The sequence below is a fragment of the Diadema antillarum genome, unplaced genomic scaffold, assembly GCF_040938485.1.
Source record: "Diadema antillarum isolate AM-2024a unplaced genomic scaffold, OU_Dant_1.0 scf00000070, whole genome shotgun sequence".
Taxonomy (NCBI): Eukaryota; Metazoa; Echinodermata; class Echinoidea; order Diadematoida; family Diadematidae; genus Diadema; species Diadema antillarum.
Window position 1 is genome coordinate 1,184,410 of NW_027270959.1, and position 72,089 is coordinate 1,256,498.

Consider the following 72,089-nt stretch of genomic DNA (forward strand, 5'->3'; position numbering starts at 1 on the left):
AAAACTTAAAATTGTATACAGTCACTCATCTCATCTAGTTTGCAATATCAAAGGAGGGTACAATATGTTTACAACATACAGAGCATTTGGGAAAATAGCCAAAGATCTAATCTCATTTAGCTAAAGCAGAATCGTGTACAGCTGTACATCCCCAGAAGTTTTGCAACGAATGTGCATGTTTTCCTACAAAATAGGAAGCAAAGTATCAATACGCTCTTTGAACTGTCATCCTTACAACAATACAGGAATGAAATAGAATCGAATTCATCTAACCCGTTGAGGACGGGCTAATTTTGCTTCAACACTCATTTCCCATACATCCCTGCCCGAGTAAATTCAGGACTCGTCCTCAACAGGTTAATGTACTATCGTTGGGAATATTTTTCTCCCAGCAATCAGCTGCTCATCAATCTTGACTGTAATGTTGTTTCTATTTCTTTTTTTATGCCTCCGCCACGAAGTGGTGCCGGAGGCATTACTGTATACGCTATATATTTCGCGGGGGGTTTATTTTCGCGAATTTCGCGAGTCGGGAGCTATTAGCGAAATTAACAACACGCGAAAATATTACCTTCCAAAATGAATCCCTTGCCTTGATGATACGAACATTTCAGTACTAGTTTACCATGTCACGGCTTACCGAACAGACCGTACTGGCTAAGCTTGTTTACGCACGTCCACGTCCACTTACGAATACTGTAGAGAGCCAATCCATTATCGCAAGGGGACCACTCGTCAGAAATCTAGCGCGATGAACTTAACCACTTCAAAAATGTTGAATTCCAACTTACTAGTTCGCAGAGTTTGGTAAGTTTTTTTCATGCAGTGTATAACTAGTATCATTCTTATTTGCTAGTAAGTTGAAAATTCACACTTTCTTTGCCACTTCATATTTTCTCTGGTCCCCCAATCGCGAATTTAACCACTCGCGAAAATGTGTGACGGCGGCAATTCGCGAAAATTTATGTACGCGAAAATTATAGCGTATACAGTATGTTTTTGGGTTGTCCGTCCGTCCGTCCTTCCGTCCGTCCATCCGTCCATCCTTGGTAATAAATTTTGTGGACAGCGTAACTAAAAAACCTTTTGAGGTATCCTATTCCTAATGAAACTTGGCATGTATGTGTATTAGGGGGTGAAGTTGTGCCTATCAACTTTTGGGTGCACATGCTCAAGGTCAAAGGTCAAGATCAAATACATAAAATTTCACTATTTCCGACATATCTATGCAATGACTGAAGATATTTTCTTGAAACTTAGTGTATACATGTATTACCCAATAAAGATTCTGTGGTGAAAGTTTGGGGTCATGGGGTCAAAGGTCAAAGGTCAAAAGGTCAAGTAAAAATATCAAAACTTCAATTTTTTTCTCTGTACCTTGGAAATTGTTCAAGGTATCTTCATGGAACATAATGTATATACATGTACTGACTGGCAGTGATTATCTAGAGAATTTAGGGTTCATGGGTCAAAGGTCAAGAGTCAAAGGTCAAGGGCAACACTTCAAAATTTTACTATTTCCCTCATAAGTTTATGCAATACCAGCAGGATTCATTTTTTTTTACACTTGTTGTATGCATACATGTATAACCTAATAGAGATTCTCTGAAACCTTTTTTTCCCTTTTTTTTGTTTGCCTCAAAGGTCAAAAGGTCAAAGATCAAGGGAAAGTGCTGAACTAACTTTTTCCTCCATATCTCGGAAGTGGCTCAAGTTATCTTGAAACTTACTACATATTTTATGCATGTTCTGTCCGACAGTGATTATCCTTTGAATTTTATGGTCAAAGGCCAGATGAAAATAGTAATAATGTACTTTTCAATACAGAAATTGCACTTTTTCTCCGTACCTTGAAAATTACTCAATGCATTAAACTTAGAATGGGTCAAAGTCATGGTAAAAGTCCTTAAATCCCCAAATACATGCTCTCCTATTCATCCAATTAAACCTAGGTCAAGGAAGGTGAACATTCAACACATTTGTGACAAACTTGTCATTTATATTATTTTATATTTAATTCTGATGTGCAGATATAATGAATGTAAACACCTTAATATCCATCTTTTTTCTTCTAATCTCCACTTTCTATTGTAAGATATGAAGTGAAATTCAGGGGTATCAATTTAGTTATGGCAAAATGATTTCTGCTGCAAAACTCCCCCAGGGTTTGATGATTGGTAAAGATGATTAAGATTTAGGATATATGAAGGTAGTACAGTAAAATCTCTTCATCAATTTGTTTTGTTTTTTCCTTTCAGAGGCCTGCTGATGACCAGCTTGGACCAGATAATTTCAACAAAGGTATTTATGCTATCATAAATTTTACAATGATGATGACGTCGATGATGATTATAATGATAATCATAATTGAAATGATATTGAATGATGATGATAATAATGACTACAGTGTATGATAACAAAATGTTCATCCTAATTTCATAAATGAATATATCCCTCTGTCCTATTAAATTAGGTAAAAGGAATCACAATAAAAGATGCAAAGAATAATAAACTGAACTGATTATGCACATACATGCAGTATATGTCACAGGTGTAATGTATATTACACTACAGACATGGGGATGTGTTTGAATTTTCCTCACATTAGAGCTGAAAGATAGAACATGGATATGCAACTCTGGTTTGTTTTTGCATAATCATGTACATTAATAGCATACACCTTTAATTCATATACAATACTGGTACATGTTTAGATCTAACGATGTGCACATTGTTCTTTGCACGTTCGATTAAAAAAAAAAAAAAATTATCATAGTGCAAAAATGTTTGGTCTTTAGATGTGTAATCATATAGCATGGTGTAACTGCTTTCATAGTGCAGGGTACTTTTAATATATGATTCAGTAAGTATGTTCTGCCACAACCCAGAGCCACCACAGCTACACTATTAGCTGCCTGAATCACTTACTCAGTATCTTGGACAGTCTACAAAAATTGAATGCATACAAAATTCATCTGGCTCAACTGTGTGCCAAAGATTGATGGAGCCCAAGTTTTCTGCTCATGGAGCAATGTTTAATAGGGCTTGAAACTATTCACCTTCTGTCTTGGTGATCAAATGCCAACTTGTTGGCACTCGTAAACACTAGTTTCAGGCAGTAGGACTGTATGTACCAGTTATTATCAAAAGCACAAATAGAAGTACACAAAAATAACCAGCTCGTAATCAGCTCTCATGTTCATATTTAGATAAATGACCTTTTATTTTTCTCAGTTGGTTAGATACTTCACTTGTTGTCAAGGCGACATAATGCATAGCCTTGTCAGACATAACAATTTATGGCACTCATGTTCAAACAAAGAATGAACCTGCGTAGACCAGATGACTACAATGGCCCTTCAATTTACACTTGGGAGAGGATCATTTTGATTTTTTCACATTGAATGTATTATCAGACCTTTTGTATTGAAATATTACCAAACACTAAGCTTCAGTGAACACTTCATTGCTGTCAGATGGATATGTGGCAAGCACCATTTGCAAGGATTATGTCATTCATCATTACAATGTGTACATATGAACATCACAAATTTTTATCTTAGTGAAGTTAAAAAGATGACATGCCTGTTAATATCACAAATGACCTTTTGCTCATGCACAGAGTGGAACTGTGAACTTGCATTCACTTCAATGTACAATGTGTAGGTTGATTGCAAGTCTTTGCAAACACATCCAAAACAAAATATATTTTAAGCTGTATATTATCATAATCTAAATAATTTGGAAGGAAAATAGAAATGTGACATTACCATTTTCCTTACTGCTTTGTACGTGGTGTAAATGCATGGCTGACTTTTCCTTGCACTAGACAATACATTTTACACCAAGTAGGCATTTTTAAAGCAGTAATGCAAGTGGTAAGTTAATTAAAGCCTGAATTTCCACAATGTGCAGTGAAAAGTGATTGCAGTTGCGGATCCAGAGGGGGGCACACCGGGCGCTAGCCCCCTCTTTATTTTTTCTTAAAACAAAGAAATAAAAAGAAAAAAATGAAACGAAACCCAAAAGTACCACCAGAAATATTTTTGCGCCCCATCTTTACGGAATTCCTGGATCCGCCCCTGGATTGTGCATGATTACTTAATTCTATTGTCTGTTGTGTACAAGGTAATATTTTTTCTCACTATCTTAGTTAGAGAATTAACATGGATAATGGCTCTAGTTTTAGAGCTTGTACGTGACTGAGTAAAGCAAACTTCTTTCAAGTCTTTAATTAAAGCTGATTAAAAAACCACAAAGTGTTCTTTGATGGTTTGAGAATGAGTTTTGTCAGTAAGATTAATTTACTAAATTGCATCGCACCACTAAGATCAAGCATTTGCTTATCACTGTATGGCTTTTTAAAGGCATCCTCTGTCAGTATAGGGGCAATATACACTTCATGACATTAGTTATTACGTGTACCCTCATTAGCCTGATGTGTTATTAGTAGAGTGTGGGCTTTCAAAGGAGCCAGTCGTAAAACTAATATGTACATTGTAAAATGTATAATGTACATGTGCATTGGATGACCAACAATGAACAAATAACAAAATTTATCAGAAGATATCTACACGGTGTATCGTCGCTAGGTTGACAATACCTTGTATCTGCAATTTTGGTGAAAATTACTTTTTTTTATTAATGGTCAAAAAATCGGATAAGTGATGTCCTGTCCAAATCCTAAGTGTCTTAACCCGAAAATGAAGCCCCCACGACATTTCAAAGGAAAGGCTATCCCATTCGCTGTAGTGCTTTGGCTGCCATGTTTTTTGGCTCCCCTTAACATTTGACACTTTGTAGATACGAGGTCTTGTCTCCCCAGCGACGCTATACAACTGTAAAAGACTAAGGGGGAACAGCTTTTACCCCTAATAAATGACAAGAAAAGAAGGAGTTGTAAATCTATTTTAGTTTTAAGCAATATCAACTCATCTTTACCCTAAGAAATATTAGTTGTATCATATAATCGGCACACAGACCACAATGTTTTAAAAGGAAACAATGTATTATTTCACTTTAGTGAAATACACCCCTCACCAAGCTGGTTATGGTGAAAAACTTGCAGTATAAATTAACTATAAGAAACAGTGTGTATGTGTATGTGTGTGTGTCTGTGTGTTTGTGTGTTTGTGTGTGTGTGTGTGAGTGTCTTTAATGATACTCTTAAAGGTCCTATAAGATCCCTTTTGCAACCTTCACAAAACTTTGCATGGTTGAAGAATAATGTCTCCCAACATCATGAAATCTTCTGGTAATAAACCTTAGAGTTTCTAAAATAAAAATGAAAAACAAAAACAAAACAAAAACCAAAGCCCCCACTCGAGAATACGCTTCCCTTTTGTACCGAGAATAATGATCAGATTTCCTTTTTTTTTTGGGGGGGGGGGGAGGGGTGTCAGAGTATATTCATTGGAAATCCACAGTATTGTTTTCCCCTTCATCAGAAAGACGTTCCCAGGTTTATTATTCTGAGGAAAGGGCTATTTACCTACCTCTATAATATGCCAGATATTTAAAGATAATAAAAAGTTTTGGTACCTCAAAAGTTTCCTTGAATTTCCTTGTCTTAGTTTGTGTTTCAGGTTAAAGTACCTTTCATATAACTAACACTGTGAGACTTACTCGCCCCAAAGTGCTCTCATGTCTTAGTAATCATGCAATTAACTGCGCCCAGCAGCCGTATACGCATAGCGACCAGCAGTCCCATATGCATAGCGTAATCGGGCTTCGCATTGCAGCATTCAGGATCATGACAGATTTAGTATCGCAGGATAAATGTCAACTTAAAATCCCAAAAATTCTTCAATTTGAAGACTTACCAATTAAGGTGAAGTATTGAAAACAGGCTTCGGGCAACGTTTGGTTCTGCCTATAGTCCCTTTCTGTTCGAATTGATGACTGAATGTGACTCGGTCGAGAGGACCTTGGGAGAGCTACCATACACTGAATACTACAGCCAGTGCATGCGAACACATCACATGCGCACAAATTTCAAATCCATCAACGGATAAGATGTCATAAGATGTCATAAGATTTGTGTGCGCATGCGCTGGCCATAGTAGTCAGTGTAGTAGCTCTCCCAAGGTCCTCTCGACCGAGTCACATTCAGTCATCAATTCGAAAAGAAAGGGACTATTGGCAGAACCAAACGTTGTTCGAAGCCTGTTTTCAATACTTCAACTTAATTGGTAAGTCTTCAAATTGAAGAAATTTTTGGATTTTAAGTTGCCATTTACCTGCGATACTAATTCTGTCATGATCCTGAATACTACAATGCGAAGCCCCATTACGCTATGCGTATGGGGCTGCTGGTCGCAGTTAGCTATGCGTACAATGGGCTGCACGCTGCTGGTTGCAGTCAGTGGTTTCGTACAATATTTATCGACGCCGTACAGCGACGGCTCTAGTACGAAATCATTATTGCATGATTACTAAGACATGAGAGCACTTTGGGGCGAGTAATTCTCACAGACAACGTACTTTAACGTGAAACACAAACCAAGACAAGGAAATGCAGGGAAACTTTTGAGGTACCAGAACTTTTTATTATCTTTAAGGAATTTAATTTTCAGGTTAGCAAAAGGGACACCTATGGACTTCAAACAACAATTAATAGCAGCATTGTTCTCATCAGCTTAAAATTAGTTGATGGAAGGGATGAGTCATTCTTCTCTGCTCTTATCCAAACATCAGGAGAGTTTCATTCTCTAATGCAGACCTGACACCAAGAGTATCAGGTGTTCTACATTTCATGTTTTTTTTTTTTTTTTTTTTTTTTTAAATGTATATTTTTTGAAGTTTAAATTGAAAATTGCTTATTCCTTATTCAAAGAAGAGAGAGAAAAAAAATCAGTGATACTCAAAACAAAATATAAAACGTATAATGCCGTTGGGGGGGGGGGGGGGGATTGGGACAGAAAGAAAGGTTTGAGACTTTGAGTGCATGTGAGTGCAGCATACATTTTTTTTTTCTTTTTAATTTGATGTTTATGTATTTGGTTGATATCAATAGTGGTTATATTTTGTGTTTATAATGTTTAGATGAAGCTGAAGAGCCAGGGGAATTCCCCAAAGCACCAGGCAGTGTGATGGCTCAGAGAACGGTCCTCACTCCCGGTAGGTATTGTTTTCACTTTAATAGTTCATATAATGTTACTCATGTTTTGTGTGTACTGTAAACCTCTGTGTATTCAGTACACTTGTGTACAAGGTGCAACCCTAAGTTAAGTTGAGGGACTTTTAAACTTTCACCTGTCTTCATAGAGGTGTAATAAATGGAAGCTACTATGCAAATTAGATGAGATGTTGATATCATCAGCCTCACAAGTTTCTGAAGACACACACACACATTGAAAAAAAAAAAAAATCTAATGTCCTTTATAATGTGATGTCCAAAAGAAAAATGCGTATCTTTTGCATCAAAATACTGGTGTGTTGTATTAAATATACACTGTATTACTCATGACATTGTAGGGAAGCAGTTTCAGTTGCTAAGTAATTGATCAAAAGCATTTTGTCATAGTATTTTTTATTTTTTGCGCCAACTTTGTCAAAATTGTCATGGATGTTGGTATTATGATTAATTTATCATTGATTGTGTCATTGGCATTGAAATTGTCATCAGTGGGTAATTGCCATTGCTGTTGTTATGACAGATATTTCTTATTCTTGTTTTGTTTGCAGCTTCAACAATGGAGGAAGAGGAAGAGGAAGAGGAGGAGGAGAATGATGAAGGTAACAACAGACCAGACAATGACCTTAAAATGAAATTTGATTTTGATCAGCTCCTTTAAGTCCCCAAACCAAGCTTCCTGTCGAGTGATGCTGTATCATTTGTTTTGGTTTTTACTGTTCTTTGATAGTGATTCATAAGATAGAATTGACATAATTTTCTTTTTGTTGTGCTGTTGTTATTCTTTCTTTTGGTCGTATGTAATTGTTTACTCTGGTTGCAGCATTATCAAAGGAGCTAAATCGGAAAAAAATATATATATTAATGTTCCTTAAATTGGCAACATATGAATGATTAAACTTGATGTTTGCAGTTTCTGTCTGAAATTGCTATGTTTTTGTATTGTGTAATAATCTTTCTTTTTTTGGCCAGATTTATTTATTATGTATTGATTTTTATATAGTAATGAATTCATAAATCAATTGTTCTTTCTTTTTTGTGTGTGTAGGGTATGTCCCAAATGCTAAGCCAGTGTTCAAGCTCAACCCACCAACCCTAATACATGGACAGGCAAAATCAGCTCCAATATCAGGTAAGCATTAAAGGGAAATATACCCCGAATGCATCGGATTCAGTGAATGCAGAAAGTATCAGTGAAGTTTTGAGAAAATTGGATAATCAGTTCAAAATTTGCACATTTTTAACAGTTTTGGTTAGATTTCATGGGGCATGGATGCTGGATAAGAACACAACAATAGAATTGTGAAGTCACAGAAGGGCAATGCTATGCAGAAATATGGCAAAAAATTCGGCATAATTTTCACTTTCCTGCCATGATAAAAGAGCACATGACCTACCTCTCAGTCTTTCAGAAAGCAGGGTGAATGATATCACCCTGAACATATGTTAGTAACAAGTCGAAGGAAAGTGTATATAATAGAATCAAATTTTGTGAAGTTCATCTCAACTAATAAACAGAGTCAACTGTGACATACATTGTATGCTGAGAGTTTGCTGTTAAGACATCATTGTCAGCTTGGACTGAGAATTATGCTGTTAAGATATCATTGTCAGATTGGACCAAGAATTATGCCTCGTTCATATTATCAAAATTTTGTTATGCATCACTGCTTTATCAAGTTAATAGTGTTTATCCTGTCCTATGATTTTGATATTTTTCCCCTTCAAAATATGATATTGCTTATTGTTCAATTATCACAAAGTCGAAATGAAAATGAACTGAAATAGTTTTTCAGTTAGCTGTATGAGCATTTTGATTAACCCCCTACCGTTCATGTCAACTCCCTTTTGCTGTAAACAGAAGACAAGGAAGATGATGAACAAGTCAAGCCCTTGTTGCGCCCCTCAGCTCTGAACCATTACACCAAAGGTACGTACAATCATGCTTGCTGTTAGACGGTTTGTCTCATATGGCGAGCAGAGGTGCCAACTGTTACTTCTTCTTGTTGTATTTTGTATTGTTTTTTTTTTTTTGCAAAAAGTACTTACAGTGTAAACTTTCATGGAACGTACTATCTTTATCCAATTGAAATACTAAGCATGTCTGGTACAGGAAAGGTAAAAATACAGTTTTTGCATGTAAAGTGCGCCTTTTCAGCTCTCAGAATACTGTAGTGCTTTGTACAAAGTTTATATCCCTGGATGAGTCATTTATTGAGGTATCTTGCAGACTTTCATATTTCAGCTCTAAATTTGTAATGAAAGTTTGCAAGAGACCTCAATAGTCACACAGGGATTGATCAGAATGTTGCCTCTAGAATGTCTCTTTCTCAAAGTTCAAGTCCTCCTTTGCCAGAAAGTGTATTCCAAATGAAGGCTACTGGTACTTACTTTTTCTTCACACTTTTATACACCCCTTAGTCTTCCCGTGCAAACATAAATTCAACATTTTTTTCTTGCACTATTCAGAATGCATGATTTAGCTAAAGGGTAGATATACATTGTACAGGAATGTATATACCTCCCAAGCATGATGCAAATTAGGACTTGTAAGAACATTGCCGACATGGTTGAATTCAGTATCAGATAGCACAGCATACACGTAGGAATCAGTATCATCCCTTTACAATGAGAAGAATAGAGTGATTTCTCACCATAGAGATGATGTACATGTTGCAGTTGTGTTATTGGTAAAATTATAGTGGTATGTTTTCTTAATATCCAGAATATCAGTTGACTCACAGAATTTATGGAAAGTAAAACCACTGTGAAATAGATGGGAGTAGTTACCATTAAATGAAAGAAAGATATTATTCAGAGGGGTGAAGGTTAAGGTGTGTGTTTCTTCACTTTGTCTCCCTCTACAAATTAAATTTGTAAAGATCGCAACTGCTGATCTGTAAATCTACAGATCAGCAATTGCGATCTTAACAAATTTAATTTGTAGAGGGAGACAAAGTGAAGAAACACACACCTTAGTAGTTACCATTGTTTTGTATTCTGCTATCTTTATGTTTTTGTTATGTATTTTTTAATCAGGTGAAGAGGAAGGGGAGGAATGCACCAAAGGGAAAGAAGAAGTGGCACCCAAGGTTGAAGGAAATGGTGGAGCGCAAGCGAAACCAGAGCACAATGAAGAGTCAGAAAGCAGTGCAAGCAAACGAACAAATTACTTTTTACGCTTGACGACGGGGGACAATGAGAGGGACACGGGTTTCGGGGTGTTTGGGAAGTTCCGCGACCATAGCGGGTACCGGATCGGTTTCGAGGACAGTCGCGGCGCAAGCGGGAACTCGGGCGACAAGAACTCGGATTCCGGCAACCACGACGGGACCACGCACGAAAACTACTTCATGCAGTTTGCCAGAGACAAGTCAGTATTTCCACATTCAAAATCTCCTGTCTCCTTTAAGACTTTTCATCCCTTACCCCCTCCCCCATTGCCTGTCATTCCCATCGAATGCACAAAATAATGATAACATTGAGCATTTCTGTTTACCCAAAAGTGTTTACTTTTTTTGTTCAAGTTGTTTACAAAGTTTCTTTTAGAGTATTTACATAATTGAGCATGCATAGAGCTTTGTATCTGTCTATCTATCTATCTATCTATCTATCTATCTATCTATCTATCTATCCATCCTTATCTAATCCTTCATTGTATCCATCCGTGTAACTATCTTTCTATCTAAGTATCTTTTGATCTATCTGTCTGTCAATCTATCTGCATATCTATCAAACTATTCATCTATCTGTCCATCTAGCTAGCCTGCTGGCTGGCCATGTTTGAATACATTTTTCGTTATTAGTATTGCTTATTGAGCAAATATTTAGACTGTTGCAATAGAAATAATACAGCTGTTTCATCGGTATACTGGAGAAGCTGTCATAATACCCTCATAATTATAGATGGCTTGAGTTTGCTTTGGTAATCAAATGCGAGCATGTTCTTGCTGATCGAGCGTATTGACACAAGAGCATTCTGGCTTTCCTTCCTTCCATAAACTCTCATGCAAAATCTTTAACTGACTTCCTGAGTGGGGAGCATGAGTTCACTTCGATATCAGATTGTGCAATCTTCCCTGTACGGTCTGACTAATCTCTCTTGAGTGATGAAATATAATTTGAGATCCTCCTGTTCCTCAGAGCCTTCAGTGATATCAGATGTCTGATTTCTTGATTGTTCAGTATTGAGCATTTAAAAGACAACTAAAACCTCACTCATACAAGAAGATTATATATTTGTAGCTGTGATGAAGTCAGTTGTGTTTATGTAGATTGATGTAATCAATCTTTATTTAGAATTTATCTATTTATTTAGAAAACAAGGAGGAAATGTTAAGTATGAACGAAACTGTACACATTTAGTTACAACTAATCGTCCAATGTTGCATTATCTTGATATATGTTTCTTCAGATCCATCAGTTGGCAAAATAGATAATGTTGTATTTCCTTCTTTTGCTGAAGGTCAGTGAACGAATCAATGAGTTTATCCTAATGGTGATATTTTTGTCTCACTCTGCTTCTGATCGGCATGGTTCTTCAGGGATCTGAACAGCTCTGGTGACAGCCCCAGTAGCCTTTCCAGCTCGTCGGGTTCCTCCTTCCTCTTCGGTCAGAACATGAACGAGAGAGTAACGGTGAGTACAAAGAACTCCTCCCCACTCCCACCCCAATCACTGCCTCATTTTTAATTTAATTTAATTTTTTTTTATTTGTAGCTCGGGGGGCTTCTCTCAAAATTGAAGTGCTAGGTTAAGGTAGTGCTATGAGTATGTAAGATTAGTGACTGTAGTTTCAAGTTTGTGGCAGTTTGGAGGAGGGATGGGGGTGGGGGGTGACTAAATTGGGGCCAGTTCTCACATTCACGTCGTCTTGAAAAGGCATGATCAGGCTTTAACCAAACTTGGCGAGGATTATTGCTAGGGTGACGTAATATACAATGTATATTTGTGAAAATGGGCACCATTCCCCACATGGGGGTTCCAAGGGCCCGATGCCCCTGGAGTTGGGGGGGGGGGGGGGGGGAAGAGGAGGAGGAGGCAAAGCCCAAAATGTAAAAAATCTTTATGAATTGTCTTCTCTTGAACCAGAAGAGATAAGCCAAGTTAGTGCTATGAGTAAGTGGATTGGTGACTGTAGTTTCTGGTTTGTTCATGGCAGATCCAGGGATGGCTGGGGGACTCAAATTGGAGCCCTGTTTTCATATTTTCATCTTCTTTTTGAAAAAGCATGCCTATTGAAAGAGATAAGTCAAGTTGTAGTCCTCTCATGCAGCGATGACTGAAACTTCAAACAAATTCATAGCTTTCTAATCAATTGTCTGATTTTCCTCAAACTTTCACTGATGTGTTCTACTGATATTGTTGCATTCACTCAGTCCATACATATACTTTGGTGAATGTGTCTTTCAAATAGGGATAGGTAGAGATTGACAGCTCTGCTATTGTTAAGTTTTTAATCTATGAATGATTCCTTACAGAGTCCCAACAGGCAAGAAGGAGAGCTGCAGTCTGTAGGGGAGCTGGTATTTGGCCAGAATCTGTCCAGCAGAATTAAGGTGAGTACTAGTAGACCCACATGGGCCCCATTTTTGTTCATGCGAGGAATTCAATGCATTGTCATTGCAAAGCTGTCATGAAATATTGCTTGAATGTAACATCCTCCACTTAACTCAGCACTGCTGGTCAGAGCAATATTGGTCTTTTGAAGCCAGTGGCACAGTTAAGTGTGGAACTAGATGTGAATAATGTACTCAACTTTGATATTAGTGTGGGGCATTTTCTGTGTTCCTGTGATGTCCATGCCAATTAGTATTCATAGGGTATTGGGTATTAAACTTGTCAGTACTTACAATTCCATTTCCTGGAAAGCACTGTCTACAAGTTTCTGTTTCAATAATGTTGAGGCTAAGTCATGTGCTTGCAGCCTGGGAGCCTTGTTGTCCATTTCTGTCAAATGAATGTAAATGTTGTGTGAAAGTAAAATACTGTGCAGAAAACACTTCCAGGTTTTCGTTTAGTGTGTTTGTATACAAAGCAGGGAATTATCTTCTGAATCAATATGATACTTGTTCATTTCTATGAATATAGAATCTTCAAATACATGTAAGAATGCTCTGTAGCAGTTCTAGAAACTACTTACCACTTTCCTCACATACTGCGTGAAATTCACCCTGATAGAAGACAATTTCACTCCACTGCAACTATTTAATTGTTGTAGATTATTGAAAGACAGCTTCTTACATGATATGATACAATGAACAATATCGGTAAATCTAGTCAACTGGACTTACTTGTAATTTGGAGTAGCGACGTTTCGCGTCCGCTCCGGGACGCTTCATCAGGCCGACTGATCTTTGGCGGCAATTGGTTGTAAGCGCCGAGGAATCTTCCGAACCGCCGGGTTGTATACAACTCGGCGGTTCGGAAGATTCCTCGGCGCTTTCCGAAATTCCCCGACCCTGTTACGGGTCAACAACCAATTGCCACCAAAGATCAGTCGGCCTGATAAAGTATCCCGGAGCGGATGCGAAACGTCGCTACTCCAAATTACAAGTAAGTCCAGTTGACTAGGTTTACCGATATTGTTCATGTGATACTTTACCTGGATGACTGAGAACATTCACAGAGATATGATACAATGTATGTCCATTTTGTTTTTCCTCAGAATGATGGCTTCAGTGAAACATCACCGGAGAAGTCCAAAGGTGAGTTTATACCAACTTCACCATGTTTTCCATTTGGTGGCCAAGGACAGATATATTGATATTTTTCTATTTGACTATAATTGTACATTGATTATATTGGCTGCAGATTCTAATTGGCAAGTTCATAGCTAATAATGTCTTATCTCCTGTTGGCTTACAGGCCTTATGATTGATTAAAAGATAAGATTGTTACAACCACATTGTTGACAATTGGATTGTTAAATTCTTTTAGCTGATCTTTGAATGAACGAAGACATCAGTGTTGATATGTTCACAAATGTCGACAACACTACATGTATGTACCCTCTCTCTTTTCTTCAGAGCAAACGCTGGCTGAAAATGCGTTGGCGCTAGAAGAAGCGAGGCAGAGGATGAGGAGAAAGTTTGAGGATGTTGAGAGCGTTACGGGTGAAGAGGATGAGGAGAATGTGGTGCAGGTATATACCACGATTTCTGTTTGCTGGCTTTTTCACTGATGTATGAAGTTAATGTATCCCACAACTCACCTTCACAGCATATTTTAATTATTCACATATGCATTTCAGAAAATGTCATCAGGTACTTTCTTTGATCTTGCTTGAAGTGTTTGTGATGTGAGTAATATGCATTTCACGCAGTATACATTGAAGAACTTCTGGTCATTAGCAACAAGTTCATGATTTAAAATTATCTGATGATCATCAAATCCAGTTATGGATTCTGAACAACAAAGTCTAATGCCTTTGATAGTTACTAGGAAAAGTAGTTCTTACGTGACATTTCCATGAAGTAAGTAATTTTCTTTTTTTAGCTCACCTGAGCCAAAGGCTCAAGTGAGCTATTGCGATCGCCCTTCGTCCGGCGTCCGTCGTGCGTCGTCCGTCGTCCGTCGTCCGTCGTCCGTCGTCCGTCGTCCGTCGTCCGTCGTCCGTCGTGCGTAAACTTTTTACATTTTCATCTTCTTCTTGAAAACCCCATGACCGATTTTCATCAAACTTGGCAGGTAGCATCCCTAGGGGGTTAGGAACTCAATTTGTTAAAATGGGCACCATGCCCCACCCAGGGGGCCCCCAGGGGGGCCCAAACCCCCCAAAATTAAGGAATCTGTAAAAATCTTCTTCTCTAGAACCAGAAGTGATAGAGCTAAGTTAATACTATGAGTTAGTACATTGATGACTGTAGTTTCAAGTTTGTTCATGGCAGAATCAGGGGTGCCCCCCTTGGGACCCAGGGGAGGGGGGTGGGGAAGGGTTCTAATGGGGCCTAAATTGTACATTTTCATCTTCTTCTTGAGAACTCCATGACCCATTTTCACCAAACTTGGCAGGTAGCATCCCTAGGGGGTTAGGAACTCCATTTGTTAAAATGGGCACCATGACCCACCCAGGGGGCCCCCAGGGGGCCCAAACCCCCCCAAATTAAGGAATCCGCAAAAATCTTCTTCTCTAGAACCAGAAGTGATAGAGCTAGGTTAATACTATGAGTTAGCACATTGATGACTGTAGTTTCAAGTTTGTTCATGGCAGAATCAGGGGTGCCCCCCTTGGGACCCGGGGGGAGGGGGGGGGGGGGGTGAGGAGGGGTCCTAATGGGGCCTAAATTGTACATTTTTATCTTCTTCTTGAGAACCCCATGACCCATTTTCACCAAACTTGGCAGGTAGCATCCCTAGAGGGTTAGGATCTCAATTTGTTAAAATGGGCACCATGCCCCGCCCAGGGGGCCCCCAGGGGGCCCAAACCCCCCAAATGAAGGAATCTTTAAAAATCTTCTCTAGAATCAGAAGTTATAGAGCTGAGATAATACTATGAGTGAGTACATTAATGACTGTAGTTTCAAGTTTGTTCATAGGAGATCCAGGGGTGCCCCTCTTGGGGGTAGGGGGGGGGGGGGGGGAGGTGGTTGGAAGGGTCCAAATGGGGGCCTGAATTGTACATTTTCATCTTCTTCCTGAAAACCTCATGATGGATTTTTGTCAAACTTGGCAGGTAGCATCCCTAGGTGGTCAGGATCTCAATTTATCAAACTGGGCACCATGCCCCACCCAGAGGGCCCCAGGGGGCCCCAATTCCCCCAAATTAAGGAATCTTGAAAAAATTGGGCCCTTATTGTACATTTTCATCTTCCACTTGAGAATGCCTCGTCAAATTTTGGTAGAGCTGTGAATAATTTAGATTAGTGACTGCGTGAAAGGTGAACTTGCGATACTCAGGTGAGCGCTAGACCCGCGGGTCTCTTGTTTTTTTTTTGGGGGGGGGGGGACGGGAGGGGGGAGTGTGAGTAATTATGATCCCTGTATTTTATTTACACCAGTATTTTCTGCATTAAGTCGTGCAAAGATTGTTATTTTACGCAAGTGCCATGACCAAGGCTACAAGACAAATGCTAGAATCTGTTTCACTCTCTTTTATTACAGTTCTTGAAAGTGTATAGGCATTCTGTAAGTTTAGGGCCTATGTACAGTCAACCTTGCATACCTCGAATCAGTCGGGACTGAAGAAAATGGTTTGACGTACGTAAACTTCGAGATATGTGAGCGTGAGTTTAATAGGAGGGGATACACCAGGAAAAATCAGGACTTTTATTTTGCCTCCGAGTTAAGCGATATTGGGCTAATCCGACGTCGAGGTATGCGAGGTTGACTGTACAATGATACTGAAATATGTGCATTCCTTAACTTCTGTAAACTTATTAACATTATCCATTCTTCACTTGCACAGCAAAGATATTCTTGTTTGACCCAGCTGAACAGGACTCTGTGAGCAAAAGTGACTTTTCTATTGAATTGATTCCGAATAGAGTGAGTGATGATATTCCGATGTAAACTATAAATACATACATGTATGCATGATTTTATGAATGGCATCCACTCTACAGTCGCACTGCAAGCTGTTCATGTTTGACCCCACCAAACGGAGCTGGCTGGAAAAGGGGCGCGGTCAGATCAGGGTGAATGACATGCGCCAGACGTCCAGCGACTCTTCCTTCCAGTCCAGATTAGGTGAGTCTAGGGCACTCAGGCCACTCTGATGATGACCGCATGACCATTTGTCCTACCTTCCTGATCGGCATCCTCAGTATCATTTCACTCTAGTAGGAATGATTTGAGAGTGAAGAGCGAATCATGAGCCTGGTTGTCCTCTTACAGTTCACAAATTGTTGGCATTCATAAATACACTCAACATTTACAGGAAACAGCAATTTCTCCCCCCCCCCCAAAAAAAAAAAAAAAAAAAAAAGAAAGAAAGAAAAAAAAAAGCGGTTTGAAGTAAGTTTATTAGCTGTTAATCACAACCCTTCAGAGAATTGCATTGTAGAGATTTTCCCCCTTGTCTTTTGATGGGATGGGGGTTGGGGAATTGGGTGCATTGCTTTTGCTGGTGCATGGTCTTATTTTTAGGAAAGTAGCATGCGAGGTCGAAAGACTCTTTTATCCATACTTAATATAATTGTAGTTTCAAGCTCAAGCAGTTGCATTCTGGCAAGTTTCAAGCAAAGTGTTTGTCAAATTGTATGATTTCACCGTTGCACTTGCTTGCGTTTCTTATAGATACCATGTAATTTATATTTCAGGCCAAGGCACAATTTAAAGGTAATGCATAATAATTCTTGGGAAGTATTGTATTGGCCAAAGAAGTAGGACATCCTTAATCATAAATCAGTCTACTGGTTTGGATCTTGAATGATTCTTGGATGTAGATTGACTGGTGCTGGTTCTTTTAATGTCATGTGCTAAGAACACAGCCAAGCATTTGATTATTGGCAACAAGAAAAGCTGAAGAAACATTTTAAGTGACCTCCATCATGGCATTAAGAGATTTAGTCACATGTTAAGTAGTCATTGAGCAACACTTTACCTTACAGGTATTTGATTAGTGGGAGTTTGAGAAGTACCACTTCAAGTGGCTATTAATTACTCCAAGTGTCAGTCGTATCAGCAATTCACTTAGAAAATTCCCCTCCTGTCAAAAATGCAAGTTGTGAGCCCTGAAGGTGGTTGTTTTTGTTATCATTTCAGTAATGAGGACGCAGGGAAGTCTGCGACTGATTCTGAACACCAAGATCTGGAGTGGTATGAGCGTGGAGAGGGCCAGCACGAAGAGTCTGCGCATCTCGGCCATGGATGCAGAGACGGAGAAGATTAAAGTCTTTCTGATATCGGTATGTCGTCATGAGCAAGCGTAAATCACCCAATCACAGCTCATTATATGAAGGGCGCTTAAACACTCTGTGCAGAATCTAGAAATTCCTAAATTTCATGTTTATTCTCTCAAACTTACCCACTGTGTTTCATATCCTTTGTATTATGAGATTTATTTTATTTGTATTAATTTATTATTTATTATTTATTATGAAAAAGAAATCTACGTCACCCCTTCAATTTGATGGTGTTATCCGCTTCTTATGGAACCATTGTATTCACTGTTGTTAGATTAGATTTAGATTAGATTAGATTATTCTAGCAGTTAGTAGGATAGGACTCATACTACTTCGTGACAAATTCTCCGCATGCTTGTTGAAAGGTTTCTGTGGATACAATAAACCTTTAGATCTCTTTGGATGATCATGCTTTTGAAGTTAGTAGATGCAAGGGACCATGCAACGGAATGAGATAGAGAAAGAAAGAATTTGAAATATAGCTGTAATCATGTAATCACTACGGTAGTGATATGCGCTATATAAGCATTGTATTATTATTAACATTATGTTCCTTTGAAAGTTGTGAAACACCATTCACCTCAGGGACGTTGCATAAATGGCAAGCTTGAATTAACAGAATTGATGTGAGCCATATTTATGGGAGCTTTTGCTCACATTTTTGCTTGCTTTCCTCCAGGGTACCCCCAAAGACATCGAGCAGCTGTACTGCGCCATCGAGTACCGCATCCAGGCCCTGAAACAGGTGGAGGAGGAGCAGCAGAGACTGGAGGCGGAGGGCACGGAGGGCCAGGCCAGCGCACAGGACTCCAAGGGTGATGCCAACGAGGGAGAGGAGGAGGAGGAGGACGGCGAGGATGACGATGACGATGACGAAGACAGTGAGGTGGCCAAGATCAACTCGCGGGACAGGAGTAAACCTCGTGAGTCTTTGCAAAGTTTGCAACAAGTGCCAGAGACCACAACTACAAATTTTCTTAATCTCTACTTCATCTTGATCAAGTCAAAAACTGCCTACTGTGAGACCTTTTCACCAAATCAAGTCAGACTCTTTACTTCATTCCCTGTATATTTATCTATACTGTAAACATCAATATTTTTGCATGATTAATTTTTTGCGCAGAGCTGCTCAAAAACATATTCATGGGTTGTTGAATTTGCGCTGCGCAATTGTCAACCCATTTTACAATGTGCAGAAAAAATTGTGATGATATTTTCGTAGGTTTTAGATGTCGCGCTTGCCAGAAGTAGCGTGAAATATGCAAAAATTAATATACCGCAAAAATTTCTGAGTTTACAGTTCAATTTAACAAAAATTCTATTCATCTATTTTTTTTCAGCTAGATGGCTGTAGTAAAGGATATCTATGTAGCATGCAAAACTGCTTTTGAGGTTTTTTTTCATTTATTCACTTTGGTAAGTACAGTATCAAATCTAGTGCTTTGGTATGGTGGTGATGTGACTCAGTTGGTAGCATGTCTGCCTTTCAATCAAATGGCTTGGGTTCAATTCCCATTAAGTCCAGCTGAGCAATATTTGGTGCAATCATACCATCCCCTCTACTCTGTAGTTTGAGGCAAAAACTCCCTGTCCGTCGCATTGGACATTACATGGAGGTCCTGTGTTTTTGAGGGAGTCTCCATTCATGCATATCACATAAAAGATCCCACTTCATTCATTCATGATCATAAAAAGCAGGGTGCTAACCAGGTGAAATGGTCCACTCACCTTTCCACGCTTGAAAATGATGCTGACCCCTCGTGGTTCATCCTTGGTGACTAGCAATAGTCAGCAATGGTAGCTCCATGCTGCTACTCCTGCTTAATTACTATGACAACAAAGAAGAATTGTGTTGGTAGTTCTGCATTGTAGCATAGTTTATATCGTGAGTGTGAGTCTCTACGGTTTGATGCTGGCAAGCAGTAAAGTCGAAGGAAGTTGATCCTTTACCTGATGTGTGTTATGCAGAGAACACTGCAGAAACCCTGTTAGATGCTGAGGGCTGTTTTAAAGGACCTTTCTTTTTTTATATCCCTCCATTTTAATTTACCTATTAGAGTATCTGAAATGGAATCTTGATACACTCTATTTTCATTGATATTACATCTTTCTTTCATTTTCTTTGGCACACAGCATCACCGAGAAGTACGGAGGGGAACAGTGCATCGGCTTCACCCTCCCTGAATCAGGAGGAGTCATGAAAAGAGCTCTGGAAGTTGCAAGAAGCATCCGAGCCTCGGAGTGATGTATCCCAGGAAATAGAGGCCATTGAAGGACTCCAGAAAAGACCAAACCTTACTGCAAACACCCAGGGGTACTTTGAATGTAGCAGGGCCCCCTGATTCACGTAATTCACAGTTCGTAGACAACAATTCGACGAAAGCCAGATTTCGGCTTCGACCAACTTGTACAGTATCAGTGATGCATCCGTGCTACACGTTCGTGTTCGCTTTTTTTTATGTCAGTGGGTTGGATTCAGGATGACAAGGAGTGGAGTTATCCCAAGCTCAGCTCGGGAAAAAACAGTGTGAAGGATCCGTGCAGGTTGAACGTTTATGCTTTCTCAAGACAGCATTAGTCTAGCGAGCCGTCCAAGTTTTTTGTTAGCTGTCCCTTTCTGATCTAGGAATGTATCGCCACTGTAAACAGCCTTGCCACCATCGAAAGGTTTCCGATGAAGTATTCGGCTGGGCATTTCGTGGAGTACTTTGACGAGGACAGCTCAAAGCGAGTTGACCGTATGATGCTCTTGAGGTGTGACCGCAGGAAGAGAGCCAGCGGGATGGTACCAGAAAGGACGGCTGTGGGCGTTGTGTCCCCGAGCGGTAAAAAGCCCCATTGGTGCTGCCTCGCTGATTGGCCCACCTCGCTGATTGGCCCACCTCGCTGATTGGCCCACCATCGGTGAATGTTAAAATGCATTTTTTTGTAAACATTTAATTTATTCCTATTTGAAAAAAAAAATGAATATCATTTCTTGCATTTAATTGCCTGGTTGTTGCTAACATATTAAGTTCCAGTGCTTTATGCCTCTAGACATTCCGTGCAAGCTTGTAGATATTGTAGGAACTGGGTATCAGCAGATAGCAGATGTCCGAACATTTGTAGCTTCTGTAGAAGAAAAGTATTACTCCCATTACTGTAGTGATTTGGGAAGCCACTTTGTGTTGCCCACCAAACCCCAAAATTGCTCAGTACACAAGAATGTAAAATAATTAGGTACAGAGCTGTGTATTTTGGTATTAAAGGAATGTCAAATGATGACCTGGTTTTTGTTTAGAAACGTTCATATCACCTTGCTCTCCCTGTAAAAGACTATACAAAAATATTTAACACAAGCGTACTGTCTTGATGAAAACTTTGTAGGAAAATGGCTGTCATTAGGATATTTTGTCTGCTTCCGGCAAGCATGCATTGTGTTCATGATAGATAAGTAGAATAAAAAAGGTGTAGGTTTATTATGGCCCCAGGGCATAACAAAGACATATTTCCCTCTTCTTCTTTTTTAATACAAATGAACAAGTGCTCATTCTTGTTACTTAGGTAACATTGCATTTTTTTTTCCCTCATCACAAAATACATTTGCTGCACTTTCTCAAATGGACATTGTGGGTGAGTGTCATGTAAATGTGACAAGCCAATGCCCATTTACTTCTCCTTGTCCAACACTGGATTTTAGTTACCCTGGGTGAGTTGTAGCACCGTGCTTGAAAGCGTAACCATGCTGTGCACTCAACCCGAACGTGAAAAAATGCGGGGAGAAAAGTGAATAGTTAGGAATGTAGGAATTCTTTGAAGTCAATCAAAGGTCCTGCTATTGTTTGGTGGGGTGATCAAGGAAAAGAATACTTGCAATGTCCATTTTGGTTTCTCTGTCATGAAAAAAAAATGAAGACATTGATTGTGCCATTGTTGGTGTTTAAGAGAGGGCAACTGCTGTGAGACAAAGCTTGTTGCTTGAGTGCTTAGAAGTGACCTATAGTGTTTGAGTACAGCTCAGTCTCCCTGCATTCTTGACTGTGTCTAAAGGTTGAAATGCATTTTCTCAGAACTGTATTTTGTGGCCATACAGATCCTTGTGGTTTTGTTTTACGTTGAATAAAGGGGGACAGATTCTATTACTATTTGAAACTATGGGGTCTGAAAAATTCAGCACTACAAAACTTGAGAAATCAATATTTGACAACTACATTATGGTGATGAGTCTCACACATTTAACTAGTATGTGAGTGTCCCAATGTGAATGCAACTCCCAAGGTCATTCATTCAGTCTGAAATTCGTTCATGTCGGTCAGGAGGTTTTATGTTACTTTTGAATGATGCTATTTAGTTTTCAGTTGGAAAACTTTATGTAGTATTGTACCGATATTTTCTTTTCATTTTCAAATGAAAGTGGATTGAGAGATGGAATCAAATCAGGAGCTCACTGCATTGCCACCCGATATTGTGGCATTATGGAGAAGGTTGGACATTGGGGATATTCATTGTTATCTGCACAAACTGAATGGCTGCATCTGGCATCAGTTTGGGGTCTTTTTCACCTGGATTCATACTGCATGTTCATGCATTACTTTTAGGGTCATGGTTTCACAGTAGCTCGGCTGAAATTTGCTACTGGTAATGTGAATGAAGCAGGGCCATGAAGAGGGTCCTTACAAAGATTTCAGGAAGTGATGTGTAACTTGAATGAAAAATATGGAAGAGATCAAATTCTCATGTTTTGCTATTTCCCAATCCTTTTCTCACCTGGTCAAATTCACGAGGAAGATGTCCCGATTAATTCTGCCCTTGATTTTCTACGTGATTTCATATTAGCCATGTTGACAAGGGGGCATAATTGTACATTTTTGTCATGCATGAGACTAAATTGTGCCATTGCACTAAGGATTTCTTAGTGACCTGGTTCTTTTCTGTATTCCTGAAGCATTGCAAAATATATTTTACAGTGTACTTTTTTTTTCACTTAACACCTATGACTTTATATTATTTGTGTGTGGATTTGTTATTATGCATTTGTCTTTAATGTAAGGAGGGGACAATGAAAAACATTGACTATTGACATTGACATTCACCTGCATATTTACTACAATTTTACCTATGCAGCATGAAAGTGGATTTGTATTTCTGTGTTTGCTCTGAGTAGACCCAAATTAGGACCTTAGCGGCTTTATCACTATAGTTCTTTAGGCAATCAAGTTTCATTAATTTTATCCCTCTCAGCATGGCCGAGTAGGTAGTTATGCAAAGACCCCCCATGTCTTCGGAGGCAAGCAGCAATTGATTTCACTTGGGTAGACAGCGAGTTCTCATTGCCCTTGGCAAGTGGGCAGAGGGGTTGATCGGAGGAATTTTACACTTGCAGGTGAAGTTATGTTTTGCCTTTTAATATTTCCATTGTGTTCCACTTCCATGTGCTATAGGCAATAACCCAAAGTTTTGTTTGTAGTCATTGAATTATATCCCCAAGAATCCTGTTCTGAAAATGAGATAAAAGGCTATTGCATGTGATGCCTGTGATATTCAGGCTTAAGGTTTATCAGTGTCATAACCAACAGCAGCAGCAACAACAACAACAACAAAACATGAGGAGGTACTTTTTGAGTAATTTGCTAACTTGTGAAGTTCCGTAATGTAAAGAAAAAAATAACATATTGCCCATAGTTTCATCATCACATATAAGATGTGCAAAAGAAAAAACAACAATACTAGAGTCAAGTTCTCTATTGGGTGATTATTTGTATGTGTTTTGAAGACAGCATAGAAATATGATGGTATTCCTCGCTCATAAATACTAAATACTAATTTTGTATAAGGGATTGCTATTTTAAAGTTTTCATTGTCACCCCAAATCATTAGGTCATGCATTTGGTAATGAGATTGCCTGGGCCCCTGTTGCTCTGTTCCACATATGTCTATAAGATGTCTGTGAATTGATTATTTTGCATGTAAGATGTGGGAAAAACAAAAACAAAAACGTAAGAGTCTGCTGTTCAGCCAATCGCCAGTCTGTATTTCCAGCAGCTACTGAGCATGCCACATATTTTTCAGTGCGGTTTTATTGTCATGAATTTTGTGAGTCGATTGAGCGTACCGTCCCAGAGTCATACCCACAATACATGAATGCAGTGTACATAGGTATTGCATATGCAATAATGCAATAGACATTTGGTATTGGAGTCGGTAACACTGGTTCATTCTTGTCCAATGCAGTGGCTCTCAATTGTGATTTATCATTTTGGCCACTTGTGAAATGATGGTACAGGTCCTGATCCACAAAAAATTGTGTGAAACGTCAATGGCTTTAATATACAGCAACTCTCCTGAATCCTACATATATGCATTTTGAGTACCAAGGTATGTATTGAAAGACACATAGTCTAAAGTTGAGAGAAACCTGTGAAAATTTAATGACATATGATCTCATCTGCTTTGAATTAGTTGTGGTAATGTGGTGGCCCATGCCAGGTATAGCTTGGGCATTTTTTTTTTTTTAAATTTTCAAGATAGAGTGATGGAGATGTAACTGCAAACCTAGTCATGGAAATGCAGCCCGTGACTGAGATAAGGGAAATCAACAATTTGTATTACCTATTGTATTGTAAAGAGCAGTTTTTATATGTGTTCTGGGCAGCATGTCACGAAACTTGTCAGTCTCTGACAACTGTTTGAAGCTACTGAAATCCTTGCATCTGGTTGGCTGAGAGCAAATTTGTCAGTGAAAATCTCTTGACGAAACACTTGATGAAATGTGAAATGTCCCCCTGACCAGTCCCAACATTCAAAATGTAGAGATTGTATACATCTCAATTGACACCCTATACACTGCTAAAGCAACTTCAATGCTTTCTCCGTACACAAGCTGAGAAAGAAACCATCCCTGTAATGGGTCACTGGAATGGTCTATTCACATTTGTCGATGTGTCATACAGGGAAAAAACCATGGTATGTCTTACTGGTACCAAGTTGACTTTGGGAATTTGCTTGTTTTGTATGTATCAGTAGCTGTAAGGTTTGGATACCTATGGGTCCTTGGTCAAAAGTTTTCGATTATTAAGAGAGAAAACAAGTGATTCAGAATAAATTCTCTGCCAATCCAGCAGTGGAGAAAGAGAAGCAAGTCCCTCCCTTCCCCCCCCCCCCCCCCATTTTACATCATCCTGCTGTTAAGGCAACATAGCCTCGTATCTCAAAACTGTCAAATGTTCAGGAGAGAGAAAACAACAACAACAACATACAAACAAACAAAAAATGGCAGCCAAAGCACTGGCTATAACGAATAGGATCACCTTTCCTGCACATGCCCTGGTGGCTAGACTTTGTACAGGATATCACTCAACTGATCATCTGATAGTTGTTCCCCCCCCCCCCCCCCCCCCAAAAAAAAAAAAAAAAAATCCAAAATTTGAGATACACGTCTACAAGGTCTTGTCACCGCAGTGATGATTTGCATTACACACGCAACCTTTACATTGCAGCGTCAGTCTGGATAGTGTAATACCTGAATGCATTGTGAAACTGTCCCCCCCCCCCCCCCCCCCCCCCCCCCCCCCCCCCCCATGAAAATGAAGTAAGTCTCTTTGTGCGATATTGGCCCCTGGTCTTGTCAGTTTTTATACCATGGCAGCTACGTGTACATGAATAAGGCTGTGACATAATGGACCGTCTACCAGTGTTCAAGGGAAGTATTTCCTTTTAGTTTTTGTATTTCAATGCTGCAATAGTGTCCTTATTTCTGAAATAATGCACAAAGCAGAAAAAGGAAAAAAAAAAATGTCTGAAACAAATCGATACTAAAAAAACAAAATGTGTGCCTACATAGATGTTCCCTTCGCTGCTTTTGATGATTATACTCTTTCTTTGAAGAATGTCAGCATTTGGCATTTACTGTCACCTTTACTTCATTGAAGACGTGATTGTTTTCAAAAGGTAGACGTTATGTGTGTTTTTGTTCAGGAATATATGTATTTATTTCAACCAACCAACCACACAAATGAACCCATTGTGAATATGAAAAAATGTTGATTCAGTGATTGTGTTAGTACATTTGTACCTATATACATGTATTTCCTTGATGATTTTGATGAAAAAGAAAAAAAAAGCAATACATAATTTTATCCCCTTGCAAGGTAGATACATGTAATTAAAGCTACGTTATCAGCAACAATTTTGTCAATGATATTGTGAAAAATTTGAGGGAAGACTGTATTAACGGGTTTGGGCCTTTACTGCAACCACAAAATAATGATGAATGTGTAGGTGGAATGCTAAGGATAATGTATGATGAAAGGCTAGGTTCAGATGAAAACACAGTGCAGGTGAAAGTGTAAAACCTTGGCTATAAAAACACACAGTGACATTTTGTGGGAATTTTTTTTCTTCTGTTCTGTACCCAAGGCGGCCAAGAAATATGTGTCATGCTTAAATGGATGGGACATGATTGTGTGATCTCCTTTTAATTTGTAGCCAGACCATGGGAAACTTCTGTCAAGTTTTTGTCTGACAAAAACACTCTTTGTTGAATTTGTACAATGCAATGTTGTCCCTTCACCACAGCAGTCTCTGCATCTGAAATTGCCATTGATACAGAATGCATTCTGGGGGGTGTTTCATCAACGTTTGTCGGCGCTGACAACTTGAATCACCACAGTAACAGTCAGTGACCAGAGCATCTCAGCCAATCAAAGCCAAGGATTTTGCTGAAATTAGTCAGCGCCGACAGTTGTAGGCGCTGACAAACGTTGATGAAACACCCCCCAGGTTGCCAAAAGTACAAGTACTGTAGAGACAGTTAAACAGATGGAACCACACTTCATGTATTTACAGTCACGAACGTCTTTGTAGGATTGTAGCTAGTTGCTGCAGAACTACAAAGAAAATGTCTAATTCAGTGCTTTCGTGATATATTGGGTTGTACCTCCTTGTGTTGCCTCTTCTCATTACAAACCATAAATGGCATTTCTTGAGGGTCTCCTTTAGGTTCTAACAAATGATGTATGACTTTTCCTGTATTCAGCTACATTCTATAGAGCCAATGTAAAACCATTAATATATGTATATGTAGAAGTGTTGATTTTTTCCCCCATGACCTATAGAGAAGGTCTCATACTTTTTGTTTGTGTAATGCATTTAATTATTTTTTGCCCCATGATACAAAAGATTATGTATCGAAGAAAGTGTTTGATCGGAACAGAGAACACTACCATGCTTGGTGATTTGTAGAATTTGTTTTTATTGTCACATGGCATGTGCAAAAAATAAACATGTTTTGATATTTGTAAATAAATAAAACTTGTATCAATGGCTGCATGTCTTCCTTTTTGGTACTTTGTAAATCCTTTGGACTTCATTGTGGGTGTGAAACAATTTGTGATGATTTGTCATATGTGTGAGTTTGTTGGAACATGTTATAATGACATACACAGCACACCATAAGACTTCACTCGGATACACTACATTAAACATAACTGCACTAACCAGGTGTATGCTATTCTGTTCATAGTTACAAAAAACAAACAAAAAAGAAAAAAGAACTCAAAAAATATAAAAAAGACCAGCAAAATGTGTATATAAAAAAAGGATTTTAGTCTGTTTCAAGGATTCAAAATTGAAATGGTAAAAAAGATTACCTGAAGAAATTCTCACGAATTTTCATTGTCTTATTGATATCTCCTGTACCATTGACACAAACCTCAAAAAATAAATTTAATCACAATTTATCGTATTGTATAAAGTTTATTTCTCAAAGAAAAGTACGTGTATGCACAAGTACAGTGTACTAACAAGAACAGAATGATACAAACATTGAACAGCTCTGCTTTAAATCATTATAAGGGTGTTGGCTAGAAAAGGCACTACACATGTAATGCTATTAGTCAAGTTTTGTATGCAAGTGCTAATGAGGTGGTGACATTGTCGCCTCATCTACTGTATACGCCAAATAGTTAGCAAGTCAATCTTTTTGCGAATCGGGACTTCCCGACAATTTCGCTATTGGTTAAATTCGCAATCATGGAGTATGATAATGAATGGAACAATGTGCACCTGCACATCATATTCATGTCTGGCTCAGATGCAATATTTTAGCGTGTTGTAAAATTTGTAATAATCGCCAGACTCGCCAAATTTGTGAAACTGAAAACCTCGCGAAATACATGGCGTGTACAGTAGTTTGGATATGTAGTTGTGACGAACATGCATGTTTTGGGGAAAGTTTCATAACTTTCGTATTTTATGTCTGGTTTTGTAGTTAGGTCCTTCAGTTCTGTTCTCTTGAGCCAGTAATCACAATATCAAGCTTTGTATGTTTAATAATTTTGCACAAGGGAAAATGATCTTTCTTGAAATCCTCATCTGAAAAGTCTTGTAAGGGTTGGGAGCTGTAATGAATTCTAACAGGTATAAGATACTAAAATAAAGTGGTATTACCGTATAGGAAACTAAAAATAAATTAGTTGGGTTGAATACTAGGACAGCACAAGAAAGAATATTCCACTTCAGATTTATTATTAGCACTTGTATATTCTCTTACATCTTTTCTCAACCAATATCAGAGCATTTACAGTTCATAACAATAATAATCATAGAGCATCAAAACTATACACAGGGATAATATTCTTAAGTGCTGCAAGAGCTCCTGATATGAACTGAAATTGGTGTTACACTTTTAAACTCAATACAATTACCTCCAAAATTTTCAGCTGTTAACGCTACAGCCTTCATCAGTGGAATGACCTGTCTTTGTCATAATCACGTTTAACACTAATTTCAGTTGAATTTCCAATACAAATGAGCTTCTACTTTAAAAAGCTCCTGATATGTTTGAGGTAACTAAATACATGTACAATAAAAATAACAAGACAAAAAGATGTGTCTTGAGTTTAGTTTTTAACCCGTTGAGGACAGTTTGATTTTGCTACAACACACATTTCCCATAGACACCCAAGTATACTCGGGACTCGTCCTCAACAAGTTAAAATACTCGAGGAAGTTGACTTTCTTATCTCTAAGGGTAACTTGTTCCAAAATATAGGGGCTACACATGCAAATGCTTGATATAATATTAATTCAGTTTTGTGTGATGAGATTCCAATAAAAGAGTGTCTAGTGATCTCTGAAGATTATGGCCATGTTTTTCAGATTTCAAGTGTAAGAGTTTTGTAATGTTGGAGTTGTCGGAGTTTGACAAGAAAACGCTTTATACACAATAAGGAGAACTTTATGTAATTCCTATACTTGGAGCTAGTGCAAGTTTTTTAAGAGGTTAATCTATGAAAATTTGGAGCAAACACTTACAGTGTAATAAGTCTGGCACAAATGTTTTACATCCACAACAGTCTTAATACTTGGGATTTAGGGAGTCCATACAACAGACATCTGCAATAACTGAGCAGCACAGTGATGCTTGCATGAACAACCCTGTTGGGTCTGGCATGATCTAAATATTTACGAACTGTTTTCATTTTCCACCTGACAAGATAGCTGGATAGTCCATGTTTGGCTGCACTAGCTGGTCTTCTGTGGGGTCCAGTTGCTTGAACTTGGAGCCAAATAACTTTAAATGCATAGATGTAGTTCCAAACCAACTGATCTGAGATCCTTTATATGGGTATTCAAGAAAGACAAAGAGAGGATTGAATGAGTTCTCTCTTGGAGTCATCATCCCTCATCGCCGGTTCTCCATAAAGCATCTCATGCACAGTGCGGTAGCAGCCACGATCCATCTCCATGGCGATGGCCTGGAAGCACTGCCGGGCCAGGTCTTGCTGCTGGGAATCCTCCGAAGCCATCAGTTCCCCATACAAGTACACTCCCATGGCCTGGTGAACAGAAGGAAGGATGATTCTATTCTGTATCAGTAATTTGACTCCAGTTGATTTTCTTCAAGAGATATTTTTTCTTTTCTTCTATCAATCCAACATATATCATGGAAGTGCTTATTATGCGGTGTATTTTTTGTTTAAAATAAGAAACAAATGCAAAAGACCAAACAAAGGCAGTGTACAACATGGCATCAGATATACCCACAGCCCCAAGATGTAATGGTATTGGACTACATGTATTACTATTGGACTACTGGATTATATACCGGTAATACTGGCGATATTCAGTTTGAGGTTACTACATGTACTTTTATGCACAAAGTGCCATACAGAGACCAAAGGTGAGAGGGATCAGATGACATTGTTTATTTAAGGTTGGCAGCATGAACCTCCAAACCGGCTATGGAAGTACTAGAGAGAAATCCATCACTCGTATGTTAACCTCTTGCCTCCAACATACAACAATTTTCCATCTACTTAACAGGTCAAACATTGGGTGTTTGTGAGCAGTGACTGAACTCTTTCTGTACCACAGAATATTTGTACAATGTGTACAACTTTATGGGGTTTTCTGTGCTTATCAGCACTCAAGACACACAGTGGGTTAACACGCACCTGATCTTCCCGTAGGAAAGTGGATACATCGTCATAGGACTCCTTATGTTTGTGCTTCACAACCAGTTCGCACCATCTGTGGCGAACCTCGGCGTTCTGTCTCGTCAGATGGTACACGCCCTTGAGCTCCGCCAGAGTCCTGGGTGCCACGGCAACAACATCCAACATATATTCCAGGAGGAGGATGAGTTGGTCTGCTGTCAACTGTGAGAGATTGTAATTTAGTGTGAAATTCTGCTCCAAATATGTTCATGAAAATACAATCATTCTCAAGTAATCATTCCAGGCGAAATCAGTATCTACCAAAACCTTCATTTGTTGGCCCAGTGATAAATAATATGGTGTGCCTATTTTTTTTTCCACCAGCTGAATGTTTTAAAATGTACACTGTAACTATCAAGGACTAGGGATTCTGTAAACATATTGTACCACAGTGGTCTTCATGTGGGAGTTTGCATTGTTACATTAGAGAGGGTTAATCTAAACTTATCTGATGGTCGCATTTTGCAAGGAATGGATTGAATGCCAACAGAGTTGCTGGGCAATTAGTCATCAAGAATTTTTGGGGCACACAACGGCTAAATATAAGATACTGTACTTACATGAACACATGCAATTTTGACATCAGAATTTACATAATTTACAAAACCTTGGATAAAAACTGACTAAAAGACTTTTGAAACTGCCAGACTTAGAAAGTTTTAAAGACTTGGCCTAATTCTTTGTGTGAAGTTCTGGCAACCATATTGAAGAAGGTACCAGTATGGAGCTCACATACACACAAGCAGGTATCAATTTATACTCTTTTTCAAAATTTTGTTTTCTTTTGTTTTGTTTTAAAAATAGAATAGACACTCTTCTAAAAAAATACATTTATAAATCTTAAATGGGGTACAAACAACATTTACATGAATGGATTAATGGTCTTGATTGTAGCCTCATGACATAACACTTAGTCTATGGACTTGAACAGTTTCTTACGTTTGAGGATGGTACTTCTCCTGACTGTGCTAGCTTCCTCTTCTTTTTCCTGCTCTTGGATTTCAGATGACTTTTGTTGATAGCCACCCATTTATCAAACTATAGAAAGTATATGAGGCAAGAAGTAAGGGGGAAAAATTTACCGGTAACTGAAATTCAAAAGAAAAAACAATAAAAGAGAGGGAGGAATTAATTTAGAGTATACTCCTTCCCCTCTGCATGAGGTCCATACATTCTTCCATTTTTGCTGCTTATCATTTTTGCAGGAGTGCAAACAAGATCCCTCAATCAGCTAAAAGAATTGTTTAATATCATCACCAAATCTCAGACACCTGATTTTCATATTTGATTGTAGCGTGCTAATAGCTCTGGAAAAGTAAGTAGAACTGTTTTAGACTGTTTGATTTCAGCATAGATTTAACCAGGAATGAATTTATATACTGTGAGAAATTAATGATATACCAGTAATGCTAATTAATACTAGTTTTGAACATTCTGAAACTTAAGTTTGTCCCTATCTCTATCACTATCATGGTAAAACCTGTCTGCATGATCTATCAGAGGCATTTCGATATTGTTGCCAAAAGGGTTACAGGCACCTGACACAGGATACTGCAAATCTCCCAACCTTTGTGACTGAAAAACAGGGATGATTTTGCTCAAACGTACATTGCATGAGAGAAAGAGCAGTTCCCATAGGAGTGTGTAGTAAAATTATCAAGAATAATAGGAAACTCCTATTGAAGCAAGAGCTGGGAATGGTCAAAATTCAGATTCTTTCCTCCAAATTCAGAATGGTTGGGAAATAGCTGATACTGATATGTGGCATGTGTTAAGCGGTATGTGCATACCTCTTGCTTGACTTGTGCAATGAGGGCATTGCTCTCGCTAAACATCTCTGCCTTCAAACTGGTAGGCATGCCAGGTTTATCCAACCAATTGGAGTAGATGTTCTCCATGGTGATACCATGACAACTGCATTGCAGAATGTACAAAAGAAACAAAAATAGAGGTAATCTCACATCTGATGCAATATACGATATGATTTACATATACAATGTAGCTTTGTACTCAATGATCATCTACCAGTGCTCTTGTAATGTTGCTCTCACAAGAACTCACTTGCTTCGTATGCACTAAAGAGCACATTAAAAGTAGCGCACTAATCCCACCTACCCTTCAAAAAGTGGCTATGTAGATGGAACATTTGGTATGTTCCAACCTTCGCCAGTCCCCATCTGTGTAGTGAAGGCCACACAAAAGGGTGGACCAGAGAGTCAATACATGTATAAAGGAAGGACCTTATACTCACGTCAGCTCAGGGTACGTCTCAAAGAGTAACTGGAAAATATCCCTGGAGAGCACAAGCTGCCCATGGTAACGGTGAACATAGAGAGAGATGAAGCTCAACATCTTGTCGAAGGAGAGATACTTGGCAAGGTGACATAGGAGGAAGTAGCCCTGTTGGTGTCAGGAGACAGATGTCAATAAAAACATATGAATATTTGGGAAAACATATCTTACAAGAAACACGCAAATGAACAGACATGCAAGCATGACATTGCAAAGCTCATTAGCAATCTTCTTGTTTGCTTACATCTTCACATGTTTGAATGAAGGCAGAAGGAAATTTCCTTGTGTGGGTGAGAAATCTACAACATCGCTGAGATACTAAGATATCATCTAACTTGAAACGAAAATATATTGGGAAGGGTTGTTTGTACCTTGAGGTAGTGTACTTGAAGAAACCACTTGTCTGGGTTAAGGCCATTCTTCACATAGCTAACCTCACTTCCCTCTTGACTGGAAGTGGATGGAGTCTCACCAGCCATGGGCCTCATGATCTGAAGCTCCGCCTCCGTGTTTTCCAGCTCCGCCTTCAGGGACCGGTAGCGGATCAAGGCTCTCAGGTCTGAGTGGTCCTGGTACTCCTTTCTGGTCCACTGTTCAATTGGGGAAATATGTTTCAATGAAATATTGAGAAAAACTCAACCAGCATTTGTTTTTCAAGTTGGCAGCAAAAATGTAAACATTAACACTGAAACAATATGAATAGATTCAAAGATTCAAGATTCAAATTTATTTTCATTTCCATCAAATAACCAGAGAAATTATATACAATGTATAAGCAGAATATATTTGTAATAATTGCAAAAAACAAACAAAATGTGATTTAACAAAGTACATGTGAAAATGAGTAACAGATGAAGAAAACACAATTGTAGTTTTTTAATATATACATATGCATATAGTACAATCTAATTAAGGATGAGGATAGAAATGGAGGGTCCAACTAAGAAGCAGAGCTTGTACGATATGGGACCCTCAGAACATGCATAAGACAGCGAATAACGAATTAAGCTACAAACCGATATAAAACAAAAAGAATAGAGGTATCTGTCAAGCACACCATTTCTTTTTCTAATCTCTCATTTCTTGTGCATATATACCTATGTGAGCCAAACTACAAGCTTCCGATTACTAAACCAGATTAACTGTAATAGACGTCTTCCGCATGTAGCTGAGAAAGTGAATGGAAAACAAGACTCACATTCTTAGCCAGAGCATGTACAGGGTCCTCCATGAAAGTGGCGAATCCCTCGCTCAGCCACTCTTCCGTCCAATCCAGTGCACCGATGAGAATACCAAACCAGGAGTGGCTGATCTCATGGGCCAGTCGGGGCTGGAAGCTTCCATCCCCAGCGAGGAGAGACTGAGAGAGGAAGATCAGACTGGGGCTGAAAGGGTTAAAAAAATAAATCAACAAAATGCAATGTACAGTGTTTACTACGACATAAGCAGCGTAAGAGCATTTTTCTTTTAGGTCTATGTCTGGTGGCCAATTCAGAAATAAATATTTTGCTTTTCATTTTCTCTGTATTCTCAAAGACACCACAGAACCAAGATAATTTTCTTTTTACCCACCTTACATAAGTGTGGAGATATCAAAGGCATGTAACACAATTTTTTAATGAATCTAAATGTTTTAAATCTGTCTATAGTCTGTTCATTACCCACAGACCTTCAGCAACAACTGAAGTTTTCTAGAAATGGCTTGTAATTTCTTACTTTCTTTATACTGCATAGCAAACCTCCCATTTCCTGGAATGAATCCAATCATAAGTAGCGGTAGTTTTAATACCTCATTTTATGATATAAACACATTTCTAAAATATGAAGAGACGGACAAAAAGACTGAGTTGAAAATTACACCTCATTAGCAGCTTTATCAATCCTACAGCAATCTGTTATGTATCATATCACTGCCCAATATAAGATGAAAATCAGCTCTGATTATGATAAGTGATAATGATATTGATGATGAAGATCATGATGTTGATGATGATAAAGAGAATGATGATGATGGTAGTGACGATGATGGTGGTGATGACTAGGATGATGGTATGTGGTCACAGCTGTAACCTATAAATCTATTTTGGTTTTTTTTAGTTATGCTTCTCAGTTTTGGAAATACAGTGACAGATTACCTTGCTAGACCAAGACTTGCAAAGCAGCGTGGCAAGAAGAGGAGATCCAGACGAGAGAACGGGTGTGCTCCCAGGAGGTTGAAGACTGCCTCCAGACACCGGGGCAAGTAGTCTGCAAACTCTGATACCGCTGATTGGAAGAGGGAGGGCGGGGCAATGATGCGTGATGGGAGAACGGGTTGGTCAGTACGCTGGATGCGACACGGCCATTCCTCGTGCCTGCACGCCACATCTTGTGGGCTAATTGTGATAAGAATGAAAGCAGCACTTTGAATGAAAATTTCTATGCTTCGCTCTGTAAGTCTCAGATGCTGCTCACCATTATATAGCTGGCCTTGTTACCTCCGCCAAGGGGGGAGGTTATGTTTTCGTTACCATGGTTTGTTTGTTAGTTGGTTCATTTGTCCGTGTGCAAAATATCTCAAAAAGTAGAGAACGGATTGGGATGAAACTTGCAGGAAAGGTTGAGAATGACACAAGTACCAAACGATTAACTTTTGGTAGTGATCCGAGAATTTTTGGGGAATTTATGAAGGATTTTTGACATTTTGGCAGGTAGGGTCAATGAACTTGGGAGTTCAGGCTGTGCATATTTGAGGTTTGCCTGCGCGCATTTGAGGTTTGCCTACGCGCACTGAAGTGCGTGCTCTAGTTTCTGCTGGGGTGAGGCGCGCCGTGCAGCTGAGTGTTTATGATGTAACAAAGGCTTCTATATTGGGAAATCTGGCAACTTTCAGCACACAATGCTATAAGTACGTATGGGTGAAAATGATTTGCATGCTTGGCGGAGGTCTGCGCTCTCAGAGTGCTTTTCTTGTACAAAAATGAAATCAATCTGATGCAAGAAAGCTTAAAACTATCTCATGTTTTGAGGGAACAATTTTAAAGGGAAACATTTTGGGAACACAAATAAACAGACTAATATTCACCTTTCCCAGATATGAGGTAGATGAAAAGGAGATTGCTTCTTTTCTTCATCTTCGCATTCTGGCAAAGGCACGGAGACTGGTACATCATGGCACTTCCACCTGCCAATTGCTATGGCGACAATGGAACTAGGCTGCAGCATGTCCGTGTAGTGGATGGTGGACACCAGTCCTGCATATCGGAAGATCAAAACTTGTGAAAGTTTTGTTTGTGGGTGCATTCAGATCCTACACAGCTTCACTTCACAACCGGTTTCCACTGCAATTTCAAAGTTTGCATAAAGCATGCCTGAAATAGCTAGAGCACAACTTCAGAGTCATTGCTGTAGAGTTTTAAAGAAAAACACAGTGGAAATTTGTTTACATGTATTCAAGAATTGGTGTATTACAGGAACATCCCAGAATTGGCAATCAGTTAAATCTGTAGAATCTGTACAGGGAGCTGGAAAGGGAAACCTCTCCACATGTACTCCATTTTATCCATGCTGACAAAGATTGATAGAATAACGTAAAGAACATCCCTGGTAGATAAACTTAATAATCATTTTTCCTGAATAAAAAAAAAAACCAGTTTACCTGTAACTTAGTAAGATTTGGCAATCAGTTAAATCTGTAGAATCTGTACAGGAGCTGGAAAGGCAAACCTCTCCACATGTACACATGTGTACTCCATTTTATCCATGCAGACAAAGTATATTGATAGAATAACATATAGAACATCCCTGGTAAATAAACTTAATAATCGTCTTTCCTGAATAAAAAAAAAACAGTTTACCTGTACCTTAGTAAGATTCCACCCATATATGGAGATTTTTTTCCCCCATCTGAAATGATGTCCTAGATTAAGACCACAAATTGGCAAGCCTAGACTACCACGTCATCTTGTTGGGGAAGCCACCTCCGCCCAACCCCTTTGAATTTGCTCTGACCTACCATCTCTGTGGTCGATGACTCTGCCAACCTCATCGCCACTCATCACCACTGTGAGATCCTCCGGTGCCTGGATGATAGCTTGCCAGGTTGCCATGGCGCCGGGAGGCTCCTGGCATGGAAACAGTGACCGGTTGTTGATCCATGCACCCTGAGTGAATACACAAGGGCTTTAAAGAGAAGAGAAATATGTATGGGAGAATAATTTAACAGGAAAAGAATGAAAAAATGGGAAATTAAAAAGAGAAAACCATCTACTGCGATTTTGCATTGAATAAGAATGGTAATAAACAATCAATGAACTTTATATTTTCCCCCAAAATCACCATGACATTTGAAGGGAGTGAATTCACATGTCACAGAATGCGAAAACTGACTGAGATGGTCATGACTCTTATTGGTCTGCAATTCTTCAATAAGCACTTGCTGTCTTACGATTTTGCTTGGAAAGATAATGTCCCCTTTCGCGGCAGATAAGCCCTGCAAGTGTAGACACGAATTGATGATAAATTCCAGAATATAAAAGTGGAAATAAAGTGTTCATATATATCATGCCTTGATGTCTACCAATATCAGCTCCCATATCTTCTTATATCAATATAGAAACTTTGAAATGTTTGCAGTTGCTGCTTATACTTTGTCCATTCACTCCCATCTTGCATTTCTTGCCCTTTATTTTGATGGAAACTTACTTGCAATCTTGATCAATCGCCCATGTGAGGGATTTTCCGCAGGGTCGTGTGTTGTACTGAATATTGATGACTGCTGGGAAGTCGTTAACATCTCTGACACCAGATTTCCAAATTCTGACACACCAGGGTTGAACCTCAAAGTTTATGTCTCTCTTGGTCATCAGACGGCTGGTTAGGAATCGCTCCCTCCTTGATTTGAAGTTAGATGATTTGTAACAAAATATATTGCACAATGAGTGACGTACTGTAGAACTTGAGTTTGTAGTTGTGCGGCTATTTTGATCTATTTCTCCATCTTCATCATCTCCTTCATGTGTTTCATGATCAGGAGATGTTGTCTTGAAAGGAGTGCAGTTATTGCCAGAGAATTTTTCAGGTTCCAGTTTGCTTTGGTTCACAATAACTTCCGTCACCGACTGCAAATCGATATCGCAGCTGTCAAGGATAAGAACAAACTCCTCTGGCAACGATGCCAATTTCTTCTTTTCTTTCAGTGGCGTGGAGTTCAAGTAATCCTGACCTCGAGAGTGGTTGTCACACTCTGCTGATTGGTGTGACTTAATATTACGGTGGTGGCCAGTTTCCTCAACTTTCTCCGCACAATCCTCAGACATTGAAACTTCTTCAGTTGATGAGTGGGAACAGGTTTCAGGAGTTAAAATGCCAACTTGGAAACATTCTTGGTTTTCAGTGTCGCATGAATCTGTTCCTGTTTGTGAAGATGTTCTAGCAGCAGCAGGGCAGCCTTCATTTTGCTTAGTCTCCTTCAAATTACAGGCTGAGCTGGTGGTGGGCCGACCCACTGTGCTGATTGACAAATCATTTTCATTTGTCACAGGTACACCTTCCCCACTCATTGATTCTGCTTTTCGACATCTTGCAAGCTCTGCTTCACTTGGCTTTTCAAGGAATAAGGTGACGCTGCCAGAAAATATTCTCTGGGCGAGATCGACCTTCAGTTCCATCAGATAGTGTCGTACCCTGATGTCCTTGATGTTCGACATCAGGGGTAGATCATTGGAGGAAGGTTCCATTCCACCAGGGTCAAAATTCCACATTGCAAATAAATATCATTCTCAGATTAATCTGCACTTATAGTAATACTTTCTTTTCTGTTTCATTAATAACGTCTAACGATTAGAGTCTAAATGTGCAAAAACAGAACAAAGCCAATGGCAATGCTGGTAAGTTACTTTTTTTTTCTTTTGCTAATGGATCTAGTCCAAGTCTTGATCAAAGAAATATCCGCATCCTCGCTTTCATAAACACCATCTTCACAGTGTCCATCACGTAGGATCAAGCATCTCGAGCTGGACTTCTGCGGGTAACAACATGTGCAGCACGCATGCAGTCATTCATACTGAATAATTACTACCTTAAAACTGCGACGCTAGCTACGCCCGTACCGCGGTGCGACGCCGACTTCCCGGGGCAAAGTCACAGCAAGTTGGTGGTGTGGTACATGGTCCTCTCATCAACTCATCCACTGCATGCACTGCATGCCACGGCAAAGGCAATGTCACTGCACTGTGCACTCTGGGACACTGGTGATATGTTCAGCTGCAGTGAGTGCATCGTGCAGTTTTGTCAGATGTCTAATGCACTTGAATGTGCAGTTATATAGTTCCATTTGACCGCTTCACCTGCTAATACCGTACGATTTTCTTCAAAGCGAAAACTAATTTGCTCTAGCTCACACCTTCTGTTGGGTGCTGATTGATCTCCAGTAGCCCCGCCCCCTCTTTTGTACCACTTTAAATCGGGTTTGTTTTTGTTTTTGAGGATACCATAGTGTTCGCGTCGTTTGCCAAGACAACGCTTTTTTTCTCGATTGCAAGAACCTCTCATTTTACCCTCTACCGGCGGTCTTTCTGCATTGAGCTTCGAGCTAGGTGGCTGGAATGAACCAGAACCAATGAGCATTTCAATCTGACCATTATGCCTCGCAATTCGTTACGAATCATCGTAGATCTTAGCATCGAAGCGGTAAGTAAAGTTGAGTTTTATACCCTTCCTGTTAGTCAGTCCAACCTACTCAAAATGGTGTTAGGCCAAGTAAAAAAAGAAACCAGTTTCTCGTCCTCGCGCGCATCGATTTTGGCCGCCGCATCGATTTTTTTACTATTTACTATTTTCAAAATGGCGCTGAAAATACCAAGAAATTCATAATTCTCGTCACAGCCCGCTCCCCGCCCGCATCGATTTTCAGTTGCCGCATCAACTTTTTTGATATTTACTATTTTTTCGGCCGCCGAAAAAAAAAAATCAACAATTCACCTACCAATCGCGATGTCTTATTTCTAATTACGCCTTGCGTCCTCTACTTAGCTGTAGTACAGCTGTAGCTTCTGTAGTGCGTATGTAACAACGCATGCATTTCATACTGCGAGCTCGGCAAGAAGGAATGACCCACAAGGCAGTTGAACTGTAGTTGGATGGGCGGCAGGCCTGGGCTGTGATGTACAGCGCACTCGGTACGTCGTGATGTAGACAGGACGTTGAGCACCTTCTGTACATTTCTCTCGTGCTGTTGCCTGCTTCGTGTGCTGCTAGATTGATTGCGCAATGTACCCACAAACCCTGTTATTACGAGATCCGTGGGACCGGCGATATTACCTTGTTATAACCGGTACCTCGTTATAACCATACTCATTAAAAACAAAGAAAAACATAAGCATGACGTCATATACCCATCCATGAAACTTAAACATATCCTCTGCGTTATTATTACACAATTATTGAGCGTTATTATTGAGAGAATAAAGGGAGATTATTTGTGAATTAGATGAAGAAATAGAGGCTGAAATGATAAGTTAATTCTTTATTGTAATTCTTGTTTGTTAAGCTTTTTCTAAACACCAGCGCAAATATGGGGGCAAACATATACTGTAGAGTAACATACAGGCCTTGTTTACCGTAACTTGCTAGGTATTTTTACGCTGTTGGTGCCCAGCGGGAATGCGACGATTTCATGAATCATTTCGGTTGTATCTGGTACTGTACATGTACAATGTATTGATCGTTGCGCCCAAATGGATTAAAAATGCGTTCTTTATTTTCTTCCGAAAATCTCTTCGCGTTTTGTACGACCGTTCTTGAAAATATGTGACAGGATTGAATGTGGGAGGTTGTCATCCTGTTTACGCAAATCTGTACCAGATCTATTCAAACTAATAAATGCGTTTGTTTCTTTTTCTGATTTAGGTTGACATGCGTCATTCAACTTTTCGCGATGATTTCAGAGTAACATACGTGCGTTGTTTACCGCTAACTTGCGAGGTATTTTACGCTGTTGGTGCCCAGTGGGAATTCGATAAATTCATGAATCATTTGGCTGTAATTTTATATAATGTATGATCGTTGCGCTCGAAGGGATTAAAAATGCGTTCTTTATTTTCTTCCGAAAATCTCTTCGCGTTTTGTGCATCCGTTCTTGAACTGTTGAATGCGTTTGTTTCTATTTCCGAGCACCGATTAAGTAGGTTAACATGGGTTATTCAACAATTTTTACGCTACTATGTCACCCGGCGAGATCGCAATGATTTCATTTAATATTTCGGCTTTAATCATACACACTCATATTTAAATTATCATTCGTTAAATGATGATGAACACATCCAGATCTATTCAAACTAATACATGCGTTTGTTTCTTTTTCCGAGCACCAATTAAGTGGTTAACATGTGTTATTCAACTATTTTTACTCTACTGTCACCTGGCAGGATCGCGATGATTTCACTAATTATTTCTGCTTTGATCATACACACTCATATTTAAATTATCATTTGTTAAATGATAATGAACAAATCCAGATCTGTTCAAACTAATAAATGCGTTTGCTTCTTTTTCTGAACACCGATTAAGTATAGGTTAACATGCGTTACTCAACTATTTTAACGCTACTGTCACCCGGCGGGATCGGGGCGATGATTTTATTATTTCGGCTTTAATCATCCAAACTCATATTTGCTCAAAACCAGCAAAAGAACTGGAAGTCGGAACTAAAATTGGAAAGGATATGATGATGAGTTGCACACGCATTCCAATTGTCCATTTTTGGTCAAATTTTATTGTCGCTACATGAAAAGTTTTTGAATGCGTTATCTATTTTTTTTTTCTCGTTGCGCTGTGGTCTGACCTCATATCACGCACGCGTTTCTCGCGAAAAAGAAAACCGAATGATTATGTTTAATAATTACATACGTAGTAGGAACATCGGAAGGTGTTCCTGTGTCTTATCGCGTGATTAAGAAGAAAACATGGAAGGAACGGTTCTCTGCAAAACGGGAAAAGACGTGGATAGCGAGATTTCGGTTTCCAATGTTTCATTTGTCGCGTGTTTGAAAGCGGCAATTTGGTCAAGAAATGGAACCTCGTTATATCCGATCAAATTGTTTATGTTTTTCTTTATCAAGATTTAGCGAAATTGTCCTCGTTAAAACCGGAATCTCGTTATGACCGAACATGTTATAACCGATTCGTTCTGCCATTACACGCAAAGGAAAACGGGACCGACGCGATCACCTCGTTATAAGCGGTTCCTCGTTATAACCGAACTCGCTATAACGGGGTTTCCCTGTAGTAGAGGGGACCAGCCAGCCAGCATAGCATGCGTTCTGGAGCTGGAAAAAAAATCGTGGAGTGATGGAGAGAACCGATCTCAAGCGCACGTGTGCACAGGGAACGGCTTTAAATAGTGAATATAGTATTCAACTGGTTCGTATTGTCTTTCAGTAAAAAGGAAATCAGGTGGTTGTTTCACAGGGTTGACAATTATTGGCAGCACTGTCTGCGGCATTTTAAATCCTTGAGCGAATAAGTTTTCATATGAGAAAAGATCTAACTCAGTAAGTTTGTGTTGTGTTGAAAGGCAAAAATGATGCTATGCATTTCCAGAGATAATGGTTGGATTCGTAGGTTCAACAAGTGTTGCATAAATGTGTATATTTTATGTTAAAAAAACATGTTTTTTTTTCCATACCCTTGATATGACTGAATGAATACAGTCACAGTGTAGTTAAATTGGTATACTTGTCATGCATAAACAGCAATATACGCAGATTTGGTGCATCACTCAAATGATAAGTGGTTTATATCACACATATACACACATATTACTTTCATTTTGACAATCCTCGAAAAAATAGTAAGATATCAAATAGTAAGGACCTCCCTCATCGCCTTGCTCAAAAAACCCGGACGAGAAACTACTTTCTTTTTTTACTTGGCCTTACACACAGGATACAACGTTGAATTGAAAATTAATTCATGCATTTAGGATCCTAAATATCACCCACTGTAAAATGGTGTAAGCATGGTAAAGATGAGTAAGATGGGCCTGTAATTGTATGTATGAGATTATTACATCCAACAAAATTTAGTCAGTAGCTAGAAACCAATTCCTTTGCTGTGATTGTAAACAAGGCAGTGTATACAACCACACGCGTGTGTCTTTACCATCCAGCCACACGAGTGTGGTTGTAGCCATGACCCTAATTGCTGGATACAGCCACACTCGTGTGTAATGTACATATCCACACACACGAGGAAGCTTTTTATTGCGTAGCAGGAATGTGTGTGTGGCCGGCCACATCAACACGCGATCATGCACCACCGCAAAGCGATGAACATGAACCTGCTGCCTCCGAGATTAATCCCATTTATTATCACACCATCTAGACAAATTTACTTTTTTTTTTCATTTTTAACTTTATTCTCATTTTCTTGATTTGATGAGGTGAACTTAAAGTTACAATTGATTTCGATACATCGTGTCTTTATTGAGACTTCGCCTTCGTTCGTTCGGGTACTCGCAAATCGCGCATCCTCGATCCAGCGTACACAGGCAGCCGCAGCCGTAGTCCAGATACTGGACGATTTTTATCATCCGCAGTCCCCACACACTCGGCACCCACCCAATGCGCCCAACCGCTGATTGCGACACTCCGCCAATTGGTACTCCCGAAGAGGGGTAATCATGTGTAATGCAGTGTACATACAGACACCATCAACGTACGTCCGTACACACACGGGCACACTACGTTGCATAAAACTTACCATTGAATTTCAATGGTAACTACCGTCAAAATTAGGTGTCACAGCCAATCAGCATCAAGGATTGTAAAATTTACCGCTAATTTGAAGACTTACCGCTAAAAAGGAGCGGTAAGTCCAGCGGTAAGGGTTTTGTGCAACAGGGCCCAGGAAGTGGACTACCGCAGCCGGCGCACGGCGGGTCCCTGCTGGGGCGGGCGGGCGGCACAACTGCGCTGGCTAGGCTGCAACTGCGCTGAGCGATCGCTAGCACACCACCGGCACCAGCAGTTTAGCGATGTCAATCCTAAGTCACCCAATTTAGCGGCAGTTGTAACTTCGCTATTAATTCTGAACCCATCATATCAAGCAAACAAGATGAGAATGGAGCGAAAAATATTTTGTAAAATAACAATATTAAAAGGTATGAAAATGAGGTTACTTTCATCACTTTGTGAGCAGGCTGATTGTGTGCCGTTTACAACGTGTTTGAGTGACATGCACGCACAGCGATCATCTTCTCTGAACCGTGTGTGTATCCCTATGCACAGCACGTAAGAATGTACATTACACGCGAGTGTGGCTGTATCCAGCGACTTGGGCCATGGCTACAACCACACTCGTGTGGCTGGATGGTAAAGACACACGCGTGTGGTTGTATACACTGCCTTGTAAAAACAAATATTTGTATTCAACAATAGCCAATGAATATACAGTTAGAATCTAACGTTAGATTCTAATCACATGCACATCCATTACTCATGAGGCATGAATCCATGATGATAAGTGTGAAAGACTCGAGTCAAAGTGATGATGACTTATTTGCAGCTTTGTCAACTAACAATATTGAATTCTAGATCTAGGAAACTAGAAAAGTACTTGGAGAGCGTAGACCTCCGCCAAGCAACTCATTTCCACTCACGTAGTCATACACGCATGCTGAAAACAGCCCAATTTAAAAAGAAGTCTTTTGTTTTTGTCATCAAATCGACAGTTCTGGATCCTGCTGCGCAGCGCTGCATTGACTCTTATTGAGCAGAACATGCGCCTTTACTAAGGTTATAGTGCATTTAGAAGGTCTACATTGTTTAAGCCTTTAATTTCATAACTTTTTACTTTCATGTGCCAATGAAACTAGCCCATAGCCATACGCTTTGTTTAGAATTAAATGTGAAGCTACAATGTAAATAGAGTAACCCTTTACTGTGTAATTATACTTTGATTCATGTTCAGGTTACTTGCCCTGGTGTTATACTGAAAGATCGTGAAGATGTCTACCTCAGCATCTGCATGCTTGGCTACCAGAAGAGGACCTTGTGTCTTCCGCCATTCTTTCCACTCCTGTTTCATCAAAAGTTCCGATTTGAGAGGGTAAGTCTGCAAGTGTAGAGAGCTGCTAGCATCTATTTTGTATTGATCATTGTCATTCATAGATCAGTGATACTGAGTTTTTAGAAACTTAGAAAAAAGTTGGATTACCCAAAATGTGCAACATTTTGTCCTTCCTCATGTGCCGTATTTGACCATTTGGCCAAGTTGGTGTGATAAGTTTCATAGAGAATGATGTTGTGGACCAAAGGAACCTGAAAAGGAATATCGTCAGTCTAATAAGGACAAGGAAGAAGCATGCTTTGTTTTATTTTGCTTTGGTTTTTTTTTTCTTTTTCATTCATGACTACCATGTCTCTAGTGTGCCATGCCCATTTGTCACAGAAAGTCTTTTCACATGGATACAGCATAATATGCATAATTTTGAAGGGAAACTAGAATTGGCACATGTTTCATGACAATTTATCGTCAATGTTTCAGACTTTTATGAACTGTGGAGATCCAGCTCATCTGGTACACCTGCTCCAGTATGAAGATGTCTTGATCGAGCTCATACAACTGAATGAAGACTACAGCCAGGATGGGACGGTCCTAGCCCTCTACCAAGTCTCCGCCCGAGATTTCCTCTACCCGGAGGACTCGTTGCTTCCATCCTATGCTGAGTCCGATCGAGAAATACTCATGCAGAAGAAAATTTGGTTCAGTGTAAGTGAATAAGATTCCCGGTATTTGTAGCTTTTTCTTTTTCTATTCTGCAAATTGTAGAGCAATGGTCCCCCCCCCCAAAAAAAAAAAAAAATAAAAAAAATAAAAAAAAAATAAAAAAAAGAAATAAAGAGAGAGAGAGAGAGAAAAGAGAAATCCTTTTGTTTTGTTCAAATTTTGATTTTTAAAAAAAATATATTGAATTCCTTTACTTCCTTTTTATATCATTACCTTGCTATCAACATGCAGGACCTTATTACGCATCCAACTTGAGAATATATGCTGCTCAGTTGTCTGCTCTGTTTTCAATCTGTTGATAAAAAGAAGCAGCCATCTGCAAGATATGCAGCGCAACCATGAGTGTACCCACCTCCACTAGTTGTTTGAAAGGAGTATCAACACATATGCCCACCTATAAATCTCACTTTATGTTTACCAGTCCATGGATTTCCAGTATATATCTTTAAAAAAAAAAAAAAAAAGATATTATGAAATTATCTTTCATCATTTCTAATCTCTTCCCATCGCATTCTTTGTCTTTCCTTGATGTGTCATTGTGTATTTCAGGGCATTTCACCCAAACTTGAGTTTTCTTGCAAGACAAGCATAGTGGACACGTCCACCCCAGCCCTAGACTTCTACCGAGATCGGGTGGCTGAGAGGCAAGACTTGGCTGAAGACTTCATCACTGTAACTCCTCTCAGGAGATCTTTGAGGAAAAAGAAGAAAAGGTATTTGTAACGAATGTCTGCGGATAATTTTTCTCTATAGGATTGCAATAACAAAGAAAACTGATGCTTATAGAGTTTCAGTCCTTTCTATATTTCTCCCTTCTATGTGTCTCTTTGATGAAAGTTTGATAAAGCGTTATATGAGTAATTGCCATTTACTGGTAAACATTTTGTGGTGGATTCCACACATGGAGATGTTTCAGTAGTGTTCATTAGCTCAGTCTATGACCATCACTAGACTAAAATCATATGTGTACTTCAAGAGTTATCATGTCAGTCAACATGGAGTCTATTTCCTTTCAAATCTTAGCCCCACTGGTAAACATTTTGTGGCGGATTCCACACGTGGAGATGTTTCAGTAGTGTTCATTAGCTCAGTCTATGACCATCACTAGACTAAAATGATATGTGTACTTCAAGAGTTATCATGTCAGTCAACATGGAGTCCATTTCCTTTCAAATCTTAGCCCCCCCCCCCCCCCCCTCGAAGATGAGCATGTTGGGTTGATAGACGCTGCACTATTGATGAAGCGTGAAATGTACAGCTTTCAGGGGTTGCTTATACTTTGTTTCAGCTGTATCCACAATTTGTAGTACATTTCCTTGCTCCTTCTTACAGGAAATGGGTTGTATAATGCACTAGACTGTTTGATTTTTCTGTGCTTCTATTAAATTGTTATTTCAAATTTGTTTTAATGTTTAATACAGTGTAGATAAATGGAGATGAATAAATTATCAATAGGATTGCAAGCCTCTGTGTCTTAGTTCCAGGAAGGACATGATTTAATTGCTGTTGTCAGGACAACCATTGCTTGACAATCTTACTGCACATATTCACCTCCTTTTACCTCCTTTCCAAATTTACCATGCATGCTCAATTGATTTGAATTTTTGCCTGTTTGTAGAAACAAGAGCTATGAGGCACCCACGATATCTTCCACCATGAAAGCCAGTCGCCTCAGCTCCGGGGACTTGGAGGATCGTCCGCCATTCATCGTGAAGAGGGTGAGGACGGCTGATGTTTTCTTGATGTTGCGCTCTGTAGCAGGCATCACAGTACATGATGAATGCTGGATATGGATAACATATTGGCCTTGAAGGAGACACCAGAATTTATTGCCCAAGATAGGACCACATTACATGAATTGAAGAGGAGGGCAATGCAATTTTGAGTCTTTTGAAAATGGCCAGCCATTATCATTGGCCATTCTCCATTATCACTCTTACTTGTGCAAGTACACCTGACATACTGACCTGAGTTTGCTGCTTCCTGTCTTATTTACCTCAATGACACAGTTCATCTTCACTCTGATGCCCTGTTGAGGCGTTATATCATTATCAGATGTTATGTGCAAAGTGTGATTGCCTCCATCATTAGAATAAAAAGATTTGCGCTCATAAAATGTACTACTGACAGTGTATCTTTTCATCACAAATTAATGTTGGTTAACCCAGCCCACTATCAAGACATTTTCCTTCTGTTATCGTTATTTATAGAAAGACTCCCACAACCGCGCTACCTCACCATCCAGAGCCTCATCTCCGTCACCACGGCGACCTGCATCAGCCCCACCCACACGTCCCCGTACTCCCATCTCCTTCAGGACAGGTCCCCCAGGGATTACAGGAAATACTTCTGGTATTTTTCTTGGTCTCTCTATACTTTACCCTTTTAATCTATCTTTCTTTCTTTTTTTTCTTTTTTTTTTTGGGGGGGGGGAGGCATACATATTGGCAATATACTTCATTATTCGTATTTCTGTTCTTTCTATTCTCCATCAGTGACTGATCGAGAGATAAAGTTTCTATGTTTCATGCCTTTTTTCATATTATTTGTAAATTGCAGATATTGTGATGGTCCATGTTGAAAGAGATTAAGGAAGAGAAGAAAAGAAAGAAATACAAAGGGAAACAATGTGTGTGTGTGTGTGGGGGGGGGGTGAAGTTGGACATAAGGGGGCAAATCTATCCCTTATGATCAGTGAGCAAGCACTTCTGATGCGTATGATCATGAATATTCATATTTCAAAAGTATTTCATAGCATTATGTGAAATGTTCCATGAACTTAATCCAACACGTAGCATATTAAAGGGTGTGTACAGTTCTGGTTGAGGTGAGGATTTAGCTTTTAATGTTTGGCGAGATATTCAGAAACCGCTCTATGAGATGTTGAAGAGCATGCAATTCTAAGGGGTACCAAAAGTTTATTTGATGAAAATCGGTTTTGAAATGGCTGAGATATCCAAAAACAAGGTGAAACAAAGAGATCCTAATAAAAGACATGGCCTGTCACCTTTTATTATTATCACTTTTTTGGATATCTCAGCCATTTGAAAACCAATTTTCATCAAATAAATGTTGAATCCTTCCTAAAATTACATGCTCTTTCATATTTCATAAGAGGTTTCTCCTTATCTCACTTATCAATGTTATAAACCTGAATCCCCACCTCAACCAGTACTGTGCAGTCCCTTTAATGTTTATCTGAAGTGTTGTGTTCACATTCTCCTCTACTCAAATGACTCACAGGGTAATGATTGGCTGAAATCAACAATTCTTACTGATTGACTAATGGCTTTGCCGCTTTTGTTCTTCATCTCATGACTATAAAAGTTTGACTCCATTGTCAAGTCATTTTCAAAATCATACCTATGTTTCTTTTACTTGCAGAATATATCTCTGAGGCTGACTGCAGAATATGCAGGATCTACCAGCGCTACTTTGGACGTCGCTACTGGGGTCACAAGAAGTATTATCACCCACACAATGGAATAAAGTTTCAAACTTCTGAGGTATATACATATAATATACTGCAAGCAAACAACACTTTTTTCTGTCAGAAATTGCTTGATAAATGTATTGGAATTGAGAAGAAAAGACATATGTGCCAAAGAGAAACCCATTAAAAAAAAAAAAAAAAAAATTATTGTCATGAAAAGATGTAGTTTGGGTTACAAGGAGGAAAAGGGAGATTTTCATGTGATAGGTATTTCAGTCCCATCAGTTGCCCTTTGTTGTTAGTTGGTAATTTTAATATTTTGTTGTTTCCTTGTTTGTTTTGTAATAGTTTTTTACAATGTAGGAAGTGATATGAGATCAAATAAAACTTGATTAGGAAAAATGTTTAGGTATTTTTATGAACTGTTATGCATTTCAACTTTATTTCTGCCCTAAACTAAATTCTATTGTCCTTGTTCTGTGGCCAGCATTATGTTTACATTTGTTTCATATACACAACTCTATATTGTTTTTATGTAATGTGCCGGACTAAGTTGTCATCCAATCATATGTAACTAGATATTACATGCCTGATATCTTTTCATAGTTCTTTTATCCTGTCTTCTGATCTGTTGTCATTTCTCGAACCAGCCTGTAAGGGATGACATCAGGGATGAAGAACTTGAAAGGATCCTCAATGAACAAGCAGCGGTAAATGACTTCAGTGACAGCACAGATGGTGAGAGCTTCTCTGTCGTGACATCTTCTTCATTCTAATGTCCTAGTATATCTGTACCAAAAATGTGTGCTGTGCTGTTGACATTTCTGCCTGGACGCCAAGCTGCTTATCTCATTATCAAAGTTTGCTTTATCATATTTTCTTGTTTTTATCTGTATATTATTCTTTGGGGGATGATGATTAGGGTACTCTTCATGGTAGCTAGATGAGCTGTTGTGGCTCAGCAGTAAAGACCACATGGAAAAGATCGCTGGCTTCCATACATGTATGAGGTTCAAGTCCCAGCTGATAGTAGGGACCGTTAGCAAGGCCCTTTATCCTCTCTGTCAAGTCTTTCCGCAGGAGACTTAAAGTTGCCGGTCCTGTAGCCTACGTAGGAGAGCTATATCCAATACTCTTAAGAGAACGTACTTCCCTTCTCTCATAAAGAGCTACCAGGTGAAATTCTGGTGAAGTGGTCAAAGACACACAAAATTGGTTGATATCTTCTATCAGTATTCTCCAGGATTGAAGAGGGCAAAGTATCCAAAAGAAGAAGAAGAAGAATGTACTTCACAGCATGATAAACATTTAATTGCATTTTAAAATTGAAAACATACCAATGTAAAACAAAATAAATGTACAGTCTGTAACATAAAACAGGAATCTTTCTCACTCTTTTTTTTTTAGCTTTCCTGAACAGGTTTCAGCAACGTTCACTGCTGGCAATGTACAGGAAGATGTTTTTGCTGATATGATTACACTTCAATTACTGCATGTTTAACATGATTTGAGCATGTTCACAGAATCAATGTCATATAAAGACTTTCTACCTTGTTCTGTTAAAATACAGATCTTGTAGATTCAATGAATGGGCTTTCAGTGGTCGGCCATGCTATTCCGGGGACTGAGGTGGAATACGCCCGCCTGCCGCACTCTCCTCGTCTCTCCCGCTCACGCTCCAGAACCCGCTCTCGCTCTGTCAGTCCCTCGAGGCGATACAGCAGCCCCCGTTCCCGTTCCCTGAGCCCCGTGCTGGTGAAGTCACCGCTCCGAGAGAGGGTGGGGTCGCGACCCGGCTCCCCCACCCATGCTGATGTTATCCACCATCGCGTCCGCAGGGCTCTGCATAAAAATTATGTGAGTTCCATCTCAATAAGTTATTATTGTCCCAGAGTCAAAGGATCTGTTTTTATATCATCTGGCAGCAATTAGTCCTTAAGCACTGATGGATTTGTTTCAATATCGACCTTTACTCACTAAAAAAGAAGAAGATAAAAACAAAATAAAATGTAACTTTCACACAATACTTTATACTTTGGTACAAAGTTTTGTTAAGCAAAGTAGTCATGTATTCATGGAGATTAACCCATTGAGGACGGTTTGATTTTGCTACAACACACATTTCCCATAGACAACTACCTGAGTATACTCAGGACTCGTCCTCAATGGGTTAAGAGACTGAGAAACAAACATAGGTCCCACACATTATTACCACATGCCATACTCCACATAACAAAAACACACAGACCCAAACATGCAAGGTTTGCAATTATGATAGGGTTAAATTTAAAGGGTTTGAATAGGAAATATGGCATTGGAGAGTGAACGCTCACAAATTCTTGTCACTGTGCAGTCCATTGTAACAATGTCTATTAAAATTCTCCTTCATTGGATGCATTCCTGACAATGCAAATTTGCATTTCTTCAGTTGAAATTAACAAAGGAAGATTTGTCTTGCTTTTATTTTGTGTTTTGTTTGTTTTTGCTGTATTTTCTTGTTCATGTAGACACAAGGTGCATTGCATTAATTTTAGTATCCGTCTTTGTAAGGTTGACAAATTCTTCGAGTGAATTGGCAGACTAATGTCCTTGTGCATAGTCTATAGTTGGCAACTTTGGTTATGAATACTCTGAGGGAAGGATTCCTTCATGTATCAGTGCTGTATGAATCTGCCTTGCAATCATATTGAATGGAGTAGTTGTTGAGTTCAAAGAAATATATCCCTTTTCTTGCCTGATAATTGATTGACTGCCTAGAATACATCTTACCGTGATAAATGCTGATGATTCCCCCCAATCATGTTTGTTTGGTTTTTTCTACACCAATAGAAATTATGCATATCTACTGTCTGTAATTTTTTTTTGCTCCAAATGTAACATTACTCCTATCCTTGTGTTATGCATTAGTTCCATCACTGAAAAACATTTTTTTTAAAGTTTTCTTTTCTTCAAACTCTAGATGATTGTTCTAGTAATGCTAATCCTCCAGTTGTAAGTTTTACTCTCATCCTTGCTCAAGTTTGTCCCATCAAAGCAGCTAAAAAAACTCAAAGTAGCAACTTTACAACCCATCCCCAGGCAGAATGGGAATAATGTAGAACAATGTGGGGGAGGGGGAGGGGGCTGGAGGCAAGATTAACGTTTTCTGTGCCAGGGGCTTTGGACAGTTTGTACAATGCTACAGGTTTTTTTGTGCCGATCAGTACTCAAAGTACACGAAGGGTTAAAGGGATCGTATAGTTTTGGTTGAGACCTAATTTCAGGTTTCTGACATTTTTTTGGTGAGATAATGAGAGACCTCTTATGAAATATGAACGAGCATGTAATTTTATGAGGAATTCAACGCTTATTTGATGAAAATTGGATTTGAAATGGCTGAGATATCCAAAAAAGGGTGATTCTAATAAAGTGTGGGACCATACCCACACTTTATTACGATCGCTTTGTTTTACTTTGTTTTTGGATGTTTCAGTCATTCCAAACTTGATTTTTTTCAAGTAAACTTTGAATTCCTCTTAAAATGGTATGCTCTGTACTATATCATAAGTGTTTTCTTGGTATCTCGCAAATAGTTAAAAGCCCAATTCTCATCTCCACCAATACTGTACCATCCCTTTAATGGGTGAAGGCTGGCTCAGTGCTTTTATGATGTTATGCTTTTAAAGCAGCTTTATTCCATCATTTTCTTTAAATTGCATGTGATTATTTCAGTTATCTGATGACTCTGATGATTCTGTGACCTCGGAGGAAGCACTTGGTGCCCTCAGGTCATCTCTTAATGGTGGCTCCCTTCGAAACCTTGACTCGAGGTACAGCTCCCTCTATTGACCAACGTTGGTTCATGCACGTTTCTTTGAGGTTTGTTTTCACTTATGAGTTTTGTCTTCTTTGTGTTACTAAATTTTGTTTTTTATCATTCCTTCTTTACTTTCTCTGTTATTGAATTCACTCAATTTTCTTCTGTACTTCCTGTTCACGTTAAAAGAATATTCAGCATGTTATTTCCATTGTATTATATGCCACTTAACAAATACTAAACAGCTTTGGAATTTTGTGTTGCTTGCACAATACTTAATTTCATATTATAACTGTTATTACAAAATCAACACCTATATCAGTAACATTTGTTTACCTATATGTACCACCACACATTTAACATAAAATATCAATTCAAGTGCATCTGTGCATGTAAGATCACAACAGGTTAATTGTCCAGCTAAAGTTGACATATTCACTTGTCAGTATATGCTATTTCATAGATTTGTTTTGAAGCCGTCTCAAATTTAACTTTCTCTAACTGATTCTCAAAATTCTTTGATGTCAAGCACTTTGTTATAATTTGTGTTCAACCCTGTATCAGAACCACGTGAAGTGTCACTTATAGATTGTTTCTATGCACACACCCATCCCTTTCTCAATTGACATATTTTGTGCTAGAATGAAGAGGCTTTTCATAATTGAGTACATGCATTGTGCATTTATATGTATCACAAATTTTGTTTTGTCTTTGCATTTCAATTCTTTTGCCATGGAGAAATATTAGAGCAATCTTGTCCTTGCTTTGCAAGTCTGTCCAATCATGTACAGATATTCCATTTATACATCAGAGTGCTGTGTCTGGCAAATCACCACTTGGTTAGAGTAGGTGATTGAAGACAGTCAAATTAGGGATCAGGCATCTTTGTTGATTATGAAAGAATGGGGTATAACACCACTTGAAATCACCAAATACTAGCAAAGCAGAAAAAACTGAAAACTGAAAACACCACCATGAATGATGAAGTTAGCATAACAGACATGTCAAGATGAAATATGACATAAGCGGTGAGCAACTGACCAAGGCATATCCATACCTCCCAACCATTCTGAATTTGGGGGAAAGAATCTGAATTTTGACCATTGCCAGCTTTTGTTTCAATGGGAAATTCCTATTTTTCTTGATAACCTTACAACACACTCCTGTGGGAACTGCTCTTTCTTTCCGGTCCTTCTTTTGAGCCAAATCATCCCTATTTCTTGATCAGTCAGAAAGGTTGGGAGGTCTGCATATCTATCTACATTTGGATATCTGATTTTAATGTGTGTAGATTTTAGATTTTTTTTTTTAATATAATGCCAATATTTTGGGAGGAAACTTGGCAATCAACCTGTATGTGTCTGCACATTGCAAATGATAACCCTGATTCTTGAGCCACCAGCAAAACATTGCTTTTGTGGTTTTTTTTAAGGCTTTTTTTTTTTATATAAGTTCAAATCTTCCTTGATACAACCGGCATGATAGATATATAAAACAGACTCCTTCCAATCCACCATCTTTGTTTCTAGATGTGTCTCACGGCCGTTGTTCAGGACAGTGGCGGATCCAGAGGGGGGCGCAACCGGCGCACGCCGCCCCTTTATTTTTCGTTAAAAACAAAAGAAATAAAAAGACAAAATATGAAATGAAACCCGAAAGTGGCACCAGAAATATTAAGTCACGCCCCCCCCCCCCCTTTACAGAATTCCTGGATCCGCCCCTGCAGGAGAAGTGTCTGATTGGGATATCTTTTTTGTATTTTGTGTGTTTCTGACACAGCGTGACCTCGCACCTCGACGACGGCCACTACTTGTCTAACAGGAGTGCGGAGCTGACGGGAAAGAGCCACCGGGAACTGTTTGAGGACTCTATGTCCAGGATCTATGGCAGGCTGCACAGAAACCTCAAGGCAAAGCCGCATTTATGACATAAAAATTCAACATCGTGATATTACACAAAGGCATTATTTTGGTGCTTGACAGCTCTGAGTAGCATTACTCAAATTTCTCAAATTATGCTAGCAAATAAAAAAAAAAGAAGAAAACACCAGCAACCACAAAACAATGAACAGGCGATGTAGCAAAATGTAATCCTTGGCCCAGGTATAAATCTTTACTGTGCAAGCAAGAGTCATGATTCAGGCAAACCAAAGTATTTTTGGAACTCTATGTTTTGTTTTGTAGCCACTTGGTGATATTGTTCGTTCGGCAGGTACAGGTCCTCAGTGGCAATGTGCCTTATTATATCGAGACAATCGGTAGTATTTTACCTAGTATGAAGATAAGAGAAGGAATATCCAAGTAAACAATTTCTTTTTCCTTTTATTGAATTTGATTTATTAAGCTTTAATAGTCTAAAGTTAAGGATTTTAGCTGATACAAGTGATGTCATATTCATGATTGGTGTGTTGAGATGTCAGATGCAGGAATTGCCAAGGAAAGAATTTGCTTAGTGTGAAATCTTCCATTTTACTCAGTTTAATTTCCATGTCTTGACAGACGAGAGAATCTGTTCATGTATTTAATACTGCATCAAAGAATGCTTGTGTCCATGTTACTATAGTATCCAAGATGATTTGGCTAGTGCACTATCAAGCCAGTTGTTCGTGATGCTGAAAATACACATGGGGCATCTGGTAGGTGTTAGATTCATTTAACCCCTTGAGAACGAGTCCCGAGTATACTTGGGCAAGTGCCTATGGAAAATGCGTGTTGTAGCAAAACTCGTCTGTCCTCAGCGGGTTAAAAGTGCTAGAAAGAAAGTGTGAACACATCTTAATCAGCTTTAGCCAAATGCGTGTATATCCTTGTAAATACATCGTTAGAGTTTGTAATGTGTCTTTCAGAAAACAAAGGGAAGGAATTATATGTGACAGTGACAGATAGACCTAGCCGAGAATGTGACAATTTCGCACACAAATATGTAATTAATGCATTTTCCATAGCAGCCATATTTGAAGGCATGAAAATGATAGTCTTGAGAGAGCTTTGATGGATACAAGAGGTTGACTTCCCATAGTTTTTATTTTCTTGATTAAATGTAAGGAGTTCCATTTTCTTAGTCACTCCACAAGATTTGGCGATATGTCTCAAACAGTAGAACCAGATACATCCCATGTGGTACTTCCAATGCAGTAATAATCATTTGTAACTGAAAGGCTCAGAAACATATGCGGATAGTATTATATCGTCTTCGTTGCAATTCATATTCCACATTCCATGCTAAGTGCTTTGTCGTTAACATTACTCTAATTGTAATCAATGGAGCTTGCACAGATTTGATATCTTGTGGTTTAGGATCATAAGAAAGGATTTGAGTCAGCCAGCACTTTATATTGTATATTTCATTGAATTGTACACATGCTATAGAGTACCAAAGTGATAATGGCACAGTCTCTTCTTGTAGCTCAGTGCTGGTTCCAAGCAAGGTGCATGCACAAGACTTTGGGCAGTGGGTTGGAACCGCGGTATGTCCATTGTGTTTACAGATAATTCAGCTATGTGAAGTTATTTTTAACCAGTTTCCGTGGCAATGAATGGCTGTGACGTCACACTTCAGTTTTTTTCCGTCATGAACTGAGGTACTCTAGACACCCCCATGGCTGCAACTCTTTTTGGTTCAAACCACTCATAAAGACGACTTGTGCGTCCAGTTCGCACCTATCCATTCAAACCTGTGCATCACAGGTATTCAAACGTGCTGGTGTAGTCGACTCAAGCCAGCCTGCACAGCCAGCCACGCAGTGACATATCAGCATAGCTGTGAGTCTACTTGATATAGCAATCTATACGGGTGTCATGCTAGTTGCTTTGTGCATCATTTTACTTAAGCTGGGTTTGTTTATTCATAATTGAATGTGATGTGAATGTTGCCTATCTGCATAGCACATAGAAAGATGCATTTTGTTTATTACATTGCTGTCATTTTTTTGATTATTGTTTGTTTATTTAAAGATTTTCTGTATAAATTTACGTATGTATGTAGAGGTTCATTGTTTGAATTATTTAAATCCAATGCAAATTGTTAGACATATATTCAATATTGCTGGAAAAGAGTACCAAATTGATAAGAAATTACTGAAATCCAATGATTTTATATGATATAAATCATACTGGTTATTGTTTGTGTCATTGCTGCATATCTTCAGATTATTTGTGTGTGTGTGTGTGAATGTGTCTGTACTAGTAGGCTGGACGTTGTGAGCTTTGAAAGAACATATTTTATACATCTTATAAAGTTTAATCCATCAGAAAAGTGAAAATAATCTTCACATTCATGTTTACAAAATTTGACATCGTTTGAACGAATTAATCGACTTCATCTGTCTGAATTGTTCCATGAGAAAATGGTGTCAGGTATTTACACTGAGTAGCACTTTTTGAAAAAGTTTGTAACTTTTGAAAAAAAAAATAAACAAATGAAATAGACAATATTGTCATATAAGCACAAAATGGACAATATTGCCATTATGCAGTGAATTAGGTTGTTGCTTTCTGGTTTTGACGGAATCCTCAAATGATGATTCATAGAAATTCAAGTGGCCTTTATTCTCCTAACATTGTTTTGTCATGGTCAGACCGTCATTGATCTATGATATTTTTTTTTTGGTCCAAATTAAAATGTTCTGATTGAGAGAATGTTTTGCCACTTAATAGGTTTGTCGCTTTGTTTCTGTATGCATTTGAGAAAACCATTTTTTGCTATATGGACTTGCAAATACTGAGACTTTGATACACATAATATGGTGTGGATATTTCAAGATGTTTAGCTGCTGACATATTACATAATCAAGCCAAATGGAGGAGAAAGAATGAATTCTTTTGTAATTGATATATCCATCTTTGTCAAACTGCAACTATGAACACTGTGCTTAATGTGTAAATAAATCTTATTGTATCTTTTCCTAACTGGATCTATGCCTAGCGTTTTTACATTGTACCCAAGATTAACATGAACAGGAAGTATACTTGTCATTGCTGCGAGCTGACTTTTATACTGTTCATTATCATTATTATTATTTTTTTTATATTGGCTGCAAAGGAATATGTACAATAATTGTCATGGAATGTGACAAACACAAAATACAGTAAGTCCAGATTAATGATTTGAAAAGCAAGGATGTGCTTTTTTCTCAAGCTCAATAAACTCCCTGATAAATGTTCTTCAGAAATGTGATACATGCTGGCACTGTGTACTGAATACTAAACTTGCCTTTTCTGTTTTTGGTGTGAATTACTTATCTGAGAAAGCATGATTATGCAATTGAAAGCTAAATGTGAATCAACACTGCCATCCTCTGACATAATTATAAAGGAAAGTTTTCATAAACATGTACATGTACATGCATGTACGTATATGGATTTAGCAGATACAGTGATATACTCTGTGATTTTTGTGAAATTGTATCGACTCTGCATCCACATGTATGTTTTGGAAAATTTCCCCTTGAAATCAGTGACCATGAGGTCAAGTGAAAATAGAGGGGGGCTTTAGGGGTTGCAGCACCATGCTTGGCCCCATCCCAACACACCTGCGGCACATAAAAAAACAAAAACAAAACAAAAACCTCAGTCAAGAAGACCCAATGACACTTGAATAGATAATAGATATAAATACATTGTAGTAGCAAATAAAATGATAGCAATATACAGAAACTGTACAAACATATACATACACACATGCACACTCATGTACACACCAAAGCATAAAATGTGTGTTTTTGTGTGAAAAAAGAAACAAAAACAAAACACAGTCGTATCTATCTTTCTCTTTAAAAATCATGCCATTTAACTGATCTACCCATAGGCATCCACATGTCCATACGCAATTCATCCATCAACAGTCTCACCGCGCAACTATGCAGTCTATCCATTGCTTTACATGTATTTTGTTTTTATTTATCCATCTTTCTATCTACAGTTATACTGTTTATGATCTATCCACCTACATATTGTAAAAATCTTCATCTGTCTGCAATTTATTGATTTGCGGTCTATTTATCTATTCGTCTCTTTTTACTCTCTCTCTCTTCCCTCTCTCTATCTATCTATCTGATCTATCTATCAATCCACCTATCTATCTATCTATCTATCTATATCTATCTATCTATCTATCTATCTATCTATCTATCTATCTATCTATCTATCTATCTATCTATCGATATCTGTCATATCTACCACAAGCCGTCCGTCTATCAGTCAGTAGAGTAGACTTTTCTATATTTCATGCCTACAAAGGAAATTTAAGAAAGTTTTTGCCTTGTTGTTGATCGTATGTGTTTGGGGAGTTCTTTTCTATTTCATCATGTCTTTGTTCATCTAAATGGAATCCTTCGAATTTATTTTGAACAAGGGTAGGTTTAGAGACTGCACCTTTTCTACTACACCTCTTCGATTACAGTAATAATTCTTGCAGTTGCACACATCCACCCGAGTGGTGGCGCTGCGTTAAGTTTTCGCGTTGCCCGTGTCTGTTGCAATCTCTGTCTTGCCTGTCGTCGACTACGATATTCGAGATTGAAATGATGTTCGTACACACTTAAGACGGGGTTGATGAGGTGTCGTTTGTTACCATAGCTTCATTAAGATATCTTCAAAAGTATTCGTTGTACACTGAGCCTGACTGTAGATACCATAATGGCTGCGAGTGCAATCATAGTTGATGGCAGCTTGAAAGAAGGAGTAAGTGTAGTCCCATCTCCTCATTTCCATGTATGTGCAACAGTTCATTAACATAACGTAAATTTACTCGCGAACAGAATGCGTTTCATTCCATCGTTCGTGGGTTTAATGGGATCATACAGTTTTGGTTGAGACCTAATTTCAGGTTTCTAACATTTTTTGGTGAGATTATGAGAAACCTCTTATGAAATATGAAAGAGCATGTAATTCTCTGAGGAACTCAACGTTTATTTGATGAAAATTGGTTTTGAAATGGCTGAGATATCCAAAACAGATGAAGAGTGATTGACAAGTGTGAGTAGGACCCACACTTTATTACGATTGCTTTGTTTTACTTTGTTTTTGGATGTTTCAGTCATTCCAAACCCAATTTTCATCAAATAAACTTTGAATTCCTCTTAAAATGGTATGCTCTGTACTAGATCTATATCTTCTTCTTCTTGCTTGTTCTTCCTCCGGTATTCGGAGATCAGCGGTTATCCGCGTTGAGCTGTGATATAAGGTTCAGGCGTGCAAGGTGAATTTTGAGAATGTATCGGAGGCAGTGGGTCGTAATATCAGCAGAGAGAGAGGTAGGTAATGAGAGACAGGGAAACAGAGTGCTAGTGGTGAAGATGAAGATGTCATTTGCTGTGAAATCCTGGATGACTTGGTCTGGAGGGTTGAGTGCACTGATGTGCTGGATCAAAGCAGCTCTATGGGTCTGAAGGGTTGGACAGGAAGCAACAAAGTGGGTTGTGTTCTCCTCCTCCTCTCCACAGAGTCTGCAGATGGGGGTGGAGGACTTGCCTATGGACATCAGGCGGTACTGTGTTGGGTAGGTGCCAGTTGTGAGCTGGGAGCGGAGTCTTGAGGCATTGCGGAGGTGTGGAGGCAGGGAAGCTGGAAACAGACTAGACTAGTAGGGGTTGGCAGGCTTCTGCACTGTTTCCATAGATCATATATCATATGTCTATATATCTATATCATAAGTCAGTGTTTTCTTGGTATCTCGCAACAAGTTAAAAAGCCCAATTCTCATCTCCACCAATACTGTACTGGCTTTAATACACTTAACTTACATTACCGAATTGGCATTGTAAGTTACATCCAGTATGATTATGGCATTGCAACTTCTTGTGATCCATTCCAGTTTTTAGTTGGGTGAAAAGGTCTGTTTCGACATTGACCGACAAGTAGATCTACATGTATGTATGTCCAATTCCGCAAAGAACTTCTCATTTATAATAATGACATTTGCTGGGTCAGTTTTTCAAAACAGACCCCCAGCAAATGTGTCTGTTATGTGCATTTACAAATCTATCCACCAACAGTTTTCAAAAACTGACCCAGCAAATGTCATTAAATTTATTATAAATGAGAAGTTTTTCGCGGAATTAGACATACTTGTCGGTCAAGTTTCGACATGGCTTGCTTGCTTCATGAATCATAGTAAAATAATAGTAAAATAATAGACCAGAACTCAAGATTTAAAAAAAAAAAAATACCGGTATGGCGGTAGTAATAGTTTTCAATATATACACAGTGCATATATATTGAAAACTATTTCACTTTCGTTATCTTAGCAACTATTGCAATGTATCGCTACTGTTAATTTTTTTCCTATTATTGTCGTTTTCTCTGTACAATTGTATGCAGTGATTTTGTCACTTAAGAAAGTGAGATTTATGTTTGTATTATATATTGTGGAAAAAATGAATAAATATGAACTTGAACTTGAACTTGAACCTAATTAGGTAACCTCTATCTAAGGCCCTAGCAGATTGAATTGGAATTCTGTCTAATAGTGTTGTATGCATATCATCGATACATAATCATTTTAATAAATTGTCACAAAGTCTTGCATCTCCGGCCAGCCAGGCTTGCATTAACTGTAAATTATCTGTGTATGTGGAGTGTCAGGAACGCTTATTTAGACATAGATCTAGATTGTAGAGTAGATAGACATTCAGAGTCTACCTGGGTAGTACAGGTGGTAGTTGGTTTGTTCAGATTTGTTCTTGATTGTTTTCCATCCTTGTTGCAAGTGCAAGTCTTGAGTCATGCAGTCTGCTGATGATGGAGCCGCCCATGTGTAAATTTATCTCATTCTGGATTTATTGTCTTATTGTACCTGGTTACCTTCCTCCAACCAGTGCACCCCCAGTGGGCTGCTTGCTCTCGCAGGTGGACCGTGATGTAAAAACAGATTAAACATGCGATTTTACTGGGCCTCAAAAAGTTTGTAGGCTGAGTCAAACAAAAGTGGGTTTTGGGTTGAAAAAAAAAACAGTTCAGAAGCTATAATTGGCTCTATATATCGCGCTTCCCCATTTATATGCACGTGTCTGTTATGTGCATTTACAAATCTATCCACCAACAGAGGAATAAAGCTTCAGTGCATGGCAAAGAGAGGGGGAAAATACCTGATAAATCATAACAGAGTTAAACTTGAACTGACATATAGTCAATCATTATTTACCTGGTACTTCTACCCCCATGCCAACTTCTTTCACACAGGGTGGTCAGATCCTCCGAATAGCCACTGCACTGAGCTGCCTGTGCAAGAAACCCATCACTGTCAACAACATACGGGCAAACAGGAGCAAGCCAGGCCTAAGGTATGATATCATTCTATTGCTTTATAGTCTGTTATCACCTGTGAATGCAATAATTCTATTGCTTTATAGTCTGTTATCACCTGTGAATGCACAAATTTTAATGAATCCTTGATGAAAATTGTGTTCTGTTTAACTTATTTTTGTTTGGTCTAAGCAATGATAGTCATTATGCTTTTAAGATGTTGCGGCAATATTGTCCCATCAAATATTGTCCCATCAAAGTGCTGATATTCCCATTTAACATGAAAAAGAGGTGGTTGTAGATTGAGCCCTGGTACCAGTAGCCTGTCCAACAATTGCTGTAATAATTTCCACAGACCTCAACACTTGACTGGTATCCAGCTTGTTAACAAGATCTGTGGAGGATCACTGACTGGAGGAGTGGTTGGCTCATCAGAAATCACTTTCTCTCCCGCGAACATTGCAGGAGGGAAACATGTGGCGGACACCGGAACGGCCGGGTGAGTAGAGGCCTACTGAAGTTCTTTCTGTTCCCATGTAGTACTAGTACTTGTCTGAAGGCAGTACCACATATTTCCTTGACCATACATGTGCTACGGTATTGAATTTTACAAACAGCCTCTCACAGAAACTCCCTCAATGCTCCCCCCCCCACTCCTCCCTCTCTGCTTACCCCTCACTTGATAGGGGAGTCAATTATGTACCTCATCAGAGTTAGGTGTAACCAGTGGCGGATCCAGGCAGGGGCGCACCGGGCACGCGCCCCCCTTTAATTTTGTAAAGGTGCTCCTCTTACGGAATTCCTGGATCTGCCCCTGGTAACAGCATCATTGTATTAGATTCTTTGTTGTCAAGTAAAATGTTTCTGACCTCCAAGCTGCTGTTCACCTTGACTGAGTTTTATCACTGCACATTTTCTTATTTTATATCCTCTACATTGAAAATGTTCGGTGACCAGTCCCCAGTTTCAGGTGTTGGGAATAAGCTGACCTGACCACATGTTTGAAAGATTTGTTCCATGAAGAGACCTTGTTTCTCATTGTAAGGGGAGCAGCTTTTTACTGGGGGTAATTGAGACAAGTCATCTTCTCTGTCAGTCAGTGAGACTTGCAGATTTCTTCACGGCTTATTTTGTAAATTTTCAGAGCAAATTTATTGCAGTAAAGATGGATATGATACTAGTTCTCATGTTGGCAGTATAACATGCCCAATCACTGGCTCATGTGTCGTGTGGATTCGACCTTTGCAGGAGCGTGGTCCTGTTGATGCAGGTGTCGCTACCATGCCTGCTGTATGCATCAGGTGACACCCATGTGACCTTAAAGGGAGGCACCAATGCAGAAATGGCACCTCAGATCGACTACATGAACTCGGTCTTCCAGCCCATGGCAGAGAAATTTGGATTGAGCTACGAATGCCGCATCGCACGAAGGTTAGTAAGAAGACTGTTGTAGATCTGACAAATGCAACATAAGTAAGAAATGTTTCGCTGTATTCATCAAGAATACATTTTGTGAACATGAGTACATCCTGATGATTGCCATCATTTTATTCCATAATGGTGAAGTGAAATGATGACCATACTTGAACGTTTGAAGTATCTTGATATCTTTAAACCTGTAGTTACCTGATCTGCCTATGAAATGTTTGTTTTTCACCCTTCCTTATCAGGAGGCGTGAAGTGTGTCATATTCATCTTGAAATTAGGTGATGTAGGATGTAGTCTCTTGACCTTAGAAGATGTGTGTTGGGATCTCATGACCAAATGAATGCTTCACATGCCAACTTACCAGGTGCCCAGTTTGTTTAGAGAAATACACGTAGGAAGGGAGATGTCTGGATTCCAAAATAGGGACTTAGCTATTGTACAGTTCCTCTCTCACAATTTCAATGCATTCAGAACAAACAAACAAAGAAAGAAAGAAAGAAAGAAACAAACAAACAAACAAAGGAAAAGCAAGTGTGTCCAGTTTAGCCCCTTGTCCTCTTCCAGAAACTCTCAAACTAGATTCTCATGAATGATATCCACAAAGGTATGATGGAAACCATATTGAAGGGCTTAAAGCATCAAGACTAAATGCAATAGATATGTATGTATGCTATCATTACAGCTGAGTTTCGAAAGCATGAAATATTAAGCTAATCTCTTTTTTCTGACTCCTGTGTAGAGGCTTCTACCCCAAAGGAGGTGGAGAAATCCAAGTGTCTGCTAGACCTCTCCGCGAACTTCAGCCTGTCACTCTCCTAGATGTCGGACAAGTTAGCAGGGTCACAGGCAGATCTTTTGTGGCTGGATCACTACCAAGAAAGGTAGCACCATGCTGATAGTTACCTGAAGATGATGATATTAATATTGGCTTGTGTACTTATTGTACATGTATCTATTTCAATGCTTGCACTGTTTTTCCATATTGCCAGAGACCCATTCTTACACCTGGGCGAGGAGGAGAATTTTGTTGTGAGGACGGATTGGAACCCAGGTCCTCCTGTGCTTAAACAAGCAAGCAAACAAACAAACAAACAAACAAACATAATTCTTATCCAGCAAATCATCATACTCCCTGACATTAGAATAAACATCGTGAACCCTTGCATCAAATCATCTCCCAGTTTTACACAAGGTATGAGTATCCATCTACAGTTTTCTTGTTTCTGCAAAAAGTGCTGCAGGAATCTTCTTTCTGTGTCTTGGGATTGTGAAGTTAAAGGACAAGTCCACCTTCATACATAAGGATTGAGAGAATGCAGCAATATTAGCAGAACACATCAGTGAAAGTTTGACGAAAATTGGACAATCCGTTCAAAAGTTACGAATATTTTAAGTATCTGCGCAGTCACTGCTGGAAGAGAAGACTACTACAGTGTATGATGTCACATGCGTACAACTATATAATGAAAATAAAAAGAGAATTTCACAAAACTTGACTTTTTGAATAAAGTGCACATTTTGTCGACTTGCTACTGACGTATGTTAAGGGTAATATTATTCCCCCTGCCTTCTGAAAGAGAGAAGTCGAGTGTTCTTTTGTTATACGAGAAAAATGGAAATACGTTGAATTTTCTTTATTCTTTCTTTATATCGTTGTACTCATGTGACATCACAAGCTTAGTAGTCTTGTCATCCAGCCGTGACTGAGCAGAAACTTGAAAAATTCATAACTTTTTAATGGATTGTCCGATTATGCTCAAACTCTCACTAATATGTTCTACTAATATTTCTGCATTCACTCAACCCACATGTCTATCAAGGTGAACTTGTCCTTTAATCTTATGAATACCACTACCGCATGATGATTAATATGGAACATTGCAAGAATGATGATGATGATAGGCTGTTGATCTAGACATAGGCCATCTTATAACCAAAGTCCTTCCATGCAGATTTCCTATCAATTTGAAGCATGGAATGATATGCTGTTCGATAGTTGTCACATACAGCCTGTAGTTTGTATTTTACTACTGTATATGCCATATATTTAGCGAGTCAAATTTTTTTGCGAGTCAGGACTTACTGACAATTTTGCAAGCTATTGAATTTGTGATCGCAGAGTACAGTAGTGGATATAAAAATGTATGCATGCATGTTGCATTCATGTCAGGGTCAAAGAAACTTGTAGAATTTGTGAAAATAAAATTTAAAAAAAAATGTATGGTGTATACATTTTTATACTGTAAAAGTGGTTTCTTTCGCGGTGGTTTTATTTTCGCGCTTTTCGCGCTTTGAGTTTGAACCGCGAATTTAACATCATGCGAAAATGTTTTGAACTCGCCGCTTGTTACAACGCTATTGCGCACATGCACACATGAAGATTCTGCGCATTGAGTGTATTGATGGTCAATACACACACAGCAATACCGCGCAATGTAGGTACAAGCATGTTATAAAGTACTCGAGAGACAGGATTTCAGGTAAGCCTGCATTTGATTTTAATTTCTATTAAATAAATATAAGAATAATCGGATTATAGTTTGGGTTTTCATGTGCAAAATAACAGTTTTTGCCGACTGTGAGTTCACAGATTTTGCCAACCGCGAATTTAAACACACGCGAAAAAGTCGGTACCGATGCAAACCGCGAAAGTATCTGTACGCGAAAGAAACCACTTTTACAGTACTTGGTCAGGATATATCTCTGTATATGTTCCTCTGAACATCACACTAAAGACATTTGTGGTGCTATATGTTTCTGTGTTCCCAGCTGGCACAGATTATGGCTAGTACAGCGAGTAGCTTGATAAAGAAGGCCTACCCGGGGACAAGTGTCAACATCGAAACCGTGCAAGAGTCTGCCGGGGCTGCTGTCGGGAACGGATCGGGAATAATGTAAGTGTCCCGGATTGGGGACATCTTTTTGAGTTTCAACTGTGATCATGGTGCTTTCACCGAACAAGGAGTTGGCAGTTTGCACAAGAAGAAAAAGGGGGTTGGAATTGTTTGACGGTATTACATCACAGTTTAGTAGAAATGTTATTTGTTAGTTTGTTTAGTTGAAATTGTTTTTATTCAAATTCATAAATTCTTCCGTCGAGATGCTTTCATTGCAACTGATTGACAAATTGCCCTGCATCGACATAGATAAGCACTGAATTGATCAGTGTTTCAGTAGTAGCCATAATAAAAAATCATGGGCGTACATACTCGAGCGGGAATTGTTTTGTGTGTTTTGTGCTGTATGTTTGCATCAAGCTTTCTTGAAGAGAAGGAGTGACTTTCACAATAGTTCCACCCAAGAGCGGTGTTTGAATTTGCTCCGTAGAAATGCAAATCTCTGTACAATCATAGCTTTTACAAGACAATCTCACTGTGATCTATATCAAATTTGCTCCATAGTAATGCAAATCTCTGTACAATCATAGCTTTTACAAGACAATCTCACTGTGATCTATCTCATTGATTGTCAATCTTCATCTATATCTATACCCTGGCATATTACGTTGTATGTCTCTCAACATGTTTTGTTTGATATTTGGTTCATCCAACAGGTTAGTAGCAGAAACCACTACTGGTTGCAGAATAGCTGGCTCAAGCCTTGGGAAAAGAGGTATGTTCAACAACAAAAAGGAAAGAAGTTCACTATTTGGAATTCCAGAAGGATAAATAACACTAAATGAAAGAAGCTATTGGACAGAAGTCATCTCAAGTAGTTTCAAAAGCCAAGTTTAATTCATCTGGGTAGTTAAGAGCATTTATTAATTTACTGCATCTTCTCTGCAAAAGAATGTTCATAATTTCTGTTGGGAAAAGGTGATGTTCAAGATTAAAAAGAAGTTTGTTTCAGTTCAGGCATCTTTCTGTGATTAGACAGGAGTTATTGCAGTACTGCTGCACATTGAATGACCAGTGGTGTTCAAATCCATCACTTTACAATCATTTAAGCATCACAGCTCCAGACAATGGGACCGTATGACATTTTCCTCTATTCTGGTTGCCAGGGAAACAGGCAGAGGATGTTGGCCGAGAAGCGGCGGAGGAGCTCCTTAAGAATCTGAAACATGGAGGATGTGTAGATGAGTATCTCCAAGACCAGGTAAGCCTAACTTAGCCGTTTCTTAAAGGGACTGGACAGTACTGGTTGAGGTGAGGATTCAGTTTGTAACGTTTTGCGAGACATTTAGAAACCACTCTATGAAATGTTAGAGAGCATACAATTCTAAAGGGAATCCAAAGTTTATTTGATGAAAATCGGTTTTGAAATGACTGTGATATCTAAAAACAAGGTAAAACAAAGAGATCCTAATAGAAGTTGTGGCCTGTCAATTTGCTTAGGATCGCTTTTTTTGATATATCTCAGCAATTTCAAGGCCAATTTTCATCAAATAAACATTGAATCCTTCTTGAAATTACATGCTCTTTCATATTTCATAAGAGGTTTCTCATTATCTCTCCAAAAAATGTTATAAACCTGAATCCTCCCCTCAGCCAGTACTGTACAGTCCCTGTAATGGTCAGGTAGCAGTCCAAGTGTACTAAGGGCACACTGAAAAAGTGTTTACCATTAGCTTTTTTACAGTGCATCAATGTTGTGCACAGTTGAGGGCAGAAAGTACTGTATAGGCTGTTATTTTCGCAAGGGTTTTATTTTCGCAAAATTTGTGAATCTCGCTGTCGTACCCTGAATTTAACAACACACAAAAATGTCGCCATACCGTAGGGTGATAGTGCGCTTACAAAAGCCTCAGTGTTTGATATCTGTCCGCAAAAATAAAAGCATATACTGTTGATGGGTACTACCAAGTATTGTAAAGGTAATTTTATGTAGTCTGTTCTTTTCAATGTTTGCTTTCTGTTAGCATGTGTGTCACTTTCAAGTTTTTATTTCATAGTGCTCTTCTTAACAGGGTATATCGTGAATGTTTTCCAGTACACAAATCTAGTCAATATAAAGATGGAAAGGAAGTGGTCACTTTTCAATGACAGGATAAGCTGTTAGAAATCAAGAGATGTGCAAGGATTTTTTCCCCTCTGGTATTAATGCTGTGTTATTTTCAATGATACACAAATTGAAGTCTTTAGCTCCACAGTAGATCATAATGGGTGTCAGTATGTCAGAAAGTGATATATTGAGATTATGCATTATCTACATTCATAACTTTAATTGTCACATACTTCTGGCATTTTTTTATTTGTGTGTGTGTGTGTGTGTTTGTGTTTGTGTGTTTATTTCCCTTTCTTTTTTTCTTAATTTCATCTCCTTCTTCTCCATCTTCTTAATCTTCTTCTTCACACAATTATCATCATCATTATTTCTCTGCAGCTGATTATCTTCATGGCACTTGCCAAGGGTCAGTCCAGAGTGAAAACTGGACCGGTCACTCTCCACACAGAGACGGCCATCCATATAGCAGAACTGTTGACAGAGGTGAGTTACCGGCCAAGTTGAGAACTTTACCCCCAAGAGACTTATGCCCTAGTTACCTCCGCCAAGGGGGGAGGTTATGTTTTCGTCACCGTTGGTTTGTTTGTTAGTTAGTTAGTTCGTTCGTTCGTTTGTCCGTGTGCAAAATAACTCAAAAAGTAGTGAACGGATTGGGATGAAACTTGCAGGAAAGGTTTAGAATGACACAAGTGACAAACGATTAACTTTTGGTAATGATCCGAGAATTTTGGGGGAATTTATGAAGGATTTTTTATATTTTAGCAGGTAGGGTCAATGAACTTGGGAGTTCAGGTTGCGCGTATTTGAGGTTTGCCTGCGTGCACTAAAGTGCGTACTCTAGTTTCTACTGGGGCGAGGTGCGCCGCAGCTGAGGGTTTATGACGTAACAAAGGCTTCTATGTTGGGAAATCGGGCGACTTTCAGCACCGATGTTGTGTGTACGTATGATATCTATATGGAAGAACAAGATCAGTGGTGGAAATAAGCTGCATGCTTGGCGGAGGTCTGCGCTCTCAGAGTGCTTGTCTAGTTTTTGTTTGCAGCTGTTTATTTGTTCTTTTATTCTAATTTAGGCAGTAGAATAAAATCAGCAACTTAATGAATGTTAACCCATTGAGGACGGGCTGATTTTGCTACAACATGCTTTTCCCGTAGACACCTGCCTGAGTATAGTCGGGACTCATCCTCAACGGGTTAAAGTAATTGCAGCATTATGATTATAATGCATATGACACACATCCTTCAAAGATCCTAACCTGCTCAGTGTTTCAACCAATATGTTTGTCAGTATCATTGCCAGATCACTGTGGGTGTGTAGTTGGACCAAGGTTCACTGCAGAAAAACAACAACAACAAAAATTAACATAGCAAAATGCAAGTTACCTTGCCCCACCAGTGTCTTTCTTTCCACAAAACTTATGGACTTCATGCATCTTTAAAAGATCTTTCCTGTGTTTTGAGTACCTTGGTAGTGTTTTCAGGCTCTGTTTTGGATTCAGTGTACATGCTGAAAACCACTAGCTGTGAAGAAAAATAGAAGCGCACTCGGGAAATTCGTAATAACGATTTTAACACTGATTTACAATTCTGTTCGTTGTATGAATGATTCTTGAGTTGAACTTTTCCTCGTTATTCGCTAATGGTTTTTCTCAGTGCATTTTCTTGCTTTTCTTACAAAAAAACCGAAAAAAAACCCAACAATTCCACAAACAAATACAGAGTGTTGCGAGGTTTTTGTGATTATGTATTATTTTGAACTTCTTTCACCTCAGGCAAAGTTCAAGGTGTCACCTGTACAAGATGGGTCAGGAGAGGGCGCCAACATCATAGAGTGCACTGGTGTAGGACTGATCAACCATCAAGTGTAGTCGGTGCCTCACACAGGAGTATCACACCAGTGAGCTTGACTCAAGTAGGCTGATAGTTCTTGACCTGACCACCTGCGTTTTAAGATTGTATGTTTTTATGAAAAGAAGGGATGGGAGTATAGTAAGTCTTGTTCATCCAGGCTTTTACATAATAATCCTGTTACAACTCTACACCTGAGACAGCTACTGTGATGTTTGCTAAGGTATAATAGTCATATGGGTAATATCTTTATGGGAAGTATCAGCATTACAGTACTAGTTCAAAAATGAATGAATGTTAGGTGATATATCATATACCTACTTGGGAGGAGGGGATGAGAAAGAAATTGTCCTAGGGAATCATTTTGGCTAGAATGATTTGTGAAGGGCAGTATGTCACGCAAGGAAGGTGTACATTGGATCACTAAACATTTTACCATGCTTCAAAGCGACATTACAGATTATTACCAGCTGCTGTCACACTGACACAACTTCTTTGCAGCTTAACTTTGAGCACTCTTTGCAAGGTTTGCTCATCTGTTCACACTTGCAGCCAAACTTCGTAAAGTTTCAGTTCTTGAGGTAGGGTCGTCACTGGTGCACACCACGGAACTATGCTATAGTTTTGTGGTGCACATGCAAAACAAAGAAGAGAGTGTGTGCCATCTGATGGCTGTAATTGATTGTTGCGTAAACAACGGACACATGTATATCTCATTGAGTGTGTGCTTCAGAGGTACCAGATGATCAGTGGGTACCTGACAAACTTTGCGAAGTTTCAGTTGCAAACATTCAGATTGCACAAACTTTGAACAGATTTGCGGGGTTTGAGAAATTTCCCCTTGTGAGTGGGAAGTTTCACAAGAAGTTTTGCGAGAATTTTTGGGAAGTCAAAACTTTGAGAACTTCAACTTTGAGAAGTTTTTCCAGTGTGACTGCAGCTGCCAGAAGTTTTATTCATTTCTGTTTCCAAAATTGGTACATGTACAGCTATTCATTTTAGTGCCTGGGAGCTGCAGATGTAATTGCAGTCATTGTTAGTTATTGTTGCAAATTGCTTCACAATACCGAAATGAATCCAGTTTGATTCTTTTGACAATGCCTAGTGATAGCAAGTAGTGTGTCTGTAGTTGAGACTTTGCACCACTGAGCTGAGGAATGCTTGCCTGCAATTGGCATTCAAACACTGGAAGAGGTTCTGTGTTACAAGAAAGCCACAACCGAGACACCATTAATAATTTCATTTCTCATCTTACAGAAAGACATTGGGTACAAGGCTGTAAAATGCTGTACGAGTTACAGTAGTCCAGCAAGTATTCTATCTAGCAATTGAAATGTGTGCAGACTGTACAGCAAGGTCAACATTTCTGTGATACTTCACAGGTGTATACTCAAGACATTGCACATGAAATACAAGATCTTATACAGGGTTTGAATGATTTTATTTGAGTGTGTTCACTCCAGCAATAATTCAAATAGCTGGCAGCAATTTCTGTCTGATTTCCTGTGTGCGAGAAAAGTATTGGTAGCTAGATGCTTGTTATTCTTTTGTTGTTCTGTTAAGGGACTGCCCAGCAGTCATGCTTACAATATATATTGATGATAGTAAAGAAATAAAATAATGACATGACATGTATTGAATCAAATTCATAAAGTTCTTTAACCCATGTTTGGTAATTTGGATGAGTGCTGATGAGGGGTCCTTAAGGAACCTTTTCAAGGTAAAAGTTCAAAATTCTGAGAGTTTCTTGTGTGCAAGAAACCTAGCTAGGTGCATGTTGTGTTTTCTTTGTTATTCTTTTCAGAGACTGCCCAGCAGTCACTCGTTCAACATAGAGTGATGATAGTAAAGGAATAAATGACATGACATGAACTGAAACA

The 72,089-nt window shown here is 38.9% G+C and overlaps 4 protein-coding genes and 1 long non-coding RNA gene across 5 annotated transcripts in view; 4 read left to right on the forward strand and 1 right to left on the reverse strand.

The window, feature by feature from the left end:
* Positions 1-2,305, forward strand: part of LOC139716778 (uncharacterized) — a 10,723-nt gene extending 8,418 nt beyond the window's left edge. The window contains exon 3 of the long non-coding RNA XR_011709918.1: positions 2,259-2,305. This is a non-coding gene — a long non-coding RNA (uncharacterized lncRNA). The remainder of the gene's footprint in view (positions 1-2,258) is intronic.
* A 4,743-nt stretch (positions 2,306-7,048) lies between these two features.
* LOC139716849 (ran-binding protein 3-like) lies at positions 7,049-24,270 on the forward strand. Its single transcript, XM_071628382.1, has 13 exons — positions 7,049-7,119; positions 7,687-7,737; positions 8,184-8,267; positions 8,997-9,065; positions 10,175-10,508; positions 11,680-11,773; positions 12,616-12,693; positions 13,803-13,842; positions 14,164-14,279; positions 16,699-16,822; positions 17,840-17,982; positions 18,659-18,902; positions 20,113-24,270. Exons 1-13 carry the CDS (start codon positions 7,092-7,094, stop codon positions 20,178-20,180), a joined length of 1,473 nt encoding a protein of 490 aa, XP_071484483.1. The 5' UTR covers positions 7,049-7,091; the 3' UTR covers positions 20,181-24,270.
* A 5,318-nt stretch (positions 24,271-29,588) lies between these two features.
* LOC139716811 (aminopeptidase O-like) lies at positions 29,589-38,488 on the reverse strand. The gene is given in 12 exon segments (XM_071628343.1): positions 29,589-29,795; positions 30,414-30,617; positions 31,322-31,370; positions 31,429-31,493; positions 32,246-32,369; positions 32,707-32,855; positions 33,119-33,337; positions 33,946-34,132; positions 34,883-35,176; positions 35,866-35,980; positions 36,742-36,908; positions 37,431-38,488. Coding segments are annotated over 12 exon segments (2,838 nt in total).
* An 880-nt stretch (positions 38,489-39,368) lies between these two features.
* On the forward strand, positions 39,369-54,671 carry LOC139716812 (spermatogenesis-associated protein 6-like). The gene is made up of 11 exons (XM_071628344.1): positions 39,369-39,416; positions 44,697-44,834; positions 45,273-45,497; positions 46,065-46,228; positions 47,134-47,233; positions 47,726-47,867; positions 48,900-49,021; positions 49,599-49,686; positions 50,519-50,805; positions 52,660-52,757; positions 54,524-54,671. Exons 1-11 carry the CDS (start codon positions 39,369-39,371, stop codon positions 54,669-54,671), a joined length of 1,560 nt encoding a protein of 519 aa, XP_071484445.1.
* A 4,708-nt stretch (positions 54,672-59,379) lies between these two features.
* LOC139716779 (RNA 3'-terminal phosphate cyclase-like) lies at positions 59,380-70,229 on the forward strand. The gene is made up of 10 exons (XM_071628312.1): positions 59,380-59,424; positions 61,924-62,024; positions 62,342-62,485; positions 63,235-63,417; positions 64,154-64,295; positions 66,184-66,308; positions 66,968-67,026; positions 67,418-67,512; positions 68,740-68,844; positions 70,134-70,229. Exons 1-10 carry the CDS (start codon positions 59,380-59,382, stop codon positions 70,227-70,229), a joined length of 1,095 nt encoding a protein of 364 aa, XP_071484413.1.
* The last annotated feature ends 1,860 nt before the right edge of the window (positions 70,230-72,089 follow it).

Excerpts from the sequence above, each read along its gene's own strand:
- LOC139716849 (XM_071628382.1), top strand. The coding sequence starts at position 7,092 with ATGGCTCAGAGAACGGTCCTCACTCCCG. Across the intron at positions 8,268-8,996 it reads AAAATCAGCTCCAATATCAG|AAGACAAGGAAGATGATGAA; the intron begins GTAAGCATTAAA and ends TGCTGTAAACAG. Across the intron at positions 13,843-14,163 it reads ATCACCGGAGAAGTCCAAAG|AGCAAACGCTGGCTGAAAAT; the intron begins GTGAGTTTATAC and ends TCTTTTCTTCAG.
- LOC139716812 (XM_071628344.1), top strand. The coding sequence starts at position 39,369 with ATGCCTCGCAATTCGTTACGAATCATCGTAGATCTTAGCATCGAAGCG. Across the intron at positions 49,022-49,598 it reads TAAAGTTTCAAACTTCTGAG|CCTGTAAGGGATGACATCAG; the intron begins GTATATACATAT and ends TTCTCGAACCAG. Across the intron at positions 52,758-54,523 it reads CTTCGAAACCTTGACTCGAG|CGTGACCTCGCACCTCGACG; the intron begins GTACAGCTCCCT and ends TTTCTGACACAG.
- LOC139716779 (XM_071628312.1), top strand. The coding sequence starts at position 59,380 with ATGGCTGCGAGTGCAATCATAGTTGATGGCAGCTTGAAAGAAGGA. Across the intron at positions 62,486-63,234 it reads GCGGACACCGGAACGGCCGG|GAGCGTGGTCCTGTTGATGC; the intron begins GTGAGTAGAGGC and ends CGACCTTTGCAG. Across the intron at positions 68,845-70,133 it reads TAGCAGAACTGTTGACAGAG|GCAAAGTTCAAGGTGTCACC; the intron begins GTGAGTTACCGG and ends CTTTCACCTCAG.